The sequence below is a fragment of the Drosophila subpulchrella genome, unplaced genomic scaffold (genome assembly GCF_014743375.2).
Source record: "Drosophila subpulchrella strain 33 F10 #4 breed RU33 unplaced genomic scaffold, RU_Dsub_v1.1 Primary Assembly Seq101, whole genome shotgun sequence".
In the NCBI taxonomy this organism is placed as follows: domain Eukaryota; kingdom Metazoa; phylum Arthropoda; class Insecta; order Diptera; family Drosophilidae; genus Drosophila; species Drosophila subpulchrella.
The window spans coordinates 81,627-153,715 of record NW_023665443.1 but is presented as its reverse complement, the minus strand read 5'-3'; the positions used below and the strand labels follow the sequence as shown (position 1 = coordinate 153,715).

Here is a 72,089-nt window from a genome sequence, read left to right as displayed (position 1 = left end):
ACGACAATGCGCCGTCTCATCGATCGACGCTTGTGTCCGAGTATTTGACCAAAAATCACATTTTTACCATCAACCACTCCCCGTATTCACCTGATATGGCACCGTGCAACTTCTACCTTTTCGGAAAAATGCATTTGCCGATGAAAGGAAAGCGTTATGCAGACGAAGAGGCCATTCAAAAGGCTTGCACCGGCATACTGGCGGCCATACCGGGCAACGAGCTAAAACACTCTTTCGACATGCTTTTGGACCGTGCAAAACGCTGTATTAAAGCAGAAGGAGACTATTTTGAATAAAATAAATTGATTTTGCCGAAAAACCTATTTGTTCTGTCTTTTTTTTTAAAGTCCTGTTTACTTTGGAACTCACCTTGAATGTAAGATTTATTATAACAAAAAAGTTTATTGATTATGAATACGATTAAGTATAAAGCCGAACAGGTATATGATAAAGTTAAGGTTTGTAAGGAACGACATAATTTCACGACTTTATCCGACAACTTGTAACTTAATACTGCTTTTGTGACTTGTATCTGCGACTTCTTCTCTCTCCTTGATATTTTTTCTTCGACTCTGCTCACTTATTATCTGTCCAAATTCAGCACATTTGCAAAGGGTGGGTTTTTTTATTTTATTTTTTATTTCTTATTATTAAATATAGCTTAGATATATACAGGAATATAAATGGTGGAAGAAGAGATAAAAGTGTTCCGTTCCCGCGGGACTGCCGCAAAGCTATAATTCGCGGGAGTGATGGCGGCCAGGTTGCCGCTCGTCCTTATGACTCGTTGCGTCGACTCCGCTCTCGATGCCTCAGATCCTTCAGGATGCCAGCGGTCATGTTGGCTATAGCGTTCCACTTGCATTGGTTTTCCAGCATGCAGCTGATTACGTTGTCCGCTGTCAGGTTACGATCGGTTATTGTTTCAGCTTCGGCTCGGTTCCTAGCGTATAGGGTGTAGATGAATAGCTCCGCGTCTTCGATACTTCCTGTGCCGCAGTGGTCGCAATAGGGGTTTGGCTCGTGCTTAAACCTATTTAGGTATTCCTTGAAGCATCCGTGCCCGGAGATCATCTGCGTAAGGTAGAAGGATTGTAAGGAAGTAGGTATAAAATGTTTCAAATGCAATCAGTTTGATCACAAGGCAAATCAATGCGGTAGCAAGGACACTCGTAAGGAAGTGAAAAATAAAAACTCAAACATTCTGCAGCTATCACAGTTAACTTTCATCTCAATTCTTATCGTGACTATCAAAATTTTGCTGTAGATGCGTCTTCAACTGGCATTTCAGACTTCACAGAAACTTTTCATCAGTTAATGGCATCTAATTTCATTAAAGACAATTTAATTCCAGATTTAGATCTGCTTCGATAACGACATAAAATCAGTAGTGGTTGGGTTAGTTAAAATTACAAGGCAGAGTCAAGCCCAGTAGATATGAAAATACTCCTCACAGATGAAGTCCCAGTCTATCAGAAACCTGGGCGCTAACCGAACGAGGAAACTGAGAAAGTCGACAAGCAGATCAGGGATTGGCTTAAGGAAGGAATCATTCATTAAAGTGTTTACGTGTTTTCATTCCATTGTTTCAATCCTCAAAATAGCTATTTCTTTTTTATTTATTCGGTGTTGCCACATCAGTTTCGATTATCAATGTCCAACTAAATGCCAAAAATTGTTTAGTTCGGGTCAGTTATTAAACAGTTAAGCCTAGTACTCACATCGACGAAAACCGTGAGCTAACCATAGGAGTGAGCGAGAGGCAAACAGGCGGCTAATGCTTTTCGTCGGATCTGTTTTTCAGCGCGGTACTCAGATGAGCTAAGGAAATACCAGAAAAAATACCAGATTTCGGGAGTGAATTTTCGATGAACGCCGTTAGCCGCGGCCCAAAGAATAAGAAATTTAATCTTTGGCGGTGTTCTTGCAGATGCGGTGGGGAATTTAAAAACTTTACATGGAAGAAAAACCCCAAAAACGGTTAAAGGAGGTCAGTGCAGATGAAAAAGGACGCCTAATAAAAGCTGTTGCCCCTTATTGTGGGACTTCACCGACAGGAAGCAATACCACAATAGGGGCAAATCCGCAGAATAGTTGACGTGCTGGAGGAGATCCTCTAGAGAATCCCAGTGGGAAGAAACATGCCGAAACATGCTTCTATAGGGAGGAGTAAAATAGGGCGCCCGCTAAGGAACAGTTGGAGAAGCCATGGCCAGGATGCTGGGCGACTTCCTGCAGTATCAGCGGATCAACCCCGTTCCCAATCCGGCTCCCACTTCCTCAAGGTCCAATATGCCCATTGGGACTCGGACCTGGACTGCGGTGGCGCGGGAAAGATGGCGAAGCATTCGTGGGACGTTAAGGAAGCTTTAAACTACAAATTTACATAAATAAAAACATTCGTTGAACATTCCATTTATTTTTATTTTACTTTCTTTGTGAACCAGCAGACTCCTCCTTTTTAAATTTCTCCAATTGACTTGATTTCCGTTTGGCAACAAGCCCAGCGGCTTGACAGTAAGACCATGCTACATGCATTGCGGGTGAACTTTGAAAACTTCGGTCAGACTACAAAGAATAAGATTTTTCGACTAGTGAAACTCTTAGCCGATCTGAGTACTAGGCTTTATAGACAAATAAAATGTGCAATCTTGGGTACAGACGCTTTGCTAGTTGTATATCTCTATCGCCCTTGCACTCCCTGCGTGCTCCCAGCATACTTAGCTGGTATCTGATAGTGTATGGCATCGACTAAAGCATTCACTCTTGTTTTCTCTTGCAAATTAGGTGGGTCAAACGTGGTTTTAGGCATTTGTTTTTTGGCAATATGGCTTAGAATTTCCCATATATTGCTTACCGCCCAAACGATTTATTACGTTTTTCACGTCCATAACAAATTTAAATTTAAGGCTACTGAGATATTAATACCCGTTACTCGTAGAGTAAAAGTGTATACTAGATTCGTCGGAAAATATGTAACAGGCAGAAGGAAGCGTTTCCGACCTCATAAAGTATATATATTCTTGATCAGGGTCACTAGCCGACTCGATCTAACCATGTCCGTCTGTCCGCCTGTCTGATGCTAGAATACAAATTTTAACTGAAATATATTGTTCTTATCAATAGCTAAAAAGTTGGCCACGCCCACTGAACGCCCACAAAATTCAAAAAATCGTATTTATGAACGCGGATATCTTGGAAACTATTAAAGATACAGAATTGGGATTTCAGCTTTAGATTTCGTAGTCTTGTAACGCCCACAAGCCGCCCAAATCGGTGGCGCCCACAGATTTCATGCTAGATAAAAAGTTGTAACTGAAATGTATTAGTCTCGTTTTTACCTATCGATTGATCTAAAAAAGTTTGTCACGCCCACAAGCCGCCCAAATTTGTGGCGCCCACAATTTTCATGCTAGAAAAAAATTTTAACTGATATGTATTAGTCTCGTCTATACCGCTCGATTGACCCAAAAAAAAATTTGCCACGCCCACTCTAACGCCCATAACGCTTAAATCTGTCTACCGCCGGTAGGTGGCGCATTTCAATCTCGCTTTGCTGCTTGCATATCTCCATTTCTCTTTGGTCCCTTTAGCTGAGTAACGGATATCTGATAGTCGAGGCGATCTTCCTTGTTTTATTTTGCATATGCGAAGGGTCAAACGTTATTTTCAGAACACAGTTTCTTTGGCAATATTGCTTGGAATTTTTCTTTGAATACGTACTTTCCACGATTTATCACTTTTTTTGGGCCCATACAAATTGACTCGTCATATGATATATATACTTGTATATACAAGGTGAGTTCCAAAGTGAACAGGACTTTTTGGCGCCATCTATATGTCAACTGGTGCGTTAGAATCTGCTATCGTTTATCGACTTCCCGTAAAAATTTCATGACATTTCATCTATTGGATGTGAGGTTATTGCGTTTTAAGTGTCAGTATGTTTTTGTCATCGGTGCGAAAATGAGCTTCGAACAAAGAGCCAACATTAAATTTTGTTTTAAAATTGGTAAAACTTTTACCGAAACGTTTCAATTGATGAAACAAGTTTATGGCGATGATTGCCTATCCCGTAGCAGAGTGCACGAGTGGTTTCAACGTTTTCAAAGTGGTCGTGAGGACATAAATGACGATGAACATGTGGGCCAACCAAAATCCGTGATCACCGAAAATTCCATCGAAACTGTGCGTGAATTCATAAAAAATCAGCCCAAATCATCATTGAAATTCATGGAAATAGAATTGAAAATCTCCAAAACATCGATTTATCGCATTTTGACCGAACATTTGGGCTTACAAAAGGTGTGTGCACGGTTTGTTCCGCACAAATTGATTGACGTCCAAGAATTGCTTAGAATTCAACATACGAAGGACATCATTAAAGAGGCAAAAAATGATCCGAACTTCCTTTTCAAGATTGTGACTGGTGACAAAACGTGGTGTTTTCAATATGATCCCGAAACGAAACGCCACAGTGCTGAATGGAAGGCGCCGGACGAGCCGAAACTCAAAAATAGCGCCTGGAGAAGTCAAAAGTGAAGACAATGCTGATTTGTTTTTATAATTCCAAGGGTATTGTCCATAAAGAATTTGTTCCACCCAGCCAAAACGTTAATGCGGTATTCTACCTTGGAATTTTGAAGCGTTTGGTGCGCCGCATTCGACGTGTTCGGCCCGAATATCGCGAAGATGGAAGTTGGCGTTTGTTGCACGACAATGCGCCGTCTCATCGATCGACGCTTGTGTCCGAGTATTTGACCAAAAATCACATTTTTACCATCAACCACTCCCCGTATTCACCTGATATGGCACCGTGCAACTTCTACCTTTTCGGAAAAATGCATTTGCCGATGAAAGGAAAGCGTTATGCAGACGAAGAGGCCATTCAAAAGGCTTGCACCGGCATACTGGCGGCCATACCGGGCAACGAGCTAAAACACTCTTTCGACATGCTTTTGGACCGTGCAAAACGCTGTATTAAAGCAGAAGGAGACTATTTTGAATAAAATAAATTGATTTTGCCGAAAAACCTATTTGTTCTGTCTTTTTTTTTAAAGTCCTGTTTACTTTGGAACTCACCTTGAATGTAAGATTTATTATAACAAAAAAGTTTATTGATTATGAATACGATTAAGTATAAAGCCGAACAGGTATATGATAAAGTTAAGGTTTGTAAGGAACGACATAATTTCACGACTTTATCCGACAACTTGTAACTTAATACTGCTTTTGTGACTTGTATCTGCGACTTCTTCTCTCTCCTTGATATTTTTTCTTCGACTCTGCTCACTTATTATCTGTCCAAATTCAGCACATTTGCAAAGGGTGGGTTTTTTTATTTTATTTTTTATTTCTTATTATTAAATATAGCTTAGATATATACAGGAATATAAATGGTGGAAGAAGAGATAAAAGTGTTCCGTTCCCGCGGGACTGCCGCAAAGCTATAATTCGCGGGAGTGATGGCGGCCAGGTTGCCGCTCGTCCTTATGACTCGTTGCGTCGACTCCGCTCTCGATGCCTCAGATCCTTCAGGATGCCAGCGGTCATGTTGGCTATAGCGTTCCACTTGCATTGGTTTTCCAGCATGCAGCTGATTACGTTGTCCGCTGTCAGGTTACGATCGGTTATTGTTTCAGCTTCGGCTCGGTTCCTAGCGTATAGGGTGTAGATGAATAGCTCCGCGTCTTCGATACTTCCTGTGCCGCAGTGGTCGCAATAGGGGTTTGGCTCGTGCTTAAACCTATTTAGGTATTCCTTGAAGCATCCGTGCCCGGAGATCATCTGCGTAAGGTAGAAGTCTACCTGACCGTGTCTTCCCTGCAGCCAGGGGGGTAGACTGGGAATTAGCCTGTGCGTTCACCGCCCTGTGGTCGCATTGTTCCACCTCCTTTGCCATGCCATGATCGTGCTACTGCGCTGGTTCCTGCCTTCTGTGCTCTCAGTTCTTCGTTCTGCCGCCAGTAGGTCTATCGGTATAGTACCGGCTACCACTAGCGCGGCATTCTTGACATTCAGTGTGCAGACGAGGCAGTACTATTTTGAGCCACCTAGCCACCTTTCTCCTTCGATTGCGTTAGCAGCCAATTGGGTGACCGCTTGGTTCGCGTCAATGGTGCTTCTTTTTCTCCGGAAGCCAAACTGCTGGTCCGATAACGCTCTAAGTTGGTCGAGTTCTTTTTCGAGTTGGGTGCAGATTATGCGCTCGAATATCTTCCCCGTTGTATTTAGCATACATAGGGGTCTGTATGAGGATGCGTTGTCGTTCAACTTGCCCGGCTTTGGGATGAGCACCAACCTTTGACGCTTCCAACCTATGGGGAAGGTTCGTTGGGTGAGGCACGTGTTGTACATCTCCGTGAATATACCCGGGTAGTTTGCCACCAATGTGTGCAGTGCAGCATTGGGAATGCCATTGGGGCCAGGGGCTTTTTCGATCTTTGCTTTCCTTAGCGTAGCCAGGACTTCGGCTTCGATGGTAAGAACGGTGTCGCCTACCCTGGTAGCTTGGCAAGTAAGGGGCGGCTTTGTGGGGAACAGGGTGGACACTATTTGGCCAAGCTGTAAGTGGCCGGTGGGAGTCGGCTGTCTTATGAGCTTTCCCATGACCATCCTGTATGCTGAGCCGAATGGTTCTGCATCCGCCGCTTCGCACAGCTCCTGGAAGCATCTTTGCTAGCTTTGACCGCGTTCTTCAGCACCTTTCTCTTGGCTCTATAGGTTGCTTCCCTTGGCTCCTGGTTTCCGCGTCCTCTGCTTCTCTGACACCTGCGCCGGGCCACTAGGCAGTCTTTCTTCGCGCTGCCTATCTCGTCGTTCCAACATGGAACTGGTCCTTGCCCGTTACCACCTTTCGTGGCCTTTTCCATAGATGCATCTCACGCCGCCTTCACTCTATCGGCTATGTTCCTCGCGCATGTGTTAGCGTCTCCTGTAACGCAGACGCCATGTGTGCTAGGAGGGCCACTGTGTTAAGGGTGTGCGCTTTGTAGGTCGTTTGGCGGCTGCTTGGGGCTGCCAGTCTGGGGCTTGTCTGGGTGATGATCAGGGCGTGGTCGCTGTGAGTGCATATGTCTGACACCCTCCATACGCAGTTACGTAACTGTTCAGGGGTAGCGAAGGTCAAGTCGATAATTGACTCTTGACCTTAATTGCTGAAGGTTGGTTTGTTACCTTCGTTGAGTAGGCATACGTTTAATGAAGCCACTGCCTCAAGGAGGTTGGTTTCCCGCTGTGTCGTACTAGCGCTGCCCCATGTTGTGGACCATGCGTTAAAATCACCTGCGATGAGGATAGGAAACCTACCGCGCGCGTCGTCAGCGATCTCCTGCATTATTGTTCTGAACTCGCTAATGTGTACGCTCGGGGCTATGTAGCAGCCATAGAATGTTATACCTTTGATCTTCGCTCTGGTGTATCCCGTCCTGAAAGCCCTTTACGATAGGGGTTCAGGGGTCTTCCCACAGCTCCATATTGGTGCTCTGCCATCCGAGCTATGTTGCCATACGCCTTCATGCTTGTCCTTGTAGGGCTCGCTGAGTATTGCCAACTCAGCCTGCTGCTTGATGACCGTCTGTGCTAGCAGGTCCTGCGCTGCTCTGCAGTGATTTAGGTTGAGCTGTAGGACCTTAACCATTCTGTTTAGCATTCATGGCTTTTCCTTGTTTTCGAATTATAAAAACATTATTATTGAGCTGAAACTTTGATTCGATACGTTCAATCTCAAATTCATTTTCTTCGAATTGAACAGACAATTTTACAACATTTTTACAAGTGCGCGCGTTAACAATATTTACAGTTTCATGCAGCTTATTTATTATCCCTATAACTCCGTTAACGAATACTGAAGCAACATCTAGATTTCGAAGTAACATTATTTTTGTACCCTTTTTAATTTCTATTGTATCTGCTAAATCTGCTGTTTCTAAAGATCCAGATTTTTCCCCTATAAATTGAATATCCATATTTATACACCAAGCTAGTGAAACGGGAGCGTTTTAATCGTTAATATGTTTTTCCGATTCAACCCTTGTCAGGTCATATAATCTAGTCTTCATTAATTTTCGACGGCCAAGAATGGAATTTGCAACGCTATTTATGACTTAACAATTGCCAGCTCTTCATGGAAAACTAAATCTGCAAAATTTTAAAGATTGCCCTTTTTTGCTCTTCTTGTGTTGCATGCAATAGTTATTATGTGTGTGTGCTTGATATTTAGAAACGCGATCGTAAAGAGTTGGTGCTTACGTCAAAAGGGCGTTTAATTTCAGGAGGCAGTGTCGAGCGGCAGTTTTATCCAGATGTCTACATCTCGCGCGCTCGCACTGCCGTCCGCTCCCTCTCCATCTCTCCCATAAGTCTCCGCTCCGCACTGGAGCGCATAAGTTAAGTTAGGCTTAACTTGTTCTTATTTCAAAGTGTACGAATAAAGACCTATACCCGTCGCGCAAAAAACCCCAAAACTACCCTCGTGTTTTTTGCGTACCCCTCATCATGCCACCCCGCCCCAACCTTTGGGTCCTTCGAGCCGGATTTCAAAATCTTTGGATTTTCCTCTCCTAGAGTTTCCTTTAAATTTTTCCCAGCAGGCTTGAACCCCTCCAGATAAGTTCCACTTACTATAATTTGCCGGTCATACAGCCAGATTTTCGAACCCTATTTCGACTTACTTTCTGTATGATATATTGTCTAAATCCAAAAGTGATTAATCCGACGCAACGGCAATAAATATATGTATTTCAATTCCGTTATTTGTTCCCGACAATATTCCAGTTTCCTTTGCCCACAATTGTACACTTGAAACAAGTCCAGTAGATATTTCAGAGCTACTATTCAACTGAAATATGGCTCAAATATATTTTCAATTCCAATTGTGTGTAACATATAACTCAGCCACAGTAAAAAATTCCCGATCATAAAATTTTTCTTTAAGATTTGCACTCCTTATTTTTTACTGTGTTCCAGCTGCGTGTGTATATTTACATAAATATTCTAATACAGTACACTCTAACTACTCTTTCTAATACACTCCACACCAACTACTTTTCTCGACCTACAAAAACGACTAAATTATTTCTAAAATTATAAACAAAGTTACAATATCCACAAATTTACTCCAGCAAATCGTCTGCAATTTAGTTGTGCAGTTGACAAACAAACGCACCAACAAACAAACATAAGCGAAGTCTTTACAATTCCCGCAACGTTATTCCGCTATTCGCACCCTACATATGTACATATGTACAGTGTACATACATACGTATATCGATATTTTCGCCAGTGCACAGTGGGTCAAGGGCTTACAATAAATGTTCCTTCCAAACAAACAAAATTAAAGTCCGTAATTCTTTACATAAGACCGACCATCCGATATAATAAATATTTATTGACTCTGCCAGCCGACTGTGTGACCGTATATATTTACAATCTTGATTGGTTCCTAAACTCCAATTGGATTCTAGCCCGTTTCCTTACTTCTGAATTAAAAATTTTAAATTATTTTACGTCATGGCGACATCAGTCTAATCCGCTTTAACCCGATTTATGGCCACAGCTGACTGTCTGATCCACATTGAGACCACTGTGAATGCTCCAGATGCTTCTACCCCAACGTTATCCGCCTGTAAAATCCGACGCGATCACTTCAATTTCCTGTGGCAAACGGTAAAGGCAGCATACGAAATATGCTCCGACTGCATTATAGCTGCAGGCGATTGCGCCGCAGACACGAAATCCATACTAAAATCCAAGTATTACCTAACGTACTCCACCTATGAAATGTTTGCCGCACAGCTCATGGAACAAATCCAAAAAGGCTCCTCCCAAATACCTCAAGATCCAGTAACTCCGTTCCAAAATTCCACGTCTTATGGCTGTCGGCTCCCTCCTATGGACACAGAGGTTTTCTCTGGCGATTATCTTCGCTGGCCCACTTCCCGGGACCTTTTCACGGCAATATACATAGACAATCCGAGTCTTACGCCCGTTGAAAAATTATTCCACTTAAATTCAAAGTTTAGTTCGGACAAAGAGCTAGTGGGATGGTTCTGAGGGCGCCGAGCTGAAGGCTACCGAACGGGTCGCAGGTTGCGGATAGCGAGCGCCCTGGTTCTCCAGGGTAGCGTGGAAGTTCGACACGGCCCGGCTACCGCCAAGCCCCCAACACGAAGCGCAAATAAGTAGCCCCGGACAGTCAGCGGGTATCTGCGCCGTAGCAGTACCGACGTCGCGCTTGTGCTGCCGCCTCCGACAAATAGCTCACACATATCCCTTCCTACACTCTCTGAACCTACCTCTTCCCTACCCACACAACATATCTCACCCCGGGCTGGACTAAGGTGTCACTCGTACCGTGCCGAGAGTCAATCTGGCTGGGAGCCCGAGTCATCAAATAACTCAGTCTCAAACGGTGAGCTCAGGCAAGTGGCGACCGCCTGTTCTAAGTCAGCCTTACCCGGGTACGGCGGATCTCTGCCCGGGTGGACCTGTCCTTTCTCCGCTGCTCGTGGGATTTAACATGGAGAACTTAACAAATAACAAACTAAAGGACTGCACCAGACAAGAGCCCGACACTCTTAAAAAGTCGGAAGTCGTAACCAACGACGAAATAAAGAGCATGATCACGGCTCCGACCACCCCAGTCCATGTGACGTCTACCCCTGCCAAGGCCAGCGAACAACGCAGCCGGCTAAGCCCAACTCGCCATAGCGACAAGCCCAAGCCTCCCACCAGCGTAGGTGTGGCTAACCAGCCACTCCAACCTGAAGGGTACGCTAAAGCCGGTCTTGTGGTGAGTACCAGGGCAAAGGAGTTTAAGAGGAAACCACCTAACCAGGCAGGACCTCTTGAACGAAAGAAGGCTTTCAGGATCCTCAAACGGCTGGCCACCAATCCGATACGTGAGTATCAGACGTCAAAATTGGATTACCTGAAAATCCAAGAGGACATAGCCTGGGCAAAGGCAATTATCCCAGACTTCGACATCGCTATGACTACCAGCAACAGCAACAAGCGAGAGAGGTCGATGGAGTCAGCTCAACCAGCGAGCAAGAAGGCTAGGTAACCAACCGCGGCACATGGTCGAGATCCTTTGCGGAAGTGGTAAAGGAACGGAAGATCATTGGTGTCATCGACCAGAGCGATGAAGGCGGTAGGATCCCAAGAAACCAATGGGGTCTGGTTAGACGGGCCCTTGCGTCAGTGGCCTTGAAAGTGCTGGACGAAAACCCAGGCCCACCACCCGATTGCACAGATGCAGGGTGGTACCAGGGCAACGTAAAGTTGATCGCCTGTGAAGACGAGAGATCGGCAGCACTCTACAAGGCTGCAATTAACAAAGTCGGCGAGGTCTACCCCGGGGCCAAGCTGGCAGTTTGTGAGGCTGCAGACATCCCGTCTCGACCGAGAGCGAGGGTGTGGCTGCCGTCGGAACCATCGGAACCAGAGGCTATACTCAGCCTGCTGACCAGGTTCAACCCAAAACTTCCAACAGACGGTTGGAAGGTGGTCAAGGTGGAGAAAACCGAGCGCGTCACCATGAGCGTGGTTATCCTCCTGAACCAGGCCTTCTTGGAACCCCTCGCAGCCCAACAACACCGGGTGAACTACGGGTTCGATAAGGTGCAGCTACGAATATACGACACCGATAAGTTAGCGGCAGGCAACCTGGCTGCCTGCGCGTCGTACGAACCCCCGAACGACGACGAACTAGAGCATGGAGAGGCCACCCTCACCGGCTACGTGTCAACCGACTCGGAGCTGACAGAGAGCCTGAAGCAGCTGTGCACCCAGGACACAACCCGACCAGAGCGCTCTGTTCTCCAGGACATAGCGGAGGAAGCGGAGGGTACCCAGCCCAACCCCAGTCCCAAAGATGGTGCAGTTTCTGCCACAGCAAGGCAGCATCCGCTGCCCTCCTCACCCGCCTGGCAACAGGCAACATAGACGTAGTCCTCATTCAAGAGCCATGGATTGTTGGTAACAACATCTGTGGCTTATCAACCCCCCTATACAAGCTATTTTACATCAAGGACAAGGGTAAAACCAGAACCTGAATTCTTACAAAGACACACTTTAATACATTTCTTATTCCACAGTTTAGCGAAGGCGACCTCACCACGGTCAGACTGGAGCTAAACGAACACACCCATCACACCATAGCATCATTCTATCTGGCTCACGACTACGAAGGGCCACTACCAAACACTACTACACAACAACTCATACGCACTCCCTCATCTAAGGAACTCATCCTGGGTGGGGACGCTAACACACACCACACACAATGGGGAAGTACAAACACTAACGAAAGGGGTGAGATACTCTATGACGATCTCCTTCAATCAAATCTATTCATCTGCAACAAAGGTAATGACCCAACTTTCATCACTAGAAATAGGAGGGAAGTACTAGACATTACACAAATATCTGATCCCCTACTTAACCAGCTAGAAGCGTGGAAAGTGGGGATCGAACACTCATTCTCAGACCACCGATACATAGAATTTACAATAAGTCTAGACTGTCCTCCCGCCGAGAACATCACTAATCTAAGATTAACCAATTGGGGATACTACAAGGATCTCCTCAACAGGAACATACACGCTCCTCCGACATACATACGCAACCGTCAAGAACTAGATAACCTAGTTAACACTTTTACTGATATGTGCGGTGAGGCCTTAAAATGGGCTTGCCCAAGCAGAACAGTCAAAACAAAGCACAAACCCCCTTGGTGGAACGCAACCCTGTCGAACCTTAAAAGAGAGTGTAGAACTTACTTCAATAAAGCTAAATACAACAATAGCGAATCCTCCTGGAATTTATATCATACAAAACTAAGCCTATACAAAAAGGAAATTAGAATATCAAAACGAAGAGCTTGGGCTAACTTCTGCAGTAGCATAGAATCTACTGCGGAGGCATCCAGACTCAGAAGAATTCTAGCTAAGGCTCCAGCAACCATTGGCTATCTTAAAACCAATGCTGACAGCTGGACGGAAAACAGTCAGGACACCCTTGAACTACTGCTAGACACCCACTTCCCTAAGAAAACCCATGTAGTGGAGGACCTCCGCATAGAGGAGAATTTAGACGATCAGAGCATTGACAACATTTCAAACCCTGGCCGCATTCAGTGGGCTGTTAACTCTTTTAAGCCCTTCAAATCACCTGGCCCAGATGGGCTCTTCCCGGCCCAGCTACAGCGGACACTAGATATGTCCCTTCCCTGGCTGACAGCCATCTTCCACGGCTGCCTTGCTCTAAACCATATTCCAACAAAGTGGCTGGACGTTAAGGTAATTTTTATACCGAAAGCCGGCAAGCCCTCCCACACCAAGCCCTCCCACACCAAGACCCTGGAAAGCCTAATTGACACCCATATCAGACTAACCATCGACCATAGCCTACTCTCTGACGCACAGCATGCGTACCGTAAGGGTAGATCAACCGATACCGCCCTCCACTCTCTAGTGTACAGTATAGAAAGAGGCTTCCGCAATAAGAAACACTCTCTTGCAGCGTTTCTAGACATAGAAGGCGCCTTTAACAACGTCACCCCAACGGCGATTACTGGTGCTCTGACTGAACTGGGCATTGAGCGGACCATAGTGGGACTCATACACACCATGCTAACCAGCAGGGTAGTGTACTCCACTATGGGATCGGCCCACTCAACCAGGAACGTCAGTAGAGGAACCCCACAAGGGGGCGTACTCTCACCTCTTCTATGGGTTTAAGTGGTCAACAAACTGCTATCACTAGCCTACGCGGATGACGTGGTTATCCTACTGCAGGGCAAATTCCCGCAAACCCTTTGCAGTCTAATGGAGACAGCCCTATCCACCCTCTCCCGGTGGACGGCTGGCTGTGGACTGGGAGTTAACCCGGAAAAGACCGAACTAGTTCTCTTTACAAGGAAGTATAAGGTACCAGTTCTAGTTCCCCCAAAACTACATACACCAAACGCTCCTAACCTTTAGCAACCAAGCAAAGTACCTAGGTGTCATCCTTGACAAAAAGCTCCTCTGGACAGATAACATCCTAGATCGCACACGCAAAGCGGCCATAGCCCTCTTCGCTTGTAAAAAAGCCATAGGGAGGAAGTGGGGTTTCTCCCCCTTGATAGTTCACTGGCTATATACTGCAATAGTCAGGCCCATTCTCCTCTACGGAAACATCGTCTGGTGGCCTTCTCTAGATAAGAACTGCAACCTCCGGATCCTTCACAAGATCCAAAGAAGCGCAGAGCTCTGCATCAGTGGGGCGCTTCGCACTACCGCCACTGAGGCACTAAACACAATTCTCGATCTCCAACCCCTGGACCTACTTGCCAAAAGCTGGGCATCTGCAACAGCGCTGAGGCTCCGTGAAGCAGCGGCATGGACAACAGGCTCCACGGGTCACTCCAATATCCTATCAAAACATTCACCCCTACCACGTAATACAGACTACGTCACTCCCTTAGTCAACTTCGAGAGAAGATACAAGATCTATATACCCACCCGTACAGACTGGGACAACCTCCCACATCAATTCGTAAACGCCGTCAACATATACACGGACGGCTCCAAGCTTAACTCCCAAACAGGTGGGGGAGTCTTTTCCCCCGAACTAGACATAAAAGTCTCATTCCGCCTACCAGACCACTGTAGTGTTTTCCAAGCGGAAGTGATGGCGATTCAGGAAGCCACTACCCACCTGAACACGTCTGTACATCAAGACATAGATATCTTCATCTTCTCGGATAGTCAAGCAGCCCTCAGGACCCTCGACTCCTACACAACGAGCTCAAAAACAATCTCTGAATGCCGCAAATCTCTTAACGAGATGGCCACTCATCTGAGAATCAACCTCATCTGGGTGCCTGGGCACCGCAACATTGAGGGCAACTGCATAGCAGACGAGCTGGCAAGACAGGGGACAACCGCCGATATCCTTCGTGATAAAGACACGGTAGGGATGCCCATGGCTACCTGCAAGCTCTATCTCAGGCAGAGATTGTATACTCTTTCCAACAACCGTTGGAACTCAATCTCAACATGCCACAATTTTAGACTCACATGGCCAAACTATAACACGAAAAGAACAAAAACTCTCCTACAATGTAGCAGGGAGGACATCTCCACACTCCTAAATGCCCTCACGGGCCACTGTCTTATAGGGACTCATGCGATAAGGCTGGGTCTAAGTAACCACGACTTCTGCCGCAGCTGCAAAGAGATAGACGAAGAGGAGAGCATCGAACACCTCCTATGCTTCTGCCCAGCGCATAACCTAAAGCGCTTTCAAACCCTAGGTAGCTACACATTTCCGAACCTTGCGGCCATTCAGGACGTAAGCATTCAAAAACTACTATGTTTCTTGAGAAGAACAGAATATTTCGCGAAAGCAGAAAACCCATGAGCTAGGGAAACGGATCTGTCAGAGATCATGTGGTATCACAAGGGGCCCATTGTGGCCTAAGTGAGGGGACTAATATCTAGTCTCCAACCACTCCTACCTAACCTAACCTAACCTAACCTAAATTCAAAAACAAGTGGCGAAGCTCATTCCATAGTTTCGAGATCCCCACTCACCAATGATGGCTTTCGCTCAGCCTGGAAAAACCTAACTGAGCGTTTCGAAAATAAGCGATTGCAGGTGAACGGTCACCTGAAAACACTTTTTAATGTGCAATCCATAGCACAGGAATCGGGAGAAGCCTTAAAGGAACTTAGGTTGCTTAACTTTCTTAAAATTTTCCGGTGTTGGTATTGAGAATTGGAACCCTATCCTGCTTTACATGTGCTCGACAAAACTACCAAAGCTCACCCTCTCACTATGGGAGCAATCCATCCAAAATAAAGCCGAAATTCCTACGTGGCTTGAGCTTGATTCCTATTTGACGAAGCGCCATCGAACTCTTGAGGCCGTCGATAGTTTCCGATCTGCCAATTTCCTCCACGTCCAGTCCAAAGACACAAATCGAGTGGCAGAATTTCCAAAAATAAATTCCTTCAACACAAGGTTAGTTCCGATACCCAAAGGCTGCGATCTGTGTTCGAAGAAGAACCATCCCGTGCGTATATGTGCACGCTTCCTACAAATGACGGTAAACGATCGCCTAGCCTATATCCAAAGGAAACAGTTGTGCTCCAATTGCTTTGCAGGCAGCCATCAATTCCGGGATTGCACAAGCGCTCACAACTGTCTCAGTTTTATCCAGATGTCTATCTCTCGCGCGCTCGCACTGCCGTCCGCTCTCCCTCTCCATCCCTCTCCTAAGTCTCCGCTCCGCACTGGAGCACTTAAGTTAAGTAAGGCTTAACTAGTTCTCATTTCAAAGTGTACGAATAAACACCAATGCCCGTCGCGCAAAAAATCCCAAACTACCCCGTGTTTTTTGCGTACCCTTCGTTCTTGGGACTTTATCTATTTCAGCGATCAAGCCCCCAACAGTTGGGAAGGATTCTTTTGGAGGAAGTCGACACGTAATATACTTATTAATAAAGCAGGCAACCTCTTCCTCACATGATTTGTCGATAATTGGCGCATCCTTAACCCATAAAAGAATGTGGAAATGTTGTACACCTCTTGATTGATATTAAAGCCGCCAAGCATAATGTTCAATCTCACCAAGCGGGTTATCCTTGGACATAAGAAATTTCTACATGGCTTTAAACTTCATATTCATAAAAAGTGAAACACTAATAGGGTCTGAAGATATAAGGTTATTTAACGATCGTAAGTTTTAATTAGATATTTCGTTTCTTATACATAGAAATTCGTGTAGATCCTTCCAATGATACTCGCTTGGACTTAGCGTCAGAAAAAACGTTGCTAGTCCGTAATTATCAATCATACAATTTATCAATACAATTTAAATCAGTGGCAGGCTCATCACTGTTTTTTTTCTTAATAATGGGATATATCGTTAAATTCTCGTAAAATTCGTCGAATGTATCTTTTTGCGTTAGCATGACTGCGTTTTCATCCCTGTGATCATTTTTGACTACATGATTTTCGTAAGTATTTTTTGAATTTTCATTGAGGTTTTCTACTGTGTGGTTGGTATCTGGCGATTAGGAAGCATTTTAATCGTGAAGGCAACTTACTTCAACTTCATCTAAAAGAGCTTCTGCATTATACGGAACTAATGTTTCTTATATTGAAGTGTTTAACATCGTCTTAAATTTCCAGGACCTTCAAATGGATTTTGGATTCGCACAAAAAAAAGGTCAATGCTCAGGCAGTATAGGATGCTCTGAACTGGTAAATGTGGCCATTTTTGTAGATTAATAACTTTGAAACGGGTTTTTTACAAGAATGTGTCGTATGCCAAAAGTTGAGGAATCTCAAGGGCTATACACCTTAAAATCGTTAGAGCCGTTTCTGAAAAATCAGGAAAAAGGCTATAAAAAAAATATAAATAAAAAAAAACTTTGGACCATTATTTTTAAACGGTAGTATTTAGACAAATCGTGTTTAAAAGGCGTACATAGTATTTCGAAATACCTTTCTAACGACGTACAGCACAAGCCTGTAGCTTCAGTACTTACCAAGTTACGTGTATACAAAATATAGCTATTTATAGCTGTTTTCTTGCCAAACTAGCTAGTTTTCCCAAAAGTGGTAGAACTAATGTTTCTTATATTAAGCTGTTTAACATCGTCTAGAATTTTCAGGACTTTGAAATAACGTTTTGGGACAAACTTACAAACAAAATAAAATTTTCATTTTGAGGGGACCCCGAAAATCTTGTTTTGTGTATTACTTTTGAACGGAGCATCCGATTTTAACAATTGGGGTGTCATTCGACGCGTATTTTAATTGAGAATACAACTAGGTTAATAGCGGGGGGTAATTATCCCCACCGACCCCAACAGATCAAATTTTCCAAATTTTAACTTTTACACCCTACCACTTTTTCTCCCACAGCAATTGAGTTTTTTATGCAATTTAGTTGTTGCAATACCTTTCGATTGATGTATCACTCGAAACAATCGTACGATTATAGTAGTCGCCTTCGCACACCCTCCTGGTGCGCTCCGTCACTACGTGGACTGCCGTCCACAGTTATACTTCTTACCGGTACAGGAAGCTCCACCCATTGATTTCACTGCTATCAGGCGGTTTTTAAGGGTGCCTTAAGATTCTTTAAAGAAATCGTCCGTCCAGATATCTGAAGTTATGCTATATCCATATTGTTTCTGCTCTTGAATTTCGATTCTTACTTCATTGAAGTGAAAACCATAGAGCGCACCGATTCGCGATACAGTTGTGGGATGCGGCAGTACAGTCTATATTGACGTTTTCCCCCCGTTTCGCACCAACAGAAACAAAAAACTGTGCTAAGTTTTTTAATCAAGAGTCCGCAATTAGATTAAAAGGTCGACCATTCTTTATTGTCCACTCCGTTGCCAGTTTGGTGCTTTTTTTTGTTTCTGAGGGTTTATCAACGACAGGAAGACTGCGCTTTCGGCTATTGGCCATAATGTAGCATTTGTGTTTGACTATACCCTTCAGTTCTGCAGTAGGGACGCGCTGACATGACAGCAAAAAGCTTTTTTTGTGCCTAAAACGCTGTGCCGCTGTTGACGTCAGCAGAGAAGTCGGCGCACCGTAGAAGACAAAGAGATGCAGATATTCGGAGGTTCCCTCTCTTTCTTTGTCTTATAATCTGCCTGCACTCGGCGCTCTCAGAGACAAGTTTCGGCCGGTCCGTTATTTTTTTTGCGTCTCTCTGTTATGTTCGGCTAGCGACTAACATTTCGGGGGAAAAATTTTCGTGGAGCAGCGGCATGTGAGTGCCCTAATATTTAAGGACCATTATTGTGTATAAAAAAAAAAAATATTGTTTTATATAATTACATTATTTGATTATAGTAAAATTAAGTAAATTGAATTTACTTATAATGTTATGTTTACTTATTATACATTTTTATTACAATATAATTTTTTAGTTTAGTTATAGAAACTCAGTCCGTTAAAATTCATTTCAATATTTAAAACAAGTAAAGGGGTGAGAAGAAGACTTGGTGCATTCTGTTTGAGAGATTGAAAGGGAAGCATCCATTTTAATTCTGCGCAGCAGAGTTACTTTAATCGTTTAAAAAGCTTAAGATGTTGTGCATTGATCTTAGTTTAAAGTACGTAAATTTTGAAGGTATTCAATGGGTACAGTTAGCCGAAAGTGGATGTTGAAATGTTTTGTGCCAATAAAAATCCTGCAAAAGGTTAAACACAGCACCAAAAGGTAAATATACAAATAAACAAATAAAACGCATTTTTTAAACATAGACAGGAGCGTTGGCCAAGGATTCGGAGGACCCGGACAAAGGTTTAAGGAGGGCGATGACCAATGTAAAAAGCCAATAACGTAACATAAAACGAGGATTACAAACAATAATTGTCCCTTAACAGAAAACCTAAATAACACTATTTAATTAAAATGAATTTAAAAGTAAAAAAATGTATGTATTTTAAATTCTATATTTTCATAAGTGAAAACTCATTGGAAATATTCTGATTTTCACAAGTGATTTCACGTGGGACGTGTCACCGGCACGTGACAAGCCATACGAAAAATGAGTATAAGGAACAAGTGAAATCCCGTGGGACTTCGAAAAATTTTCATTTGAATTTTCACTTGTGAAAATGCGGACATCACATACAATTTTCTATATGGAGCGTCACTTGTCCTTCACTTGTGCAAGATATCATGTCCCACGGGATTCACAAGGTGATTCACAAGTGAAACTTTTTTTTGGAACTGATTTATTTCGATTTTATTGTGGAAGCGTACACTTTAAAAGGCGATTCAGTTGTTGTGTCCAGCGTTAAAGTCTGATTGCAAACAATTTTGTTTTAATATATGTACATTGTACATACTACATATTTTTGACAATCACTGATTTTGCCTCGGGCTCTGCTGGCGCAGCAGCCAGCAGCTTCCTATACAGGTTTTAAGATTCTTAGCAGTGCGTTGTCACGCGAAAAATGTCCTAGGGCTGCCAAGTCTGTTATAAAGTCATTTTATATGGATGATATGAAGCACTCTCCCAAAGAATTACTACAGCTTCTAAAAAAATAAAAACAAACTTTTAAGATGAGGAAGATTTAAGTTTTACTAGTGCGGGAGAAATTATCAAAAAAAACAAGGCCGAATGGATGCAAGCATGGAAACGTATAAAACCTTTGTTGTGACAAAGCCATCAAAGCGTTTTGAATAAAATGGACGACACCTTTTAGTTTAGACTTAATCCAGAAGTAAGTGCAACAGTTACGAAAGCTCAAAGCTGCAGTGGGAGGAAAAATTGCCACCAAGTTTTAAATCACAATGGTTTAAGTATTGGGTTAAGGAGTGCGTGTTGCCCCTATCAGTTGTTGCTGGCGCAAATGAGGTGGAGTCTTTTGAGATATACGGACTTTCGGACGCCTCATATCGAGCTTATGGAGCAGCCGTCTATGCTCGAGTCATTAGTACGAGGGGTAGAGATCGCTGTGCACTTGGTAAGGGTCACTTCGTTGCGCCGACTACAACTGCAGGGAGCGCACTATAGGCTGGCTGAACACTTTTTGTGGCCAAAATTAATAACTTCAAGCAAAACCAAATATATGAGTTCGGTTCTTATATTTGGGCTTATAATTAGCAAATTAACAGAAAAAAGGCGTGGCAACGCCCCTTTTTGGAGAAATTTCTTGTTATATCATAAAAAATAATATAAAAATAGATAAGAAAATACTTACCCTAAAAACAAAACTTAATATAAAGGTGTATATTTTTGATTTGGATTTATATTGATATAATGAACATATATTTAGAAAAAAGGTGTGGCACCGCCCATTTTTTACATGTTACCGCCCTTACGCGCAGCCCCACTAGGTGAATTTATTAATAATTTAATATTCCCTGCCGTGGGTTTGATAAAATTTGAAGCTGCTCTTCTCTGAGCCCTTGCTCCCGGCAACAAATAAGGCAATTTTGGCCTGCCATTTATGAAAGCCTCAATGTGGGATGTAAGCCAAGTTAAGTACTTTCTTTTGAAATGACTCAAATTTATTTTGCAAGATGTCCATTTACGGGACAATCTATGACAAAAAGCTTCGCTTTGTTTTTTTAAAACATCCTCATAAGCATCTGAACCAGATATCGAAGGTCTAAATCTGTCAAATATTGCCTGCTTTGTCTCTCCAGAACTCCAAATCCCAAACAATTTTGTATTGGCCAATCTGAGGTTGTGACCTAAAAAGGTAAATTGCGACGAAAGACGAACAAGAACTGAACTACCGACAACACAGTGTAAATATTAAGGTGAAACTAGGTGAAACTCACTTTATATCTCTATTTAAAGTTAGTTTTTATTGTAAATTTATACACGTAAAGCGACTATAAAAAACACTCAATTACAGGGACAACACAAACAAATCCAACTTGTGACGACCATAAACATAAAGTACAAACCGCTATCTTTCGATGCCATTATAACTTGTTTGGTAAAAACTTTGTTTGGTGCCTTATTTTTATAATTTTAAACCGACTCTTTTTTTCACAAAGTAGATTTCGTGCGCCCGTGACACCGAACAGCTGTTTTAACAGCCGATACTTTAACAGATCGTGACTCTGTTAAAATTTCTGTTACGTAACATTGAAGTTTGAAGTTTTCCCAACACTTTGACGTCATTAGATTTTAATATTAACGACTTTCGAAAAATGGATTTTTGGCCACAAAAAGTGGTCAGCCAGCCTATAGTGGAGCGTTACTGTTAGCTAAGCTAATAAGGAGGGCCCTATCTTGCATTCACATAGAGGTCTCAAGTGTTCGATATTTCACTGACTCGGCAATAGTGTTGAATTGCTTGGCTTCTCATGCAAGTAGATGAAATACATTCGTGGCGAACAGAAAATCGCGGCACTAAAGGCAATGACTGAAAAAAACCCAGCCGATATAATATTGAGAAGAATGAAAGATCTTAAGAACTAATCTCTGTGGGGAAACGGGCCTTAATTTAATGGTTTCTCTGACCAATCACTCGAAAAGGATCCTATGCATGCAAAACATTTTAAATCATACTTTTTAATGCCCGTTAGGGATGAAGGAGTTGGGCACATCTATGTATATTAAATTAATGTATTTTTTTGTATTTAAAAACATTTTATATTAATATTTAAGCTTTAATTAATTTGTATTTTATTTTTTGTTTTTAATAAAACTTTAAGCTTTTTTATTTAAAAAAAACCTTTATTTTTTTTGTCAATATTTTTTTTTGATCCGTTGGTACATTTTTAAGCTCTATTACTTATTGTTTAAAGCAAACAAATTTTGTTTCTCTGCTGCCGATCGGCTGCTGTTGTTGTTGTCCGCTCCTGCTGCTCTGCCTCGTTTGCTCCTCGCCTTTTTGGTTTGACATCTAGGGGTATGGTGGACCTTTCTCGACCTTCTTTTTTAGCTGCTGTCTTGCAGAAAGGGTCTCTGGCTGCCTAGCCTTGTACTCCTCGATGATGAGTGGCGGACCTAAGCCAAAGGACATTTTCTTAATGCCTCCTGGACTGCCAGTGGGTGGGGAGTGGGTATTCCCCCATTTTTTCTATGTTGCCAGATTAGAATTAATAGGGGAACTTATCAAAGGCGCTTATAACTACATATGTATGCCTCGTCTGCTCCTCGCCTTTTTGGTTTGACATCTAGGGGTATGGTGGACCTTTCTCGACCTTCTTTTTTAGCTGCTGTCTTGGAGAAAGGATCTCTGGCTGCCTAGCCTTGTACTCCTCGATGATGAATGGCGGAATTAAGCCCAAGGACATTTTCTTAATGCCTCCTGGACTGCCAGTGGGTGGACAGTGGTGATTCCCCCATTTTTTCTATGTTGCCAGATTAGAATTAATAGGGGAACTTATCAATGTGGTTATCTAATTCTAATACATTCATTACCCATGAAGATAACTGGGAGGTTGTTATCCTACCTTATTATAACCGTTACTCGAAGAGTAAAAGGGTATACTAGATTCGTCGGAAAGTATTTAACAGGCAGGAGGAAGCGTTTCCGACCCCATAAAGTATATATATTCTCGATCAGGATCACTAGCCGAGTCGATCTAGCCATGTTCGTCTGTCCGTCGGTCTGTCCGTCCGGATGAACGCTGAGATCTTGGAAACTATGAGAGCTAGGCTATTGAGATTTGCCACGCCCACTCTAACACCCAAAACTGTGGTTCCTACAGTTTTCATGCTAGAATAAAAATTTTAACTGAAATGTGTTGTTTGCCACGACCACTTTAACGCCCACAATCTTTAAAAAATCGTAAATATGGACGTGGATATCTCGGAAACTATCAAAGATAGAGAATTGGGATCTCAGAGTTAAATTCCGTAGCCTTGTACGCAGCGCAAGTTTGTTACGCGAATATGCCACTCCCACTCTTACGCCCACAAACCGCCCAAACCTATGACGCCCACAATTTTTATGCTAGATAAAAAATTTTAACTGAAATGTATTGGTCTCGTCAATACCTATCGATTGATCCAAAAAAAAGTGTCACGCCCACTCTAACGCCCATAACGCTTAAATCTGTCTACCGCCGGTAGGTGGCGCATTTTAATCTCGCTTTGCTGCTAGCATATCTCCATTTCCCTTTGGTCTCTTTAGCTGAGAAACAGGTATCTGATAGTCGAGGTACTCGACTATAGCGATCTTCCTTGTTTTAACATATGATCTACGCTTTTAGTGCGGTCGTCGTCTTGGCTACCCGTATGATCGAGGTTTACCATTTGATGCTGACCGATAGTTGTAATTATTTTCTTGTTGTAAGTTGCTGACAACAACAAGAACAAATTACGAAAAAATGTTTACTCTCGAAATGGTACACATTATCAATAAGCCCACAATAATCTTTAAAGCAGACACCGAAAAAATCGCTGAAACTTCGCCAAAATTTTGTTTATAACTCCGACAGGGCTTGAAATATATTGAAAAGGAGAAGTGTCTTTTATTTACATTTAGCCGGCCAATACACACCAGAAATAAAAACACAAAAGGTCATACAAAACTCATAAAATAAAAACAAGGAAGAACGCTATAGTCGAGTACCTCGACTATCAGATACCCGTTACTCAGCTAAAGGGACCAAAGGAAAATGGAGATATGCAAGCAGCAAAGCGAGATTGAAATGCGCCACCTACCGGCGGTAGACAGATTTAAGCGTTGTGGGCGTTAGAGTGGGCGTGGCAAAGTTTTTTTTAGATTAATCGATAGGTATTGACAAGACCAATACATTTCAGTTAAAATTTTTGATCTAGCGTAAAAATTGTGGGCGCCACAGGTTTGGGCGGTTTGTAGGCGTTCAAGTGGGCGTGGCATATTCGCGTGACAAAATTGCGCTGCGCCTAAGCCTAAGGAATCTAAATCTGAAATCCCATTTCTCAATCTTTGATATTTTCCAAGATATCCGCGTTCATATTTACGATTTTTTGAAGTTTGTGGGCGGTTTGTGGGCGTTCAAGTGGGCGTGGCAAATTTTTTTTTGGGTCAATCGATAGGTATTGATGAGAACAAGACATTTCAGTTAAAATTTTTATTCTAGCATGAAAACTGTAGGAGCCACAGTTTTGGGCGTTTTGTGGGCGTTAGAGTGGGCGTGGCACTCTGCTGAAACAAACTTGCGCTGCGTAAGAAGCTCAGGAATCTGCACGCCTAATCTCAATAGCCTAGCTCTTCTAGTTTCCGAGATCTCAGCGTTCATCCGGACGGACAGACAGACGGACAGACGGACAGACGGACATGGCTAGATCGACTCGGCTAGTGATCCTGATCAAGAATATATATACTTTATGGGGTCGGAAACGCTTCCTTCTGCCTGTTACATACTTTCCGACGAATCTAGTATACCCTTTTACTCTACGAGTAACGGGTATAATTATTTCATAAGTTTTAAAGACAAGTTGCAAAAGTATAAATCAAAATGCCATATCTAATGACGCCAGTGGTGTAGTGGAATTTTTAATAAGATTCTTCCTTGTCAATGCTTTTTTTGGTTAGTATAAAAAAAATTTTCATTTTTTTTCGAAATCTGCAAATAATTATGTATTTTGAGTCAAAGTCTAGATATACCTTTAAATATTATAAATAAAGGATATTTATTTTTTGTATTGATTTAATATTTACCGGTCGAATATATGAAATAGGAATTTCATTTTCATTTAATCATTAAGTTCCTTACTTAAATCATTTTTCCAAAAGAATTAAAAAAAACAAGGTAGAACGCTAAAGTCAAGTACGACTATCAAATACCCGTTACTCAGCTAATGGGACCAAAGGGAAATGGAGATATGCAAGCAGCAAAGCGATATTGAAATGCGCCATTTACCCGTGATCTCAATATATGGTTAGATTTAAGCGTTATGCGCGTTAGAGTGGGCGTGGCAAACTTTTTTTTTATCTTTTATTGGATTGACGAGACCAATACATTTCAGTTAAAATTTTGTATATAGCATGAAAATTGTGGGCGCCACAGGTTTGGTTGGTTTGTGGGCGTTAGAGTGGGCGTTAGAGTGGGCGTGGCAATATTTTTTTTTGATCATTCGATAGGTATGGACAAAACTAATACATTTCAGTTAAAATTTTTTATTTAGCATGAAAGTTGTGGCCGTCACAGGTTTGGGCGGTTTGTGGGCGTGGCATATTCGCGTAACAAGCTTGCGCTGCGTACAAGGCTACGGTATCTAAATTTGAGATCCCAATTCTCTATGATAGTTTCCGAGATATCCGCGTTAAAATTTACGATTTTTTGAAGTTTGTGGGCGTTAAAGTGGGCGTGTCAAAATGTTTTTGAATCAATCGATAGGTATTGATAAGAACAATCCATTTCAGTTAAAATTTTTATTCTAGCATCAAAACTGTATGAGCCACAGCCTTGGGCGGCTTGTGGGCGTTAGAGTGGGCGTGGCACTCTGCTGAATCAAACTTGCGTTGCGCAGGAATCTCAGAAATCTGCACCCCTAATCCAAGCATTGTAACTCTTATAATTTCCGAGATCTCAGCGTTCATACGGACAGACGGACAGACGGACGGACAGACAGACAGACAGACAGACAGACAGACAGACAGACAGACAGACAGACAGACAGACAGACAGACAGACAGACAGACAGACAGACAGACAGACAGACAGACAGACAGACAGACAGACAGACAGACAGACAGACAGACAGACAGACAGACAGACAGACAGACAGACAGACAGACAGACAGACGGACAGACGGACGGACGGACAGACGGACAGACGGACATGGCTAGATCGACTCGGCTAGTGATCCTGATCAAGAATATATTTTATGGGGTCGGAAACGCTTCCTTCTGCCTGTTACATACTTTCCGACGAATCTAGTATACCCTTTTACTCTACGAGTAACGGGTATAATGAAATGTAAAAATTTTCCGAGCGTTGCATTGTCACGCGACTAACTACACAGGACGACAATATCCGGACTTTTTTTGGCCCAAGACTAAACGCTACGAAATAGGAAAGGATTTTTTTTATATTTACCCCATTGATCCCAATCTTCAAAACTTGCCATCACGACACAGTTTTAAGAAAAAAGTGGTCAATGTACCAAATTTGTTTAGGTAGTTTTTACGGCTTAATAACAGCTAAACGTAGGACAGGACCAAAATATAGCTAAAATAGTACTTGAACCTTTGACTTAAACAGTGAAGAATCAGAATTTTGGTCTTTTTCTTTTTTTTCGTCGAACGCTGTTATTAAACGACGTTTCCCTGTGAACGGCAGTACAGGTACTGACGGTACAAATATGCCTTTTTGAATATAACACGAAGTGAGTATAATTTTCAAAATAATTTTAGGTGAAGAAACATGATTCTCCAATTTATTGCAAAATGAGATGTCACACTGTATACATACTATTACTTGCATGCTTCTTAATATACAATAAACCGTTATACCTAAAATAAAGTATAAAGAATTGTATATTTATGATTTTCCTGTTAAAGGACAGATAAACTAACATTGATCTAATACTATTATAAGCTAACACATTTAGTTTTTACTGCTTTCATCACATGCAGAAAAAATTTAAATTGGATATTCTCTTACTAATTAAAAATATTATCTACGGTTTTTATACAATAAATATGTTTTCATTGATTGAGGAAGTTGAAGTTCTTGTATACGCTCCTCCATGTTTGCGCGACCAATTTTTTGTCTAATTGATCTCCGACAAAGATCCATTAGGGGCAGGGGCTCGGCTGAAAAGAAAAATTAAGTATTAATTCATTTTTATAAATGTTAAAAATTGAAAATACTCTAAAACAGGGGCATGTGCCCAAAAATCGCGAAGTTACCCTCGATTGACCGTGATATCTTACAATTTTACGTGCAAATGTTTCCCTTGTAATTGCATTTCAAAGTTTTGTGCCTGGCTATAAAAACAAAATATATTTTTTTACAATTTTAGGTGTTATGCTAAATTAAGTAGGCTTTTTTACGATTTCGTATTACCTTTTTGAATTTTGTTTCCTAACATTTAAAGACTTTCTTGAAAAAAGCGATGAAGACCTCTTTGTTCTTGCAATGAGCGATGAATACCTCTTTGCGATTGTCCAGCGGCCTGGAGTTTTTCTTAAGAAGAATCACTGTCAGAATTACAATCCCGTTACACTATCTTTTGAGACCAATCCCTAAAACGGATCTTCTTCAGAAAATCTTACAAGGACAAGCGTGTAATTTTGTGACGTGGGAGATGAAGGGATCCACTAGAAGTTTTCTTCAAAATGAGCTAGGCTGGTCCCAACAGACGGTGGTTGGCTGGAATAATTTTCTTCGGTAAATTTTCATCAGCTGGTCGGAGATCGCCAAAAAAGTAATTGGTGGAGTCGAATCAACCTTCTAGATCGACTAAAACAAAATTGGACATCGCCAGTATAATGGCGTGGTGGATGGTCAATGGGTTTTTTGAGGAATCTCCAGAGAGACGGGGGACGTTTTTTTGGAGGCTGTGGAGAAGCGTAGTCAATAAACCCTACTTCCGCTTATCAAAGCCAACGCCGCCAATGGGACCACCATTATTTCCGATTGCTGGAAGGCTTATAATGGTCTGAAGGATTCAAACTACTCTCACTCGCTAATACTCAGCGGATCAAACGATTATGGATCGATCTTAAAGAAAATATTTCTCATTATGTCGGACAAAGGAGCACTACTACCAAGGATGCCTAGCACGCTTCACTTTTTTGAGAAGACACCCCAACCACACATCAACAATGATTCGCTGGCAAAAAGTTAAATCAAAAATATTTCTCGCGATTGTGGGGAATGATTTGCTTAAATACAAAAGGTTTTTTCGAATTATTTAAAATGCTTATTATATTGACAATAAATGGTAAGCCCAAAGACATAATTTTTATATAGCACACCACTTAAATTCCTAGAAAAAGCAACTTTGTTTTACAGCAAAACACGCAACATTCAAATTCAATTAAACATCTGAACACGAATTATTAAGAAATCGTGGTTCATCGAGAGTAATATTTTTAAGATAGTCCCCTGACCTAGACTGTTACCACTAAAAGTAAATTTGGTGATAAAGCCAGAATTGTAAAAGAAAAACAGCCTTTTAATTCAAGACAATGTAAGCACTGAAACAATTCAAAACCCCAAAATTGGTAATACTCTAGTGTACGGCCCCTTACCCCCGGATTTGGATTTTTTACGAGTTTAAAAAAAGTAAAAACGGCGCGGTCTGCCATGGTTCTCTTGTGTCTGTCAGTCTGTCAGTCTGTCAGTCTGTCAGTCTGTCAGTCTGTCAGTCTGTCAGTCTGTCAGTCTGTCAGTCTGTCAGTCTGTCAGTCTGTCAGTCTGTCAGTCTGTCAGTCTGTCAGTCTGTCAGTCTGTCAGTCTGTCAGTCTGTCAGTCTGTCAGTCTGTCAGTCTGTCAGTCTGTCAGTCTGTCAGTCTGTCAGTCTGTCAGTCTGTCAGTCTGTCAGTCTGTCAGTCTGTCAGTCTGTCAGTCTGTCAGTCTGTCAGTCTGTCAGTCTGTCAGTCTGTCGAATTGCGTGTTTGCCATAAAAATACAGTGGGCTTTCTTTAAAGTCTTGCTATAAAAATACAAATAGGCTTAAAAAAAATAACAATTAAGTTTTATTCAAATCAAGGTCATGCCGGCTTGGACGTCAAGAAGTCTAAGTCTCGACATTGTGTCAACACACAAAAAGGAGCCAAAAGGCTTCACTTTACATGCATGTTTCATGTACTAGCCGATCACAATCATAAAGGCCAAAAAAGGCTTACTTTCCTAATTTTTTTTAGTTGACAATTTTTTGTATTTGGGTTTTTATTAATTAATTATTGTAAAAAAAATAATTTAAAAATATTTATCCATAAGTGCGTGGAAGCCAGTCTTTAACGCCCCTTCGAAAAAAATGTGCTTTGCGGTGAACATCATAGCGCATCAATGGGTTAACTGAAAAAATACAAACGATTCTGCGTTTAAAAGATAATAGGATTCCGCTAGTATCGTAGAAGCCCTTTTTCAATTTTCAATTATTTTCTTAGTTAAATTTTTTGTAACACGACTTTTTATATATTGTTGAATTAAGAAAACAAGAGAGAGTCGAGTGTCTCGACTATCAGATATCAGATACACGTGAGCTTTTAAATTGAAAATTAATAAAAGTTAAGTTAAAATGTCAATTCGCAAAAAATCGTATTAGCCACACGTGTTTCGCTAGCAGAAAGAATCGGATTTTCGGTTCGATATTCCGTCTCTTGTGAATGGACTACAGGTCAGAATGGAGAATCCAAATCGGAACAAGGAAGAATGCTATAGTCGAGTGCCTCGACTATCAGATACCCGTTACTCAGCTAAAGGGACCAAAGGGAAATGGAGATAAGCAAGAAGCAAAGCAAGACTGAAATGCGCCACCTACCGGCGGTAGACAGATTTAAGCGTTATGGGCGTTAGGGTGGGCGTGGAAAATTTTTTTTTGGGTCAATCGATAGGTATTGACGACACTATTGACAGTTCAGTTAAAATTTTGTATCTAGCATGAAAATTGTGGGCGCCACAGGTTTGGGCGGTTTATGGGCGTTAGAGTGGGCGTGGCATATTCGCGTAACAAAATTGCGCTGCGTACAAAGCTACGGAATCTAAATCTGAGATCCCGATTCTCTATCTTTGATAGTTTCCGAGATATCCACGTTCATACTTACGATTTTTTGAAGTTTGGGGGCGGTTTGTGGGCGATAAAGTGGGCGTGGCAAACCTTTTTTTGGGTCAATCGATAGGTACTGATGAGAACAATACATTTAAGTTAACATTTTTATTCTAGCATCAAAACTGTAGGAGCCACAGTTTTGGGCGGTTTGTGGGCGTAAAAGTGGGCGTGGCAGTCTACTGAAACAAACTTGCGCTGCGTAAGAAGCTCAGGAATCTGCACGCCAAATCTCAATAGCCTAGCTCTCATAGTTTCCAAGATCTCAGCGTTCATCCGGACAGACGGACAGACGGGCATGGCTAGATCGACTCGGCTAGTGATCCTGATCAAGAATATATATACTTTATGGGGTCGGAAACGCTTCCTTCTGCCTGTTACATACTTTCCGACGAATCTAGTATGCCCTTTTACTCTACGAGTAACGGGTATAATTAGATAATTTAAATTAGTACTAAGTTTATTGGAGACAGAGAGAGGGGAAGACAAAAAGGACAATTGTTTAAATTGTTAAATACTCAATAGAACTTGCAACTATTTATACAAACACATGGATAAATACATTTGCCATTGTTTGGCTCTGACGTCGTTGCTTTTCTTTTTGGGAAGTTTGTGGGCGTTAGAGTGGGCGTGGCAATCTTTTTTTTATGTCAATCGATAGGTATTGACGAGACCAATACATTTCAGCTAACATTTATTTCTATCATCAAAACTGTGGTCGCCAGTTTTGGGCGGTTTGTTGACAAAGCTAAGGAAGCTAAGGAATCTAAATCTGAAGTTCATATGGACGATTTTTTGAAGTTTGTGGGCGTTAGAGTGGGCGTGGCAACATTTTTGTTGGGCATTGTTAGGTATTGACAAGAGCTATACATTTTCGTTCATTTCTAGCAGTCTGTTCTGTTCTAGAATTAAAACATTAAAGTGGGCGTGGCACTTTGACGAAACAAACTTGTATGGCAGCTTTTATAGTTTTCGAGATCACAGCGTTCATACGGACAGACAGACATGGCTGGATCGACTCGGCTAGTGATCCTGATTAAGAATATATATACTTTATACTTATACTTTATGGGGTCGGCAACGCTTCCTTCTACCTGTTACAAACTTTCCCTTTTACTCTACGAGTAACGGGTATAACTACGTGGCCTATGAACTAAAACCATTGGATTTTAGTTCATACACATTTACTTAACATATTATATAAATATAAAAGCGACCTGTCAATCATTTTAAAATATCGTGAATACCAGTAAAAAAAATGTATTCGAGAAGAGGGCGCTTAAAAGTTTGTCATTGAGGGCTCTGCCGGGCATTTATCCTCAGCATCATAACTATCGGACAACATTAAATATTAAAATGTCCTTTTAACCAAATAATTTATAAGTAAGGAAGAACGCTATAGTCGAGTACCTCGACTATCAGATACCCGTTACTCAGCAAAGGGACCAAAGGGAAATGGAGATATGCAAGCAGCAAAGCGATATTTAAATGCGCCACCTACCGGTGGAAGACAGATTTAAGCATTGTGGGCGTTAGGGTAGGCGTGGCAAATTTTTTTTTGGATCAATCGATAGGCATTGACGAGACCAATACATTTCAGTTAAAATTTTGTATCTAGCATGAAAATTGTGGGCGCCACAGGCTTGGGCGGCTTGTGGGCGTTAGAGTGGGCGTGGCATATTCGCATAACAAACTTGCGCTACGTACAAGGCTACGGAATCTAAATCTGAAATCCCAATACTCTATCTTTGATAGTTTCCGAGATATCCGCGTTCATATTTACGATTTTTTGAAGTTTGTGGGCGGTTTGTGGGCGTGGCAAACTTTTTTTTTGGGTCAATCGATAGGTATTGATGAGAACAATTCATTTCAGTTTAAATTTTTACTCTACCATCAAAACTGTAGAAGCCACAGTTTTGGGCGGTTTGTGGGCGTTAGAGTGGGCGTGACACTCTACTGAAACAAACTTGCGCTGCGTAAGAAGCTCAGGAATCTGCTCGCCAAATCTCAATAGCCTAGCTCTCATAGTTTCCAAGATCTCAGCGTTCATCCGGACAGACGGACATGGCTAGATCGACTCGGCTAGTGATCCTGATCAAGAATATACAAGGGTGGTCAAAAGTATTTTCACAAAAAAAAAGTTAAATATATTCATAATTTGAACTTACATCTTGTTAACTTTGGCATCAATGGAAAGGTAATTTAAATGCCGTTTGAATGATACAATACATTTCCTAACACATTCAGTACTTATTGAAAAGGACGAATTTGTGTGAAAATGTCCTTTTTGAACTTTTTTCCTCGACTTGAAAATGTAAATTTTTTGATGCAAAAAGTTTCTTCAAACAAAAATAATAGTAACTGCAAAAAGAATTTTTCAAAAATCATTTTGCTTATATTTTTTATGATTTTTTAAAGGTGACACTGTCGGAAAAAATTTGTATGAAAAAGAGAAAAATATGCCTAAAATGCATGTTTCTAAGCATTTTCAAAAAATCATAAAAAATATAAGCAAAACGATTTTTGAAAAATTCTTTTTGCAGTTACTATTATTTTTGTTTGAAGAAACTTTTTGCATCAAAAAATTTAAGTTTTCAAGTCGAGGAAAAAAGTTCAAAAAGGACATTTTCACACAAATTCGTCCTTTTCAATAAGTACTGAATGTGTTAAGAAATGTATTGTATCATTCAAACGGCATTTAAATTACCTTTCCATTGATGCCAAAGTTAACAAGATGTAAGTTCAAATTATGAATATATTTAACTTTTTTTTTGTGAAAATACTTTTGACCACCCTTGTATATACTTTATGGGGTCGGAAACGCTTCCTTCTGCCTGTTACATACTTTCCGACGAATCTAGTATACCCTTTTACTCTACGAGTAACGGGTATAAAAATACATAAATACAAAAAATGCAACGAAGTTCTTCGGACGTCTACCACCGAGACGTCCACCTCCTTTGCCACATCAAAACGGAATTACATAGTGAAAAGACGCATAGACGATGGACAATTAGAAAGAGCAAATTCGTCACCACAGCAATGTTCAATGCAAACGAACTGACTGGCTCCCACGCACCTGTTTGTCAATATTTATGAACGAAATTATTTTTAAAGATACTTAAAATAAAAAAGAAAATGGTGTAAAACCAGAATGGAATCAATCTTCGGCACGCCATACCCTTGCAGGTCGTTCCCGTGGTAGCATTGTATGTACAGAGGTTTCCGGTTTATAGAAAACTAAGAACTAATTACAGAAATTTTAAGATTTTGTTCCATTTAAATTTACTACCGTATATGATTACCAACAAGAAAGGAAGTTAACTTCGGCAAGCTGAAGTTTGTATACCCTTGCAGTTATAATTATTAAATTTAAAAATACAAAAAATGATATCTCCAACAGTATAAGATAATATGTCAAAAAGCACCGAAGCTATAATTTGTTTCATATTATTTTCCCACCAATTTTCCGATCTTTCCTATGGCAGCTATGATATAGTCGTCCGATTTTGATAAAATTTAATTCGAAATTCAAAACTAATTAAAAAATGTTATTCTCAAGCTTGGGTGGTTAATTTTAAAAAATACCAATAATATAATTTTTTAAATTTTTTTTCCGATTATTCCTATGGGAGCTATAAGATATAATTGTCCGATCCGGCTGGTTCCGACTTATATACTACCTGCAATAGAAAAAAGACTTTTGGGAAAGTTTAATCCGTTAGCGTTAAAACTGAGAAACTAGTTTGCGTAGAAAGGGATCGACTCATCTAGTGATGCTAATCAAGAACATATATATATACTTAATGGGATCGGAAACGTCTGCTTCACTGCTTTGCAAACTTCTGACTGAAATCGTTATACCCTCTGCAAATCTATAAAAAGCCCAACAAAAAATTCAGACAAGTAAAACCTTTTTTGTGGTGTCATTCTGGTCTTTTCTATTGGTAAAAGACAGAAAAACAAGAAAGAACAGTCTAATGGACTCGGTACTCAGCTTTAGGTAGTGTGATGGAGATGGAGATACAGATGCAGAAAATCGGCTACTTCCGAGACAGCACACTTTTTGGCTTATACCTTTTTAATGAAAGGTCCTATTTTACTTATTTTTGGCATGAAGATGGGTACCAAAAATCAGAAAATCTTTTAAAATATGTATATATGTGCGATTTGGGAGTTTGTGGGCGAAGAAGTGGTCGTAGCACCCCGCCAAGGTATAATATATATTCTTTATAGGGTCGGATAGGGTCCTACCTGTTACATACTTTCCGACAAATAAACCCTTTAACTTTTCGAGTAACGGAAAACAAATAAAATTATTACGAGTAATAATGAATTATTTTCTTTAATAGGGTAGGGGCTTTATAGTCAAAGCATTGTCTATTTCTCGCGATTTTTTAAGAAAACTGGTCAAATATATTTGATTCAAACCTTTTGTATATTTTAATCCAAGCTTTTGCTAGAAGGTAAGCTTTTGCTAGCACCAGGGCCAAAAAAAATATATGTATTTAAAAATTGGAGCACAGGTTTATGAAGCAAAATTCTTTGAAATGTGCCATTTTCACACAGCATTTTCCTAGCACTCCATTTATGTCTCTTGAGACAAGAGAAAGCGCTTGATGGCCTCCACTATCAGATATGTACCTGTTACGCAGCTAAAGAGAACGGGAGGGAGATGGAGATATGCAAGCAGCAAAGCAACCGTTCCCGGTTATTATTGGTCCAATTTGAAACTGTTAGACGGTATTGATAACACTAGTTATCAAAACAGTTTTTTAGATGCTCCAAAAAGAATTATGATAGTTCCTAACAGAATTAAGCCCCTTCTTAAAGAAGAACACTAATTGTCATAAATTTAAGATTTCACGAGCTCTGTTCGTGTCAATATGTAAATCTATTTAGAGCCGTAAATAATGATCTGTAACTTAAAACTTACATGGGTGCACTGCCGAATAATTGTAATCTTAAGTACAAGCCACTTGAGCCTGACCATAAATATAGTTCTCACACTGTACAAAGGGTCGTCTTGCGGGAGACCGTTGATAAGGCTCCCGCTCAGGCAAACAAGTGTCTCTGCCTAGACCATAGATAAGTATATCATAAGAATTCCATGTTAGTCACGTAAGCGAAGACTTAGAAAAATAAAATCAGTGAAGGTTGTTTTCCTTATTACAGGAATCCCTTTCATGTTGGTCATTCGAGCTCTTTTGATTCCTTGCGGAACAATTGGCCAGACCACTCTCAGTTTTTCCTCACCAGTGGTACTAAACTCAGAGAAATTGTGCACCCTAAATATTTTGTCAAGTGCTAGACACTTGCAGCTAAAGGTTGCAAACAGATTCACACGAATGTTTTCCCCCACCAGTGGTAAGAGACAAAAGTGTTGAAAGTCTTAAAGATATATAAAGAGTCTTTTTTGTTTTTTAAAGCACCTAAAAAGTTCTGTTTTTTAAAAGCAGCTAAAGGTCGCTACCTATTAAGCGTAAAATAAAACATAAAAAGTGTGTTTTTATATAAACTAAAAAAAAACAACTTTAGTTTATAAGGCGTGTTTGAGGCCAACATCAAACAAATAAAAAACAAAAAATAATTTGTGAAAAGTGCCTACAAATTAACACTTGTGAAAATCATGAAAGAATAGACACAAGTGAAACAAAAAATTTCTAAAAAATCCAATAAGTTGGACTAATATAGAAAAAGTGCCTACGAATGCTAAAAGCCAAAGAGCTAAGAAAAAAATTAAATAAAGTGCCTACAATGCTGAAAATGCATTAGAAATTACAAAAATCTGAAGCCAACAAAACATTAAAAAAAAAACATTACAACTCAAAAACAAAATTGAAAATAAAAAATTACAACAAAATCAAATCTAAAAAAGAAGACCATCAAAACCAGCAAGACGACTTCAGCAGCAAGCAAACCCAGCAAGACGACTTCAAGCAAGACGACTTCGACATCAAGCATCGCCCACACCATCGACTTCAACAGCGGCATAACAGCGTCCAGTAAAAATTCAGATAAGTTAGAAATAAAAAATTATTCCTAAGTTTACTTACCTTAATTTTAAATTAAAAGCATAAGTAAAATACGAAAATGTGGTCCGACAAGACTATTGAGCTTTTGCAGAAGCAGTCCGAGCTAACTCAGCAAATCAGAGTTTTAGAGGCAAAAGTGCACTTAACGCTACCGGAGTTTCAAAAATCTTTGGACCTACAAAAGGTTTTTATTTATAATCATAGTAATTTACTAAAGATAGGTCCAGTTGAGCACGAGTACTTTACATCAAAACATTATGATGCGATGGTGATGGTACTAGCAAAACTGAAGATACAGTTTGAAAAGGACTCGAGTAGAGCAGCAGGAAGCAGTGATCAAAGAGTTGCAGAAATAGGCGAAATTAAACACGTTTCGAGGGCTGTTAGGTTGAAGGAAGACTTTAATGCAAATGCTGGGCATTTAAGGAATTATTTAAATGAATCATTAATAATTTAACTTGCGATCTCTATTCCCTAGAGCTGAGAAAAAATAAAATTCAATTTTGGAAAGTTAAAACTTTTGGTTTAATTGAGGAAGTAAGAAGTTATTTTGAAAGCTCGGAATTTGGAAGAATGGTAAGCGAGTTAGAAATCGATATCCAAAACATTATAGAGATTATAGATAAAATACTTAGCAATGAACAATATCTTGCTAAGGAAGGCAGAGGAATTACCTAAGCTGCCAAACTTTAAGACACCCACTTTCTTTGGTGATTCCAAGGAATGGGATCTGTTTAATGAGCTGTTTATGGATCTCATTCATACAAGAGTGGACCTAACCACTGCTCTTAAATTTAATTATTGCAAATCAGCGTTAAAAGGAGAAGCCAAGAACGTGGTTTCCATTTTACTGCTAGGCACTGAGAATAACTATGAAACTGCTTGGGAGTTGCTAACCAAGCTGTATGAGAACAGAAGAAAAATTTTCTCTGATCATATAAATAGGCTTATGGATTTACCCAATTTAAATTTGGAATCCAATAAGCAAATTAAAACATTTATTGACACAATTAATAAGTCAATTTATATCATTAAATTAAATTTTGCCCACATAATACTTTAGAAATTTTACAAGGATTCTCTAAATTTATATGAGAGCCATGTAAAAAAGACAAAAGAAATTCAGGCACTTTCTGATGTCATGGAGTTCTTAGAGCAAAGACTCAGCTCCATTTTCTCTTTTCCACAGTAGAATAAACCTTTGAGAAGAGTTTCAAAACAAAAGCAGCAAAGAAAATTGTTCTTGTGTTATAAATTTAAGGGTATGAATCCAGCAGAAAGAAATGACTGGGTAAAAAAAAGACATATTTGTTTAAAGTGTCTGAAGCATTCAAGCAATAAAAAGTGCAATAATAAAATTCTTTGCTTGAATGCATTAATAATAAGAAAGAAAAAGTGAATACGTGTAGGACGACGGAACAAGCCTTATTGGCCACAGCATTGATTCATGTGAAATCAGCTAGTGGAGGCTTTGAAAAACTCAGAGCGCTGATTGACAGTGGATCTCAGAGTACAATAATTTCAGAAGAAGCTTCACAAATACTTAAGTTACAAAAAATAAAGAATTATAGTGAGATTAGTAGAGTTTCCTCGATAAAAAAAAGTGTGGAGGCAATTGTACTTCCAAAATTAATGAAAGCGTTGCCAATGCGCTCATTAAATATTGATAAAACGAGGTGGCAAAACTACCCGTTAGCCGATCCCGAGTTTAGCAATCCAGGTCGAGTGGACTTAATTATAGGAGCCGATTTATATGCTAAAATTCTTCAGAAAGGAGTAATAAAGATAGACGGTCTTCTTGGTCAAAACACAGACTTTGGTTGGATAGTGTCTGGATGCACCAAATCAAATGGAAGTAACACGATAGTTGCGACCACGATAGAGTGCAAGGACTGGGAAAGATTTTGGGAATTGGAGGAAGAAAGTAAGGAGCATTTAGAGTCCGAAATATGTAAAGAAAATTTCACGAAAACAACACGCATCGACTCTTCAGGACTATATGTTGTGAAGATGCTCTTTAAGAAAGAGACAACCTTAGGGGAATCTAAAGGTCAAGCCATGGCAAGATTTTTAAACTTGGAGAAAAAACTAATAAAAAATCAAAACCTAAAAGAACAGTACTGTAAGTTAATGACATGTGTATATGATGTCTTTATATATGATGTCTTTAGGGCGTACGGTTGAGGCAAACTCAGAAGGTAAATATTATTTACCACATCAAGCCGCAATTAGAGATGCGAGCTTAACCGCAAAATTAAGGGTTGTTTTTGATGCGTCGGCAAAAACAACTAATAATAAATGTCAAAATGATATTATGTGGATTGGCCCTAGAGTTCAAAAAGATATTTTCGGCATCATTTTAAAATGGCGCAGATGGCAGTATGAAGTTTCTGCGGATATTGAAAAAATGTACCGTCAAATAAATATAGCAGAAAACGATCAAGAATTTTTGCATGTCTTGTGGAGAGATTCTTCAAAAAATAAAATCAAAGATTATAAATTAACTAGCGGATATAGGAGATAAATGTAAAGATCCACTAATCAGTGGAATTATACAAAATGATTTCTATATGGATGATTTATTGACAAAGAAATCGTTAAAATGGACTCATTGGAGCTAGAAAAAGTAGGGATGAATTTGAGGAAATGGATTTCGAATCATCAAGAAATTATTGTAAATGTCGAAAACGCTGGAGAAAATAAAACATTAAGCATTGAAGAGAATGAGTCCGTAAAGGCTTTAGGGCCTCAATGGGAACCTTTTAGGGATGGATTTAAGTGTTGCGTTAATTTTACTATCAGTAAAAAAAATTAATAAAAGGCTAGTATTGTCGAACCTAGCAAAAATATACGATCCATTAGGGTGGCTATCACCGGTTACTATTGTTGGGAAATTTTTTATGCAAAGACTTTGGTGAGAGGAAATAAATTGGGATCAAGAACTAGATGTGAATGATTTAAATGAGTGGAAGTTGTATAAGGAAAAAATAAAATTTTTGTAAAATATTAGAATTCCGAGATGGATAAAGACACATGTAAATTTTTCAGTTCAGCTTCACGATTTCGCAGATGCTTCTGAAAAAGCATACGCGGCAGTTGTATATGCAAAAGGTAGAAGAATCGGTCACGTTAATAGCTAGTAAAAGTAAAGTAAATCCTAAGAAAAACAGAAAGACTATTAAGTAAATTAATGCAGAGAACAAAGGTATCCATTTGTAACATAGCAGAAAGTTTTGCATGAAGTGATTCCACCATTACATTAGCTTGGATTCGTAATGGGAACTGCAAAGATAAATTTATTAGACGTAGAACTGATGATATTAAAAAACTAATGGATACAGAATGGAGTCACGTGAAGTCGGAATATAACCCTTCAGACATTGCCTCCAGAGGTATTTGTGCCACCAAATTAAAAGATTGCTTAATTTTGTGGAACGGGCCAAAATGGCTTTCGATGTCTAAAGACCATTGGATTAATTAGAGCGGATTATAGCTTTGGTATTAAGATTTATTGGTATTAAAGTTAAAAAGGCTTCATATCCAACATTTCTGACAGTTGATGAATTTAAAAGCGCTAGAATACTGATTATTAAACAAGGAAGGACGCTATAGTCGAGTACCTCGACTATCAGATACCCGTTACTCAACTAAAGGGACCAAAGGGAAATGGAGATATGCAAGCAGCAAAGCGAGATTTAAATGCGCCACCTACCGGCGGAAGACAGATTTAAGCATTGTGGGCGTTAGGGTAGGCGTGGCAAATTTTTTTTGGATCAATCGATAGGCATTGACGAGACCAATACATTTCAGTTAAAATTTTTAATCTAGCATAAAAATTGTGGGCGCCACAGGCTTGGGCGGTTTGTGGGCGTTAGAGTGGGCGTGGCATATTCGCATAGCAAACTTGCGCTGCGTACAAGGCTACGGAATCTAAATCTGAAATCCCAATACTCTATCTTTGATAGTTTCCGAGATATCCGCGTTCATATTTACGATTTTTTGACGTTTGTGGGCGGTTTGTGGGCGTTAAAGTGGGCGTGGCAAACTTTTTTTTGGGTCAATCGATAGGTATTGATGAGAACAATTCATTTCAGTTTAAATTTTTAGTCTAGCATCAAAACTGTAGAAGCCACAGTTTTGGGCGGTTTGTGGGCGTTAGAGTGGGCGTGGCACTCTACTGAAACAAACTTGCGCTGCGTAAGAAGCTCAGGAATCTGCTCGCCAAATCTCAATAGCCTAGCTCTCATAGTTTCCAAGATCTCAGCGTTCATCCGGACAGACAGACAGACGGACAGACGGACAGACGGACAGACGGACAGACGGACAGACGGACAGACGGACATGGCTAGATCGACTCGGCTAGTGATCCTGATCAAGAATATATATACTTTATGGGGTCGGAAACGCTTCCTTCTGCCTGTTACATACTTTCCGACGAATCTAGTATACCCTTTTACTCTACGAGTAACGGGTATAAAAACGGAGGAGCGTCAATTTATGTCAGAAATAGTTGGCTTGAAAGACGGTAAAGAAATCGAGTCCAAGAGTAAAATATAAGGGTTGCACCCATTCTTAGACACAGATGAAGTTCTTAGAGTGGGTGGAAGGCTGCAAAATAGCAATATGCGATTTGATGTCAAGCACCCAATAATATTAGATAAATACCACCTATCTGATTTAATAACTAACGCAGAGACCTTACATGGTGGAACTAACCTAATGCGAAACCAAAAACAAAGGGTATTTTGGATATTTAGGTTAAGAGACTCCCTCAAGAAAATATTACGAGAATGTGTTACTTGTGCGAGATATCGACAATGTACAGGTAAACAATTAATGGGTAATTTACCAAAGTACAGAGTAAATGCTTCATATCCCTTCCTTCATACAGGAATAGACGGGACCACATCATCTAAAATGCTCAAAATGCTCAAAATAGAGTGGGCGTGGCATATTCGCATAGCAAACTTGCGCTGCGTACAAGGCTACGGAATCTAAATCTGAAATCCCAATACTCTATCTTTGATAGTTTCCGAGATATCCGCGTTCATATTTACGATTTTTTGACGTTTGTGGGCGGTTTGTGGGCGTTAAAGTGGGCGTGGCAAACTTTTTTTTGGGTCAATCGATAGGTATTGATGAGAACAATTCATTTCAGTTTAAATTTTTAGTCTAGCATCAAAACTGTAGAAGCCACAGTTTTGGGCGGTTTGTGGGCGTTAGAGTGGGCGTGGCACTCTACTGAAACAAACTTGCGCTGCGTAAGAAGCTCAGGAATCTGCTCGCCAAATCTCAATAGCCTAGCTCTCATAGTTTCCAAGATCTCAGCGTTCATCCGGACAGACAGACAGACGGACAGACGGACAGACGGACAGACGGACAGACGGACAGACGGACAGACGGACATGGCTAGATCGACTCGGCTAGTGATCCTGATCAAGAATATATATACTTTATGGGGTCGGAAACGCTTCCTTCTGCCTGTTACATACTTTCCGACGAATCTAGTATACCCTTTTACTCTACGAGTAACGGGTATAAAAACGGAGGAGCGTCAATTTATGTCAGAAATAGTTGGCTTGAAAGACGGTAAAGAAATCGAGTCCAAGAGTAAAATATAAGGGTTGCACCCATTCTTAGACACAGATGAAGTTCTTAGAGTGGGTGGAAGGCTGCAAAATAGCAATATGCGATTTGATGTCAAGCACCCAATAATATTAGATAAATACCACCTATCTGATTTAATAACTAACGCAGAGACCTTACATGGTGGAACTAACCTAATGCGAAACCAAAAACAAAGGGTATTTTGGATATTTAGGTTAAGAGACTCCCTCAAGAAAATATTACGAGAATGTGTTACTTGTGCGAGATATCGACAATGTACAGGTAAACAATTAATGGGTAATTTACCAAAGTACAGAGTAAATGCTTCATATCCCTTCCTTCATACAGGAATAGACGGGACCACATCATCTAAAATGCTCAAAAAATCGCGGGCAAAAGACATTTAAAAGTTATATTTCAGTGTTGGTGTGTATGGCTACTAAGGCCATTCACTTAGAAGCTGTTAGTGACTTATCGTCCGATGCATTTTTAGCAGCATTAAAAATATTTATATCTAGAAGAGGGAAATGTACTAATATTTATACGGATAATGGTACTAATTTTGTAGGTGCTGCTCGGAAGTTGGATGAAGAATTTCGAGAAGCCATTAAACATAATAGTAGAGTAGCTACAGAAATTAAAAACGACAAAATTCATTGGCATTTTATCCCGCCGGCAAGACCTCACTTTGGAGGTATTTGGAAAGCAGGTGTTAAGTCCTCTAAATATCAATTAAAGCGGGTGATTGGGGAAAATATTTTGACTTACGAAGAAATGTCAACACTGTTATGTCAGATAGAAGCGGTGCTGAATTCAAGACTGACGATATTATATAATGAAGTTCTAACACCAGGCCACTTTTTAATAGGAAGACCACCATTGGATGTGGTTGAGTCAATCCAAGACAACGAGAAAATTGGTAGCCTCGATAGGTGGAAACTGGGTCAAAAAATGAAAAGAAATTTTTGGATGAAGTGGAAGGGTGAATATCTTTACACACTGCAGCAAAGATATAAATGGAGGAAAGGAGTTCCAAATATAGAAAAAGAGCAACTGGTGCTCTTAAAAGATGCAAATTGTCAACCAGCCAGATGGTCAATGGGAAAAGTAGAGGAGGCTCACAAGGGTAAAGATGATAAAGTTAGAGTTGTAAAATTTAAGACCCAAGAAGCTTCATTTACAAGGCCAATAACAAAAATTTGTCCTTTAATTGGTGTAAAACAAGCAGAGGATGTTATGGAAAAGGCAGTTGAAAACAAAAAAGAGTATCACCAAGATTTTCAAAATTAGGCACCGTAATGGTAGGTAATGCTATTGCTTACATTGTTCTGTCAAGTCTCACAAGCAGCAGCAATAAAAGGCGAAAATAAATCATTTAGCATTCAAAATATAAACAAGACGACTGCCATATATTTAGATCCATTAGGAGATGTAGAAATTATAAGCGCATCATGGAATCTTGTGATTTACTTGCTTGATGCCAATTTTAACATAATTAAAAAAAGTAATGTGTTGATACAGAAAATGAGAATTGTTTGCGGTAAACTTCATAGCTTCGAGGATCATTGCAAAATAGTTTTGGATAATATGCAAAATCAGTTAATAGAACTAAAAGAAAATAATAATCTATTTATGATGCAAAAGAGATCAAGAGGCAAACGTGCTCCTTTCGAATTCTTGGGTTCATTATATCACATTTTATATGGAATAATGGATAAAGATGATAGGAAGCAACTAGAAGAAAATATGAGAAATTTATTAGACAATCAGCACAATTTAAATTAATTAGATCAGAAGCACACTTCAGTGGTAGATTCCACTACAAATTTGTTAAAGAAAACGACTGCAGGTATTAACTATAACTTTAGGAATATGCATACAAGAATTGAAAATATGACAGAAGTTCTTAAAAAGAGTTATTATGTTTATAAAGAGTCGATTAATTTTTTTATGATAACTAAACAACTTAACTCCTTGATTGAAGAAGGTAAAAGGGTGCAGGCAGCAATCATAAGTCTGTTAATTGACTTTAATCATGGTAGATTAAACACAAACATCCTTAAGCCAAATCAATTACAAAATAAGATAACCAAAATTCAAGGTAGTCTTTCCGAAACATTAGTTCTTCCAGGGAAAAGGACTGGTACAGAGCTTAAGGAGGTCTATACGCTATTAACAGCTAGGGGATTATTTATCGAAAATAGATTTATTTTAAATGCTAAAATTCCTCTGTTTTGTAGACATCCACCTAAGCTATTTAGAATTATTTTTTTACCAATACAGAAAGAAGACAAGATGAATTGGTTCATATTACTTCAGAATATTTAATTTATAATTATACCCGTTACTCGTAGAGTAAAAGAGTATACTAGATTCGTCGGAAAGTATGTAACAGGCAGGAGGAAGCGTTTCCGACCCCATATTCTTGATCAGGATCACTAGCCGAGTCGATCTAGCCATGTCCGTCTGTCCGTCTGTCTGTCCGTCTGTCTGTCCGTCCGGATGAACGCTGAGATCTCGGAAACTATGAGAGCTAGGCTATTGAGATTTGGCGTGCAGATTCCTGAGCTTCTTAGGCAGCGCAAGTTTGTTTCAGTAAAGTGCCACGCCCACAAACCGCCCAAAACTGCGGGTCCTACAGTTTTGATGATAGAATAAAAATTTTAACTGAAATGTATTGCTCTCGCCAATACCTATCGATTGACCCAAAAGTTGCCACGCCTCCTTTAACGCCCACAAACCGCCCACAAAATTCAAAAAATCGTTAAAATGAACGTGTATATCTCGGAAACTATTAAAGATAGAGAATCGGGATCTCAGATTTAGATTCCGTAGCCTTGTACGCAGCGCAATTTTGTCACGCGAATATGTCACGCCAACAAACCGCCCAAACCTGTGGCGCCCACAATTTTAATGCTAGATAACTGAAATGTATTGGTCTCGTCAATACCTATCGATTGATCCAAAAAAAAATTTGCCACGCTCACTCTAACGCCCATAACGCTTAAGTCCGTCTACCGCCGGTAGGTGGCGCATTTCAATCTCGCTTTGCTGCTTGCATATCTCCATTTCCCTTTGGTCCCTTTAGCTGAGTAACGGGTATCTGATAGTCGAGGTACTCGACTATAGCGTTCTTCCTTGTTTTGAAATCGATTCTTATCATATAATGTCCGAATCAACTTTAAGTCAGTGTCAAAGATGGCAGCAAAATAAGAGAATTTGCCAGGGAAGTTGGCCTTGGAATTCTGCGAACGACAATTCTTGTGAAGTACAACCACTTAAGCCAAATAGAGTTTCAAACTGTATATACAAAACAGTAATAGATTCTTCATCTTATTGGACAGAGCTAGAAAAGAAAAGTAGTTGGCTGTTTAAGGTTCCTTTTAATTCCAAGATAAGAGTACAGTGTACGAATGCACAAATTCAGGTACTTGATTTGCCAACGCAAGGAATTCTAAGTATTGCGTCAAATTGTACTGCTAGAACGGATGATAGGATTTTGATTGCCCATCATAATATTCAAACTGAAAGTGAAGAAGTATTATCATCATCGTATGTAGGAGTTATTGATCAAATCCCAAAGATTGTTTGGGATCCATTGAAATTGAAAAGCAAATAAATAAATATATATAATAAAAAAAAAAATACAGTTCACTAATTTTATGTTTGCATTGTTAACGAAAATAATTTACAAATTTATATCCTGTACACCTCACCTTGCCGGCCATTTGCAGAATGTTCATAAAGAACACTAATTGTCATAAATTAAAGATTTCACGAGCTCTGTTCATGTCAATATGTAAATCTATTTAGAGCCGTAAATAATGATCTGTAACTTAAAACTTACAAGGGTGCAGTGCCGAACAATTGTAATCTTAAGTACAAGCCACTTGAGCCTGACCATAAATATAGTTCTCACACTGTACAAAGGGTCGTCTTACGGGAGACCGTTGATAAGGCTCTCGCTCAGGCAAACAAATGTGTCTCTGCGTAGACCATAGATAAGTATATCATAAGAATTTCATGTTAGTCACGTAAGCGAAGACTTAGAAAAATAAAATCAGTTTTAATTCAGAACTCAAACGTGAAGGTTCCTTTTCCTTACTACAGGAACTCCTTTCACCCCAAGATCACAAAAAAAGTCAAAAAATTGCGTACGTAAGCTTTTTTATGACTTTTTGGCATTTAACAATTTAGAATTTTAGCATTTATCAATTAAATTAAACAACATTGAGTAAACTGTAAGCTACATTCCAAACAAGCTACATTCGACGAGTATCATATCATTAGCTTCTTAATAAGTGCCGCATTTCTTATAGTATCGGCCTTTTCCGACAGAAAAATGTTTTACGTATTCTTGCATTTGTAAATGATACAAAACAAGAAAGGAAGTTAACTCGGCATGCCGAAGTTTGTATACCCTTGCAGTTATAATTATTAAATTTAAAAATACAAAAAATGATATTCCCAATGGTATAAGATAATATGTCAAAAAACACCGAAGCTAATTTAATTTGAATTTAATTTTATCATAATCGGACGACTTTATTATATAGCTGCCATAGGAACGATCGGAAAATTGGTGGGAAAATAATATGAAACAAATTATAGCTTAAAGATATAGCAGCTATATGATGTAGTCTTCCGATTTTGATAAAACTTATTTCGAAATTCAAAACTAATTTAAAAAAATGTAATTTCCAAGCTTTAGAGGTTTTATGTTAAAAAAAAACACCGAAGCTATAATTTGTTTCATATTATTTTCCCACCAATTTTCCGATCGTCCCTATGGCAGCTATATGATATAGTCGTCCGATTATGATAAAATTAAATTCAAAATTCAGAACTAATTAAAAATTTTATTTCCAATTTTACGATCGTTCCTTTGGCAGCTATATGATATAGTCGTTCGATTTTGATAAAATTCAATTCGAAATTCAGAACTAATTAAAAAATGTTATTTCCAAGCGTGGGAGGTTATATGTTAAGGAACACCGAAGCTATAATTTGTTTCATATTATTTTCCCACCAATTTTTCAATCGTTCCTATGGCAGCTATATGATATAGTCGTCCGAGTTTGATAAAATTGTATTCGAAATTTAAAACTAATTAAAAAATATTATTTCCAAGCGTAGGAGGTTATATGTTAAAAAACACCAATAATATAATTTTTTTAAATTTTTTTTTCCGAATATTCCTATGGGAGCTATAAGATATAGTTGTCCGATCCGGCGGAATCCGACTTATATACTACCTGCAAAAGATATAAGACTTTTGGGAAAGTTTCAGCCCGATAGCTTAAAAACTGAGAGACTAGTTTGCGTAGAAACGGACGGACAGACGGACATGGCTAGATCGACTCGTCTAGTGATGCTGATCAAGGATATATATACTTTATGGGGTCAGAAACGTCTCCTTCGCTGCGTTGCAAACTTCTGACTGAAATCAATATACCCTCTGCAACGGTATAAATATAAGTCTGAAGAACAAGAAATGTAAGAATTAGTCCAATTTTGTAAAATAGCTGGTAAATTGTGCTGTTCTTAATTTCGCCCTTTTTTGATTTTTTCTCTTAAATACAGACAAAAATTGTAATACAATAAGTAGTAAGTACCAAATAAGTATTTTTTTAAGGAAATGAAAATTGTCAATCTTTTTTTTTGCCGATGTATCTAATTTTAATTAAATATCGGGGCAAAATCGAATGAAAAGATGTGTTATTCAAGATTAAAGCCATTTGGCCTGGAAGACATTCCGGTAGAAATAACCATGTGAACATATAAAACATTTAACATATGTAAAACAAAAGAAACAACGAACGGACACACATGGCTAAAAGACAGTCTCGGATGTTGATGCTAACTAAATAAAAATAAATGGTATACAAATTGAAATATACTTGAATTTGACGCTCTCGAGTTTTTATTATTTTTACATTTTTAATTCCTCTTTAAAGTACAACAAAATGCTAAGCAGAGTTCAGGGTGATATTCGAGACAGACGACTTCAGCGTTACTTTTCCTGAGTTTTTCCGGAAAGAAACGTTATTTAATAGGGGTGTAAATAGTTAAAATTTTGGAAACTGGTTAAATGTGGTTTTATTATAATTTTTGTTATGTACTTACGATCTAATCCACCAATATAGCGCATTGTTATTTCGCAGTGACCCCAAACCGCCGAAACAACTGGATATAGTTTTTTTCCTCGCAGCCCTCTAAACGCAATACCAAGATACTGCTGATCAACAATGAAGCTTAGTGTCCCTTCGTCCATATCTAAAGCTACTAAGAACTTGTCTGGAACTAAAAAAGCTTCGTCGTTTTTTAATATTGCTGGATATGTGACACCAGCACAGTTTTTTGAGTCATGGTACAATTTATTTCTTCCCAAGTCCCAGCCCCAACTTTGTTCAGTTGATCCTACTAAGCTTTGGTATCCAACTGAATGTAATGGCGCATCTGCAGTGGATACACCAACAACAGCGTGTGTTCCTCTTTGCCTTGTTGGCCAATAGATTTCCCAAATATGCAATCCTTTTGTAAGTCCGACTTTTCCACGTATACAATCAGTACTTTGGGCGACTGGGTGCCTATGAAATGTCAACTTGTCGTCTTCCTTTACAAAAATATTTAGCGACCTGTCTTCATGGTTCCATGAATGCTTTACTTGTAGTTCTCGAGACGCTGGTGGCATATCAAGTAAAATATCGATGCGCGCTGGCTTGACAAAATCCGCTTGTAACTCCCTTGGTATTATTGGTTTAAAGGTAGACTGTGAATCATTTCGACTAACTGTTTTAACTCCACCACTATTTTTTTGACCCATGTTCATGCCACGGCAGCTTCTGGATCTTCTTTGGTCTATTGCAACTTTGTAGGATAATCGAAGACGATCAAACTCCCTGGGTTCCAATCTTGACAACACAACTCTCGGCGATAATGTGGATATAGATGAAACACTTTGGGGACGTCGCCTTTCACTGGACCTGATAGAAGGTGTCCGACCACCCTTATACCTGCAAAAGTACAAATTTTACGATTTTTAGGTAAACTCTAAACTCATAATTACAGGTATATTAAAGCATACATACTCATATGCATATACATATGTATGTATGTAGTTAACTTACATAGCATACATCAGAACATATGTATGTGCATAAATGTATACGGGGTGCCACAGCTTTTCGCTGATTTGGGGTGGGTTTCTTAAGTACAACAATATAATTGTAATGGGCTAAGCCATTCCAGTAACACCCCTGATAAACTAAATAAAACAAATATGACGACAATAGTTTTGATTATTTTAAAAACATTGGCTTGTAATTTGTAACTTACTTCCGACTTCTACCAAATAAAAATATAAAATTTTCCTAATGCTTATTGTTAAACGGGCGGTTATTTGAGAAACATTTACCTTTTCTTTCCTAATTCCATTTATAAAAACAGCAAATTATAAGATGAACAAAATGGCGTCACCGAAGAATGTTTAGTTTCCTTTTTTTAGTTGCGGATTGGCAAGGTTCATTATTGTTATATGATTAAAGTTAAGGCCCGAGAATATTTAAAAAAAGATTGAGTATTTGTTTATTAAATAATATTATTGTCAGAGCAAGTTTCCTATCACACAATACGTTTACAAGCACAATACCACAAGATTTAGTTAGGTCGGAAATAGGGTGTTTATGGTAATAATGTGAAAGATTTCTATGGGCCCGGCACACGAAACGATTTTAATTTAACGGAAATCGCAAAGCGCTTAATTTCTCACATATCAGTATAAATTTTAAAGCCTATTTACACTAGGTTGGAGTTATATGGTTATTGTTTTAGCCCGGTTTACAAAGGTTTTGCATAGGCAACTAGAGCTGGGTAAACGTATGACCTTGGTTGGGTCTTTGGCATTGCTTTTTTTTTTGTATATTTAGTATTTTATTGCTTGTCGGTGATTGATCACTAGAGAATCTGACATAGCAATCGAGTAGGGATGGGATTTTTTTTGGCACGACTCAGCCTGACACGGATATAAAATATATTATTTACTTAATTTATTTTTGTATTTATTTTTAATGCAGTTCAACCCCAAAACGTTCGGCCGAAAGTGAAAAACACATATGGGCATATCCGCAAAATGGTCAACCAGGACCGAAACAAAAATATCTTCGAAATCATCGTATTGATGGCATATTTTCATAAATAAATGGCCATATTTTCATAATAGTGTGGAACTATAGCATATTTAATTTGTTTTGTTGAAGAAATTCCCCTGAAAACTGAAAAATGTACTTTTTTTTCCTTTTTAGCTACGTTGAAAGGCATTTTTATGTTTATTTATTTCGAAACGAAAACATATGATTTGCTTGCACTTTTTCTACCTAATCTCTTTATTGCCATGCAAAAAGAAGCCAAAAATCCAAAGAGGGCGAAAAAATGTTCAATTAACTGTTAATAAAACAGCATGGAAAAATTGTACGTTCGCGACCGGTACTTTATTCAATAAAAAAAGTACAAATGGAGATATTTCCTTTGGAACATACTCGATAGAAAGCTTCATGAATCCATTTTAAAAGTAAAGTTGCTTTAAAATATTCAGTCCCAATTCGCAGATTTCTGCATTTTTCCAGATTAAGCCCAAGTCGACTTCCATTTTGAGTACGTTCGCGACCGCATGTTTTTTGCCAATATTATGAAAATGATAGCTCAATAAGCCCCATCATTTACACTAAGCAAAGAGCTAATAAAATGATATCGAATAGCAAACAAAAATTCAGAAAACGTTTATTTTCTTTTTTTTTATTTGCACTAAGTGCGCACGAAGGTGCGTTCGCGACCCCTGAAAATATGCATTAAAAAAAAAATTGTATACGTTTAATGGCCTTAAAAATATAGGAATCGTGATTTTTTGTGTTTTTGAGCTAATCGAACTCCCACGCCCAATAGGGCGGACATTTTAGTGTGAAATTTGTATAGACATATTAAGCTCTGAAGTCGTTCATAAAGTCGAATTCCCTAAAATCCAAATACTGCTTAAAAATAAAAGTCAATTCCGGAATAACTTAAATTAATAGACTATAACTTATATGTATGCGAAATGCTTAATATCGCTAAATCTTAAAAAAATGTAGAATCCAATCGCTATTTTAATGTGAGAGCCACAAAATTAATTTAAGTCTTCCATACACCTTATATCAAAAGATTGAAAAAAAACGATTTCTTGGGGAACGATGATGGTCCTTACGGATTCATAGATAGAAGGGATAAACTTCCGTTTAGCTCCAACGCCCGATTTTTTTCATACTTTCCATATCAACGTGTTTTTGGGTCCTGATTACGGGAAAAATAGTCAAAGTTTGTGCAAATAACGGGATCTTGGAAAATAACGGTACAAACCGTAAAAATATTTGTTTTTTGCTGTTTTTCTCGAAAATATAAGGAAAATCAAAAAATGTCTCAGACAAAAACAAAAGATATTTAAAAAACGGATCTTTTTTGTTTTAATAATTTTTCCGAAAACCTAATGGTTTTCGAAAAATCACCGAAAAGAAATATTTTAAATAGGAGGTGAACATTTTAAAATATTGCATTATCCCGCCATAAAAATGGCGTCAGATAGTTTCGATTAATCGATAATAGCATTTTAGGTGATGGACCTCTTTCGAGTTTTTTTACGATATATCGTGCTTATGTTTCGTTTTCCCATTTAGCGAAATATACAATCACTATGCATTCAGAGCTTGAACTGAGAAGACCTGAAAATGGAACAACTTAATTTGTTCAAATTGGTCCCCATTCTGAGCACCTGGGAGCCTTTGCAATGGCTGCGGGATGTCGAGTTATTACCCCAAGACCGCTATTGCCATAAACATAAGCAGAGCATGATTTTGTTAGATCATAAATCAATATGCGGGGAATTTAGATGCGCTAAAAGGGGAAAGCAGGACCATTCCAAGAGTGTTGCGGAGAACACGTGGCTGGAAAGGTGTCATATATCGCCAGCATCATGCATCATTATAACCTATTGCTTTGCAAATTCTTTTACGTTTGCCCAAACTATATGGGAATGTAGCGTGAAAGAAGATCAAACTGTTTCCTCAGAAACTGTGGCAGACTGATTTTCTTTTTTCCGCGAAGTTTGTATGGCAGCTTTGGATACAGATTTTGAGGAGCAGAGCCCTATTGGAGGTCTAGGCAAAGTTGTAGAAATAGACCAATGTAAAATTGTCAGACGGAAGTTCGAAAGAGGTCGCGTTGTTGAAGGTTCGTGGATTTTGGGACTTATAAAGCGAGGATGTTCCGAAAATTATAGATTAGAAATCTGTCCCGACAATAAAAGGGACAAGGACACCCTGTTATCCTTAATAAAAAAAACATGTTAAACCAGGGACCGAAATTCATACAGATTTCTGGAAGGGGTATATTGGTTTGGAAACCGAGGGATATATTCACAAGACCGTCAACCACTCGGAACAATTTGTGGATTCGGTAACCGGTGCTCATGCCCAAAATATTGAGTCATCCTGGCGGTCGATGCGGCGTAATTTGTCTCGTGGGGCGTTCACAAAGCCAAGTTAGGCGAGCATCTTTGCGAATTCTTGTGGCGACGACGGGCTACAAAGCTTAAGCATGACCCGTTTTCATTACTATTGAAAGACATTAGGAAAGTATATCCCGGAAACTAATTTAATTGTTTTGCTATTTAAAAATGAAAAAAGGCCAAAAGAAAAGGTCAGGTACACATAAACATAGTGAAGTGCAAGGAGCCGAGGAAGTAAAGCGCCGCAGGGAAAAAATTTTTATAACAAAAATGGACGCGATTTTTGTTTAAAAAAATTTTTGCTTGCGACATTAGAAATGCTTTTTATATTTTTTTGGGTTATACATTTTATTTCCGTTTTATAATTTAAATTTGATTTTGTTTTCTTATCTTATTTTTAACTACGACAACTTAAATGGTCCTTCCAACATTTCTATTTTGCTTTTTCTTTTCATTTAGACTTTACTATTTTAATTTCGTGTTCCTAAAAATTTTAATGCCGTTCTCGTGTCTTGGTAGTTCCATCACTAAAACATCGAGTGACATCGATATCAATATCGACACGCCGATATAACAACAAGCTTTCGTGCGATATATCGGTCAAAAGGACGCAAGTGTGCTCCAACGGTTTTTTTTTCTTTCAAACCTTGTGAAAATGTAATCTTATTCAGCGTTTTTAACGAAAACTATTAGATTTACAGAAAAAATTTATAAAACATAAATTACTCATTTCTTTAATAGCTTTCACTTCTCTTTATCAAACTTTTTGATTAGGTTAATGTATTCGAAGATATTTACGAAAAACTGTGTTTACCGTTATTTTCCATGATCCCGTTATTTGCGCCAACTTTGACTATTTTTCCTGTAATGAACTCCATATAACGTGGATACTGAAAGTTTGAACGAAATCGGGCGTTGGAGCTAAACGGAAGTTCACCCGATAGAAGCTCTATGTACGAGCTGATTTAACTGATGAAATAATGCTCGCTTTATTTCCCCTAGTCGATCAGAACCAATCAGATGACAATTTAAGGAAAGGAGGAAAAATTTATGTGTTGTGTGAGTCATTAACTTTAAAATAGACATTATTTGTTTTTGCATACATTTATTATGTACAGAAAACTAACATTTCAGATGGTGAGCTCATTTGACCTTAAAAAAGTCCACCCTAATGCCCATCTTTAAAATAGAATGATGGAGTTTATATAGTGTAAACTCTTTTTAGGAGTAATCGGGTTTTTGGGTCTCTCGATAGGTAACCCTGAATAGTGTGACATGACTTTTAGACGACTTAGCACTGACACGCACCCCGATAATAGCCTCTGCACACAGTGGATTTTTGTTCAGTGAAGCAAAAACAGCTGACATTAACAAACCGAAAACGTAGGGGACGGACGAGCAAACTTAGTTTTCCTGAAAATTAAAATGGACTACAACTATCATGTGGAATGTTTTCAGCGCCAAATGATTTCCTCGTTGCTAATAGCAAATTGATCAAGTAATAGAATTCCTTTAGGGGCAAGCGGAGTAAAAATCAAATTGGGACTATTGTTGGCCAACAGCACCCCACGAGAATTTCCACAAATTATAACCGTTTGGTCCCTTTAAAGTATTTATAAAAACTTCCTCGAATACGATTCTATGACTATATCCTTTTAAAGCAACAGCCCAAAGTCGGAAGTGAAACAGAACCCTCCTTTATCGAAATTCGGAGAACACATATTTCCGAAAGAGATTTCTGTTACGCCACCGGATAAGAAATGTTTAAAATTATTCAAAAAGTTAAAAAAAAATATCGACTGACCTAAAAAAGATTTAGTAAAAGTGTTAATGGGATTTTGTTTTGCTTATAAATACCTATATACAAATTGTGCAAATAGGACCATTAATTTGTTATGAGCAAATATTGTAGTCGACGATAGGTGGCGCCCTGCCATCTCGGAAAAAATGGCTTTGCTGCTTGCGTATCTCCATCTCCCTTGGGCTTCCTTTAGCTGAGGTTCTTCCTGGTTTTTACTTTGATATAACTTGTCTCCCGTCCTTTTTTCAATACTATGACTAAATTACAATTTGAACTAAAATTCTCTGTGAACGACTCAAATATCCCATTAATTTAAAGAAATACGGAGGCTATAGAATTATTGTGTGCAAAACTGATGTCCCAACTTACACAAAATGGGCATTTGAAGAAAACAAACATTATCTTTTATTCTGTTAAGCTTAAACAATATTTTTTGATATTATTACGAATTTGCGTAACGCTTATAAATTCATTAAATTTTTTATAAAATTTAAAAAAATATTAAACAAATGTTATTATGAAAAATGATACACGTCTGTCACAGCTTAAATCTGTCTTAAGACTAGCTCATAACTATTTTACTAAATTTTTTGTTACTAAAAAACGTTAAGAAAATTAAAAACATTTTTGTAGTGACCTAGGGGTTCAACTGTACCAGGAACTACCATCATCCATCTCTGAGCATTTTGGCTGTAAACTAGTGCAATAGGTGTTTTTTTAAAAGTTGGAGCCATCTTTTGCTTTTATGATATCGAATTTCTTTTGAAAAGCCCTATGATTTATTCTACGAACGCACGTTGCAGCAAGTAGTACTCACTCTTATTAGATGCTTACAGCTTTCGTGTTCCTGGGTTGCTTAGCAGTCTGTTGACTATTGTAATCCGTATCATATTGACATGATTAAATATAAAAATATATTTAAAATAATAAATTCAAAAGAATTTATAGGGTTTTCAATTTTTTGTTGTATACAAGACAAAAAGTAAAAACAAAACGGATTAATATTGATATCAACCTGGTATGAAAAAATACCATATTGATGTGCTTAAAATATCTATTTTATGTAGTATTTGACTTTCAGGGAATTATATTTTATGAACGACTTAAGAGGTTAGAAACAAGTTCGGGAAAGTGAGACAAAGGACCTAGACTCTGTTCCTGTTCAGAGTTGTCTAGTATATACATTGGGTTCGATTTGGAGGTCTTCAAATCGTAGGCAGGGGACCTAATCTATGGATAATTCGAAGCAATATTGCCATAGAAACTATGTCCTAAAAATCACGTTTGACCCTCCGCAATTGTATTTTTTTTGATTAAAACAAGGAAGAACGCTATATTCGAGTACCTCGACTATCAGATACCCGTTACTCAGCTAATTGGACCAAAGGGAAATGGAGATATGCAAGCAGCAAAACAAGATTGAAATGCGCCACCTACCCGTGATCTCAATATATGGTTATGTAGGCGGCAGACAGATTTAAGCGTTATGGCGCAATCTCGCTTTGCTTCTTGCATGTCTCCATCTCCCATTGGTCCCTTTAGCTGAGTAACGGGTACCAGTCGAGGTACTCGACTATAGCGTTCTTCCTTGTTTATTATTGTTTGTTAATAACTCTTTATTGTATAAATAATTTTTTTAAATGGGTATTTATAATAAGAACAAAATATTACAAAGTGTGGGCGCTAGACAGGGTTTAGCGTTATGGGCGATTGTGGGCGTGGCACCTTGCTGAAACAAATTTGCGCTGCGCAGGAATCTCAGGAATCTGCATGCCTAATTCCAGTAATGTAGCTTTTATAGTTTCCGAGATCTGAGCGTTCATACGGACAGACGGACATGGCTAGATCGACTCGGCTAGTGATCCTGAATATATATACTTTATGGGGTCGGAAACGCTTCCTTCTGCCTGTTACATACTTTCCGACGAATCTAGTATACCCTTTTACTCTACTAGTAACGGGTATAAATATTATGAAAATAGATACACGTCTGTCACAGCTTAAATCTGACATAAGACTGGCTCATAACTATTTTACTAAAGTTTTTGTTACTAAAAAACGTTAACAAAATTAAAAACATTTTTGTAGTGTACCAAGAACTACCATCATCTATCTTTAAGCATTTTGGCTGTAAACTAGTGCAATAGGAGTTTTTTAAAAGTTGGAGCCATTTTTTGCTTATATGATATCGAATTTTTTTTGAAAAGTCCTATGACTTTTTCTACGGATTCACGTTGCAGCAAGTGGTGCATCTCGCTCACTCCTATTAAATGCTTACGTCTTTCGTGTTCTTGGGTCGTTAAACAGTCTGTCGACTATTTAAATCCGCATCATATTGATATGAATACTTGACATATTGATATGTTATTCATATCAAACGTAATATCCAAAATTCTTTGAAAAAATGTATTACTGCTGATTCGTATTTTTTGGAATTTATTATTAAAAATATTTTTTGACTGAATTGCCGCGGTCGGTCTAACATTTATCGAAAAGTTGTTTGCAAATGGGCATGAGATACTCATATTCAATTGTATTAACATGATGTTTTTCGAAGTTCAATTTTTTTAGTTCTTTGACACTGTATCGTGCTTTTTCGTTGGCTAGACAGTGTGTGTACTGCACTACAACAAAATCAAATGGCTGGCCAGGATGCCGAGCTGGGCATCATGAAGCCCACCACTTTGTTGGGAAATTTCGCTAATTTATTGCTAAGTGCTCGCCATCATTTTTAGAAGGATGGATGATGGATGGATGAAAGAATACCAGTGTTATATTTTATATATAACAGAAAAACCATACAGGTATAAAATATAATTATGAAAAATACCCTATTGATGTGTTTGAAAATATCAATTTTAAGTCGTGTTTGACTTTCAGAGAATTGTATTTTGTGACCCATTTAAGGGATTAGCAACCAGTTCGGGAAAGTGAGACAAAGGACCTAGAGTCTGTTCCTGCTTAGAGTTGTCCAGTATATACAATAGGGTCGATTTGGAGGTCTCCAAATCGTAGGCAGGGAAAGTTATCTATGGACAATTCGAAGCAATGTTGCTATAGAAACTATGTCTTCAAAATCACGACAATCCGCATTTGCAAGAGAAAAAGAGAAAAATCACGACACTCCGCATTTGCAAGAGAAAAATACTAGTTGTTTGATAAAAAAAATATATTAGTGGCCTTTATAATAAAACATTGAAAATCGAAATCGTAGTGATAATGATAACAAATAGAGGTTTCAGAGGAATAAATACAAAAAAACGAAGTAATGTAGTTATCCACAGCTAGAGACATAAATTTTCAAAACAGGTGTACTTTTTAAAATTTGCAGTTTTTTTTTTTACAATTTAAAAAATTGCTTTTGTGCGTAAAGCACACCAAGAGAAAAATGTGTAGTTAACGATTTTCGTCGTCAGAAGCGTTCAAAGCCATGTTTTGGAAATGTCTGAATCGGAGTGGATTAAGTGCTTTAAAAATTGGTTTAAGCGCATGCAAAAGTGTATATATCTTGCTGGAGAATACTTTGAAAAACAATAAAACCATTTTTGAAGATAAATGTTATCATTTTCAGTATTAGGCCAGAAACATAAATAGCAACCCTCGTATAGGATCGGAAACGCTTCCTTCCACCCGTTACATACTTTCCGACAACCACTATATAACCTTTTACTCAACGAGTAACGGGTATAAAAACAGTTTATCTATGCCTCGATGAAAGAAACATTTTTAGCGTCAACAATAAAACAACAAATAGGCTACGATTGAGTACCCAAATCCAGCTTTCCGCTGAGCGGAAATCCCCTAAAGCTAACATCTTTCAAGTTGTTACTTTGTAATTGTATAATTGTTTATTGTTTAATTTTTAATTGGGTATCAGTTTATGATTCTTTGGTTCTTAATTGTTTTTCTTATCGAAATTCAGAAATGATCTGTTACTTATAGTTTTTAAATTGTTTTGCAGATACAACGAAATCACACTCTGAACATGGCTGTTGATTCTAGTACAGATAAGGTTGTTAGGACAAACTGAAGTGCAGCATATTTTTTTCCGGTTTCATGCAACTTGAGATGAGGACGGACGGACAGACGGACATGGCTAGATGGACTCGGCTAGAGATCGTGATCAAAAAAACGATTCCTTCTACCTGTTACATGCATACATGCATACAAGTTTGTTTCAGCAATTTGCCACGCCCCCAATCGCCAATAAATGAGGTTTTGTTCTTATTATCAATACCCATCTACAGTGGTCGGCATAAGTATTTTGACAAAACAAAAGTTAAATATACTCATAATTTGAACTAATTTAAATGCCGTTTGAATGATACAATACATTTCTTAACCCATTTAGTACTTATTGAAAAGGTCGAATTTGTGTAAACATCTACTTTTTAAACTTTTTTCCTCGACTTGAAAACTTAAATTTTTTGATGCAAAATGTTTCTGCAAACAAAAATAATAGTAACTGCAAAAAGAATTTTTTAAAAATCATTTTGCTTTTTTTATGATTTTTTGAAGGTGACAATGTCGGAAAAAATTTTTATGAAAAATATAAAAATATGGCCCAAATGCATGTTTCTAAGCATTTTCAAAAAATCCTAAAAAATATAAGCAAAATGATTTTTGAAAAATTCTTTTTGCAGTTACTATTTGTTTTGTTTAAAGAAACTTTTTGCATTAAAAAATTTAAATTTTTAAGTCGAGGAAAAAAGTTAAAAAAAAAAATTTATAAGTAGACTTACACAAATTCGTCCCTTTCAATAAATACTGAATGGGTTACGAAATGTATTATATCATTTAAACGGCATTTAAATTACCTTTCCATTGATGCCAAAAGTTTACAAGAAGTAAATTCAAACTATGAGTATGTTTAACTTTTGTTTTGTCAAAATACATATGCCGACCAGTGTACATGACAAAAAGTTTCATATCGGACAGTTCATTAAAAAGTTATAGCCAAACAATAAATAATAATTAGCAAACTCAATAGAGTGCGAGAGGAATGGATATATATTCATACATAAAATCGGCTGCTTACGAAATTTCACTAGCACCGTGTAAGTGGCGTGTTAGTGAAATCTCGTAAAAATTCTTCTAAAAAGTCGTACAGAATATGACTGGTAAACGGTGGCTCTTCACAATTGCTGTCATCATTAAGATCTATCATTGTGGTATAGCTGGTGCAATTTAAATAAATTCTATAGTTTTTGTACGGGCTGATTTGGTTTGGATCATAATGATCACGTTTACTTTTTTCATTATTAAATAGCAAAGCTAGTAATATATTTTCTGGAAAGCAGATGAAAGATTCCTCGTATGAAAAATAAAAACCGGATTTATGAATAATATTTATGAATAAGGAAGCTTGACAAAGTGAGCTATTGACAACAAAAATAGAGACTTTCGAATTCAGTAACACATATGTGCCGACTACTATGATATTTATTTTTCATTCGCCTTCGTATTTGGTGGGGGACAAACGTCATTTTAGATTATAAGTGTTTTCGTCAATATTTCAAATAGTCTTTTAAAGATTACGTTCGCCCAATACGATTTTTAGGCTCCCGAATCGACCCGCCCTTATATCCATACACCTACGTTTGCAGAAAATCTGGTTTAGAAGTCGGGGATTTATTGGCCAATTTGCTGGTGTGTTTCGGTACTTGGTAGTCGACGGACATTATATCTTGAACCTATTCCACCAAATAACTCCAGCTTAGACTCATATGTCCAAAGGATAAATCGACCTGGTTGTGGTGGTTTTCTGTATCGCTCCACGTTTTCTGGTCTTCGGTACATATGTACATAGTTCATGGCATTGGAAACAATATTGGCAGGACATTTTAAGGGACATTGATTATATTTATACGTTTTGCCCTCCTTTCTAAGCTCAATGATTTGTTCCTTTCTCTCTTTAAGCGATGAGGTCGTCTACCCACTAAAATAAATTTTTTTCCAAAGTTAAAGTGTATTATATGTATAACTTATAATAATGGTCTTAATTAAACCCAATGTACACCAAATTACAAAAACTTTCTGGAATTTCCTGGAAGAAGCCAAAATGTTGTTTCCGTGTGCAAATATATGAAAACAACCCAAGAGCAGACCAAATCTAATAAGGGTTTTGCTTATTTGTATCTCTATGATACTTTCTACAAAAAAAAAGTACTAGCGATCATAAGGACTATGCTAATAAACCTTTATATAGTTTCGCTTCTGTCGCACTGATTTTTTAATGAACACAGCTGTATATAGTTACAACTGTACACAATGCTATGATTTAATGTTCACGATTACAGCATGTTAATCTTAGAAATTGAACATGCATCAAATGTACATACATGAGTACATATGTGTATGTATGCATTTAATTGTTGTCTAAATTTATTAACACACAAAAAATTATATTTTAAGAAACTGATGAAGATTATAGCCAATAAACAATATTATAAAATCCCATAGACACACTAGGCGATTCCGTAAATATACATACGTACATACAAACATCAATATTTGTTAATGCTAACATGTTTATGTATAAACATAAAAAAGCACATATTTATATTTTCATATAAGCCAACAAAAATACTTATATTAACACCTAGTAAACTCACATTACTTCTTTCTTGTTGATATTCTCAGAATAAAAACAAAACACAAAGCAAAATATCACGGACAAAATGTTTAATTCATACAACAAACATACGTACATCGGCTATGTTCTCACATGTAACGATTTTAAGCCTAGTACTCAGATCGGCTAATACGCCCTTCCCATAGGGTCCATCCGCTCGAAACGGTTAGGATTTTTGATAAATGTGAAACTCCGATTTCCACAGGGAACATTCACCATCTACCATCCGATTACAGCTGATCTGAAGACCTGTGGCTAATCAAACCAAACATGTTGCTTCTGCGCCTCCCATTTTCAAACGTGAAACTCCGATTCCCACAGAGCACATCCACCATTTACCATCCGATAGCAGCTAATCTGGCTAATCTAACCAAACCTTCCATTTTCGATTGTTTTCGGTCATCATTGTTTACGATTTCGTAGTGAATGTTTCAATTTCCACTATCAAGAAGAAGAACTTAGAGTTGCGCATAAAGTATCGCATAAAAAAATTTGTCAAATTTGGATGGAAATTGGAAAATTTTCGAAACGGCAAAACCTTATCCGTTCAACAGACGGTAGATGGTGGATGGATCTCTGTGGGAAGATGCTATAAGGGTTTCACTATTCGAAACATTGTATTCCTTGTAGTGTGACCGAAGTCAACCGAAATAAATGTAACATGGTCTTACTGTCAAGCAGCTGGGTTTTTTAACAAACGGGAAACAAATCAATTGAAGCAATTTAAAAAAGACTAGTCTGCTGATGCAAAAAGAAATTTTTGGATGAGCAAACAAAAAGTGGTACTTGTGTGTGTGCTCCCACTATATATTCCTTAAATTGTATAGCCTTAAACTAAACATTTTAGGCCATTTTTACTATTTTTAAGTTCACAATGGCCTTAAAACTAAATTTTTAAGCAATGTAGTCCATGTGTCCTTAAATCTAGGAAGTTTTTTCTGAGTGTAGTACTCAGAATGGCTAAGAAGCTTACTTGTCGAAATATCTTATTCTTTGTAGTGTAAGTAAGGTTTTTAAAGTTCATAGCATGGTTTTATTGTCAATCAGCTGGGTTTGTTGACAAACAGGAAGCAAACCAATTGGAGCCATTCATAAAAGTCAAGTCTGCTGTCGTATAAATAGTTATATTAAAAATTAACGGCTTTTTTTATTTATGTATATAAGTAGATTAAAGCTTTCTCCTCTTCTCGCCATCCGCAGTCTAGCTCCGCTCCGACTCCCAGTATCCCAACATGGTCCTTGAAGGATTGGGTGCCGGATTGGGAACGGGGTTGTTCCGCTGATGCTGCAGAAAGTCGTCCAGCAACCTGGCAATGACTGATAATGGGTCATCCAGCTGTCCTTTAGCGTTCGTCCATCATTTTTCTCTATGTAGAAGCGGCGCGACCTCTGGCTCCGCATTAGCTGCCAAGTAGCTGGTGGTGGTGGAGTCCAGCGATTCCCCAATAAAAAGCTCGTCGGAGATCGCATTACTGGTGGTTATGCTTAAAAGATACTTATTTTAGTACAGAAGAACTTACTTTCTTTGCGAGGAAACGTCCGTCAGGATATTTATGCTCCTTCCCAATGGGCTTCTCGATTGTATTATCTCTTTGCCCAGATTTTCCCTGTTGTGGTATTGCTTCCAGTGAGTTAAGACCCATAATAATGGGGAACAGCCTGGATTAGCCGTAGAACAGACCCGACGAAAGGCGCTAGCCGCCTATGGTAAGGTCGTGGCTTTCGTCGATGTGAATTCTAGGCGCACTATGGCGGGTCGAGTTGTATGGGTTCAAATCTATGGACAATTCTAAGCAACATTGCCAAAAAAAACTATGAGCCGGTTTCTCGAGTGCCGGCTAACATTTCTCGAACAGAAAAAGTCCCTGCTAAGCGGTTTTGGATTTCTCGAGCCCCAATATGTGAGCTTAATTTGACAAGGACTCAGACTCCCTGTTAAGTTTTTTTCGACTCGATAAAATGATAGCTGTTTTCACAAAGCCTAATAAGATCAAATTATATAATCTGGAACATAAACAACATATAAAAAGTTGATGCAATAATCAAAGCAAGCCTTGTGTTTTTGCTTAACAGCTTAAATTCGTGATGAACAGCACTCTGTAATTGTTTCTCGTTCAGATAATTTAAAGGCGTCGAGAAAGCCGATTTGCTCTTACGACCACTTTTTCTGGTCATTAAGTCTTTCATACAAATAGCTATCAGGGACTTTGACAGGGCTCGAGAAACCGGCCCTATGTCTTGAAAATCACGTTTGACCATCCACATTTTCAAGGAAAAAACAAGGAAGAATGCTATAATCGAGTACATTGACTATCAGATACCTGTTATTCAGCGAGCGTGGCATACTCGCGTGACAAACTTGCGCTGCGTACAAGGCTACGAAATCTAAATCTAAAATCCTTTTTCTCCATATTCGATGGTTTCGGAGATATCTGCGTTCATACTTACGATTTTTTTAAGTTTGTGTGCGTGTTACGAGCTGCTTATTTTCGGTGGCTGTGCCGCTAGCTCAGTCTTATCTCAGGGGCAGGGTACTCCTAATGCCACAGCTCGCAACATAAATATCGACAACTCCGGTGTCTCACATCACTAATCTATCGGGCATCACTAAGGACAAAAACGTAAGCAAAGGTAAATATCTACAAACATTGACGGAAAAATTAATTAAATTTGGTGGCTATCGATGACCTAGCCAAGCGCTCCCAACCAACCATGGATGCCCTCAAGATGCTGCAGGGCACCACCCATTCTCGGTCGGCAGGAGCCCCTCCTCGCGACTACGACGGTTCCATCTCCCCCACTGGGAAAGCTTACTCACACATTGTGGGTTTTACAAATGTTTAATGAATATGGTAAATACAATCATTTTTATTCATGCTCCTATTAACTGATCTATCCTTCCTCAGCCTTTAAGACCGAAGCCTGGCCGCCGTCTTCAATATATACGCGGTCAAAGCAGAGGATTTGTTTTGCTGGAAAGAGGGTACAGGCGCTGCGGAAAGTTATGCTCTACCAGTCACTTATTGGTGTCGGGTCAGCTAATCCTGAGGAGCTCCAGGGGAAAAGAAGGGACAGGCCAAAAAGGTACGTAACTGCACTGTAAACTATACCATCTAACTAATGCTCGTGACCTTTTTGATTCTAGGCAAACAACGAGGACAAATAAGGCTCTCGGGTCTGACTCCGGATAAATTCACAAACATGGAAGTAAATATCACTATCAATAATCAAGGTACACATGTATTTAATTTTTCCCAAATTTCAGCCACTTTTGGGACGAGCCTGGAGGGCGATTATAGCCCGACTGAAGACTTCTCGCCGGAGGTCAGCGGCAGCACGGGTCTCATCAAAGGAAAACTGCCGCACTATGGTGAGTTGCGCAAGGGCAGTCTGAGGTTCGGCTGCCAGATAAAATGGCGGTACTTCTCAACGCCGCGATGCGACGGCTGGAAGTTCCCGAGATGAGGTAGACGTGGTAGACCGGAACGGACTCACCGGGAAATGCTTGATGTCGTTGGCGTCGACTGCGAAAGGCGTTTATGGCTGGTCGTCTGTGCGGGTCGAACGCGCAGATATCATTGGAACTCCCAAATAAATATCCCGGGGCCCTTTGTGTTGGGACCCCGGCTGCCTTTATAAATGATCATTAATAAATAACAAACTAGAATGTTATCTTTCCTATTACTCACTTTTATTTATTTTTAAGCACAACAAATTTATCTTAGTTCTTCCAGCTGCATCTGCCTGGTTGGGCAATATGGCTGCGACTATACTGATATCTGCTGATCATCATTCTTCCCCCGCCTTATTACATGGCCTCTCCCAAAATTGGGTCATTGGACACATGAGTGCCATTTAAGGAATCTCAGAGCGAACCGGGATTAATCCTCAAATGGCCAGATCGCCCGCCAGATTCATCCCGCTGCTGCAACAATACAATTCAGTTTAAATTATTCTAGCATTCAAACTGAAGTAGCCACAGTGGCACACTGACGAAACAAACTTGCGCTGCGCAGGAATCTAAAGTATTTGCATTACAGCATTGTAGCTTTTATAGTTTCCGAGATCACAGTATTCATACGGACAGCCGGACAGACGGACATGGCTAGATCGACTCGTCTAGTGATCCTGATTAATATACACCTTATGGGTGTTACATACTTTCCGACGAATCTTGTATACCCTTTTAGTCTTCGAGTAATGAGTATAAATACTGTGCACTGCACACGTATTCCAAGGATTGGTAATGTGCCTGCATGTATTCGTGTACGATTTTACGTGGGCATATTAGTGCCCGAGTCCTGACAGGGACTTGGGCCGAGGGAGAGGCATCCGATACTCTGGCACCATTTGCCGGCATAAGCTACGTCGTATTCGGGTCGTGGGATCTTGGTAAGCCGCTCTCCTCTCCAACATAACGAGAATAAATATTAAAAGTGCCTGGAAAATAATATTAGTCATAAAGTTCGTCAGTCGTCCTCATAAAGTTCGTCAGTGGCCATATTCCGTCCCCTTCACACATTCGTGTGCCAATGGATCGTCGCGGGCCGCGCAATACGATCCCATATTGTCAAGGTTGTCCGTCAAAAGTTATGTCATTGTTCTTGACCTACTCCACTTCTCGCGTCAGCACACCCCCTTAATAGAGCTCTAGCACTTCATGTTTTGATATTCTCTTACATTACAAATTTATTGGATAATATTTATATCAGCGAGTGCCGTGGATGAATAACATAATGTTGACTAATTCATATGGAAATTAAACTAATTGACAATATTTGGATAGCGGAGAGTATCGAATTTACCACCTGTAAAGGTGCACACATCAGCAAAATGCTGACTATTCACGACTACAAAACGTCGCTCAGAGAGCTCTTGCAATTGTACATACAACAGCAAGGCTGATACTTGCCGCTGAAAAAGTTTATAGTAGTCTATTAAACTGTAGGATACTGCACGGATATTTATATATGTATGTTTATAAGAAAGGAACCGTGTTCCGACAAACTTACCCCCCTCTTTAAATCCTTGGCGATGAGATCTCGACGCTCCGGATCCTGGGCTTTGGAAAATATTATATTGGATATATATATATATATATACAAATATACCTGCACCAAAATACGGCTGTTCTTAAGTATACCAATTCACTTAAACACAAAATATATAGTTATATTATGCCAGAGGCATGCGACTTCTTCAACGGCTGTTCACCATGATTCGCACTTTGTCTATCGATTCGGTTGGTTTAAATGTATTTCAGTGCATGTTTGAGTGCTTCCAATGTGTTTTGTTGATTTTCACTTGTTCTCCAATTGTATTACTTGAGGATATTAGTCTTTGGTTATGCATGAGTTCACTTTAGCTTTAGTTGGCTCGATTAACACATTTATATTGCACCACTACTTTCTCCGAAGTACGTTATTAGTCACCACGATTTCGAACGGATGGCTCCTACAGCTGAACAATTTTAAGGAGCATGGGGATCATGGGTACAGCGGCTACAAATATCACAGTATGTCAGATGTCGTCCTTATTGTTGATCCTCTCCACGTTCTTTGATGACAATGGCGGCGCTGGTCCAACACATAAGGATCTTTCGAGCAGCGATTTGTGTCCTCCTCAAGGACTGTTGGATATGGTGGCTGGTCCTGGTGGCAAAAGTCTTCGTGGACGACTATCCCAGGGAAAGTCGTCTTCCCTCGGAGCTGCCGGCTTCCGTCAGCAAGACACATAAATGAATTCTCTCCTTTTCTTTAATTGTCTAAGGTATTTTCTACCAGACTAGAGCTTTTACTTGGCTGCCGGTACGGATCGGATCACCTAGGTGTTCCCGGCTAGGATTACTATTCCTCGATATCTGCTATCTTGCCGGCTGTTGCCCTCTGCCAGCTTCCGGAGTATGGTTACCAGTATGTCGAGCGACACCCGAGAATTGCCGAATTGCATTTTCTTCTGCCTTAACCAGTATGAGTCTGGTTAGTCACATGAACACCTCCCCCTGTCTAAAGATTCGTCGATGTTTCTCTATGTGAATCTTTCTATGTGGAGGGCGTACGTAACAGGCTCGAAGTGATCGATGCGGACCGCAATGGAATGACTTCGCAAAAGGAATCTGCGTACGACCATCGTTGTCCGTTCCGTGTTTCTTCTCCTTTTAGGCGCCCATTCACGTGTGGCTTCGACCCACTCCTCTGATCAAGATTCTCATGTTTTATCGGCTGAGCTGTCCGGGTTGATATGTTCACTACTGTTGCTTTATGTTAAAGGTATATTATGTACTCTAGTATTTTTCATAAATTTGGCGCATGGAATTTGGGTTATGATGTTTCCTCTTTTGATCTAACTGACGATCGATTAAATCACATTTATTAGAAATTTTTGATTTATATGTTTATAAGGTGTATGAACGTTTGTACTATTAAGAAAACTTTGTAGTGCTGGGCATGTTTTTCGCAGTACTTTTTAATGTTGTCTTTCAAAAGCTCAACAAATTCATCTTCTGCGATTTTATGCTTCAGTTTGAAATGCAAGTTGTGCATATCGGAGACATAATCGCTGAAGGGTCGTGCTGTCCTTGCTTGCGTTCCATTAATTCCTTGACTTTCATAAGGTCACTCCCAAAAGGTCACGCAAAAGTCTTCGTGGACGACTACCCCAGGGAAAGTCGTCTTCCCTCGGAGCTGCCGGCTTCCGTCAGCAAGACACACAAATGAATTCTCTCCTTTTCTCTAATTGTCTAAGTTATTTTATACCAGACTAGAGCTTTTACTTGGCTGCCGGTATGGATCGGATCACCTAGGTGTTCCCAGCTAGGATTACTATTCCTCGATATCTGCTATCTTGCCGGCTGTTGCCCTTTGCCAGCTTCCGGAGTATGGTTACCAGTATGTCGAGCGACACCCGAGAATTGCCGAATTGCATTTTCTTCTGCCTTAACCAGTATGAGTCTGGTTAGTCACATGCACCCCTCCCCCTGTCTAAAGATTCGTCGATGTTTCTCTATGTGAATCTTTCTATGTGGAGGGCGTACGTAACAGGCTCGAAGTGATCGATGCGGACCGCATGGAATGACTTCGAAAAGGAATCTGCGTACGACCATCGTTGTCCGTTCCGTGTTTCTTCTCCTTTTAGGCGCTCATTCACGTGTGGCTTCGACCCACTCCTCTGATCAAGATTCTCATGTTTTATCGGCTGAGCTGTCCGGGTTGATATGTTCACTACTGTTGCTTTATGTTAAAGGTATAATATGTACTCTAGTATTTTTCATAAACTTGGCGCATGGAATTTGGGTTATGATGTTTCCTCTTTTGATCTAACTGACGATCGATTAAATCACATTTATTAGAAATTTTTGATTTATATGTTTATAAGGTGTATAAACGTTTGTACTATTAGGAAAACTTTGTAGTGCTGGGCATGTTTTTCGCAGTACTTTTTAATGTTGTCTTTCAAAAGCTCAACAAATTCATCTTCTGCGATTTTATGCTTCAGTTTGAAATGCAAGTTGTGCATATCGGAGACATAATCGCTGAAGGTTTCGTGCTGTCCTTGCTTGCGTTCCATTAATTCCTTAACTTTCATAAGGTCACTCCCAAAAGGTCACGCAAAAGTCTTTGTGGACGACTACCCCAGGGAAAGTCGTCTTCCCTCGGAGCTGCCGGCTTCCGTCAGCAAGACACACAAATGAATTCTCTCCTTTTCTCTAATTGTCTAAGTTATTTTATACCAGACTAGAGCTTTTACTTGGCTGCCGGTATGGATCGGATCACCTAGGTGTTCCCAGCTAGGATTACTATTCCTCGATATCTGCTATCTTGCCGGCTGTTGCCCTTTGCCAGCTTCCGGAGTATGGTTACCAGTAGGTCGAGCGACACCCGAGAATTGCCGTATTGCATTTTCTTCTGCCTTAACCAGTATGAGTCTGGTTAGTCAGTGGCTTCGACCCACTCCTCTGATCAAGATTCTCATGTTTTATCGGCTGAGCTGTCCGGGCTGATATCTTCACTGCTGTTGCTTTATGTTAAAGGTATATTATGTACTCTAGTATTTTTCATAAACTTGGCGCATGGAATTTGGGTTATGATGTTTCCTCTTTTGATCTAACTGACGATCGATTAAATCACATTTATTAGAGGTTTTTGATTTATATGTTTATAAGGTGTATGAACGTTTGTACTATTAGGAAAACTTTGTGGTGCTGGGCATGTTTTTCGCAGTACTTTTTAATGTTGTCTTTCAAAAGCTCAACAAATTCATCTTCAGCGATTTTATGCTTCAGTTTGAAATGCAAGTTGTGCATATCGGAGACATAATCGCTGAAGGTTTCGTGCTGTCCTTGCTTGCGTTCCATTAATTCCTTGACTTTCATAAGGTCACTCCCGGTAGTGGAAAATGCCTGTCTCATTTCTTGGTTCAATGAGTAGTAGTCAAAATCGTAGTCTTCCGCCTTGTCCTCCATTAACTGCCAATACAATTTAGTGGCCGCACCTGCTAGCAGAAGATGAAATTCACGAAAGACTTGTTGGCGGCTGAGGTCATACAGTTCTTGTAATCGGTCCAAGCGGAAAAGTAAACTTTCAACTGTCATGCTCAGACTGCATCCATCGAACTTTAGGTTCCACCTGTCTAATCTGACATCTTTTGATGTTGGTCCCTGAAACGATGAGTTGCAATCGATCTCTGGATGCAGTTGGTGACTCGTCTCCCCCTCGTTTGTTCTGGGCCTGCGGGGCGGGGTGTCCATCCGCCTGGGTGTTCTTAACCGGTGCATCTGGCTATTGAGCATGTCCTGATTCGGCGGATTCTCTTGGTATCTCAAGAAGCTGTCAGTTGGATTCGGAACAGGTCGGGGCGGCGAAGGCAGTCCCTTCTGTTCGGGTCTCCTGGGTGTCGGAGACTGCAATTCTGTTATTTGTGCTTTCAGCGCTTCTATCTGGGCGCTCATACCACGCTGCATTTCGTTGCTCTGCCTTAAGAGCTTCATTAATCTTTGTTCACGTCGCTCGGCAGCCTCTAAGTTGTCCTCCTCGTGCCTCTGAAATTGGGGAAGCATGCTTGATCTTAATTTCGGCGGTCCCAGGGGTAGATTCTCTCCACCAACGGCTCCTTCCATTTCAGTATATTGGTCCAGATTGTTTTTTTTTGGACAGGGTATCTACCTGTCCTGGCTGATTTTGTGGGAGCTCCCACGGCTCTCTTTCAGGTGAGTCTCCTAGCCTTGGCGCGCTTGCACTGCGGGGTTGGTGATTTTCACCGCGCGTTGTTGCTCGGGTCACTCTTCCGGTGCTGGGTTGGAATAGGATAGAATAGAATATGGTCAAGGGGAACCGCAAAGACTCGAACCAAGCAAACGACCGGACAAATGCCTAGTACGTCGTGGGGCGTCGGCTTTGCGTTTCCTGTCAGTTCCCCCACCCCCATTCTGTCCTGGATCGACAAACAAAAAGTAGACCCGCACCGCAACTGCTAAATGCGTTACCGTAATGCTTGCGCTCCTGCTCTTTCTGGACTCGAACCTATCAAACAACCTGGCAAATGCCTAGTACGTCCTGGGGCGTCGGCCAGAAAGCACCTATAAATTGTATTTACGTTAATTTCAACAACAATTTCAACAACTATTTCGGCCAGAAAGCACCTATAAATTGTATTTACGTTAATTTTAACAAATAGTCGTTCAGCACGTAGTTTTATAGTGTTATAATAAGGAAAACTCATAATTCTTGATTTAAGGAAATTCTGGTAAATTGATCCATGAACAAAACAGCGAATTTCTACGGTTATAAAAGACAAAAATTAAAACATCCTAAGTTCAAGCCACTATTCTGAGACGAAGTTCTGATTGAGCGGCCGCTCAACACTGACAGTCACAGAAGTTGGGGACTTTACAGTTACTAGCTCGACAAATAAGTAGGTACGCGTACACTTAAAATTATTTAATCTCCCTGCTCTATAAATGGTCAAATTACCTATGGCAAAAAAGATGAAAGCTTTGCCATACTTAGGTGCATCCACTCCGATACCGCAGGCATCGAGATGGTTGACCCTAATAATATTCCTTAAGGAATATGAAAAATCCTAGCGTTGGGCGCCAATTATGTTACGTGGGCATATTAGTGCCCGAGTCCTGACAGGGAATTGGGCCGAGGGAGAGGCGTCCGATATTCTGGCACCATTTGCCGGCATAAGCTACGTCGTATTCGGGTCGTGGGATCTTGGTAAGCCTCTCTCCTCTCCAACATAACGAGAATAAATATTAAAAGTGCCTGGAAAATAATATTAGTCATAAAGTTCGTCAGTCGCTTGATCGCAATACGATCGGGCTGTGTTTTGGCCATATTCCGTCCCCTTCACACATTCGTGTGCCAACGGATCGTCGTGGGCCGCGCAATACGATCCCATATTGTCAAGGTTGTCCGTCAAAAGTTATGTCATTGTTCTTGATCTACTCCACTTCTCGCGTCAGCACACCCCCTTAATAGAGCTCTAGCACTTCATGTTTTGATATTCTTTTACATTACAAATTTATTGGATAATATTTATATCTGCCGTTGATGAATAACATAATGTTGGCTAATTCATATGGAAATTAAACTAATTGACAATATTTGGATAGCGGAGAGTATCGAATTTACCACCTGTAAAGGTGCACACATCAGCAAAATGCTGACTATTTACGACTACAAAACGTCGCTCAGAGAGCTCTTGCAATTGTACATACAACAGCAAGGCTGATACTTGCCGCTGAAAAAGTTTATAGTAGTCTATAAAACTGTAGGATACTGCACGTGTTCCGACAAACTTACCCCCTCTTTAAATCCTTGGCGATGAGATCTCGACGCTCCGGATCCTGGGCTTTGGAAAATATTATATATATATATATATTGGTATAGTATACCAATTCACTTAAACACAAAATATATAGTTATATTATGCCAGAGGCATGCTACTTCTTCAACGGCTGTTCACCATGATTCGCACTTTGTCTATCGATTCGGTTGGTTTAAATGTATTTCAGTGCATGTTTGAGTGCTTCCAATGTTTTTTGTTGATTTTAACTTGTTCTCCAATTGTATTACTTGAGGATATTAGTCTTTGGTTATGCATGAGTTCACTTTAGCTTTAGTTGGCTCGATTAACACATTTATATTGCACCACTACTTTCTCCGAAGTACGTAATTAGTCACAACGCTTTTGAACGGATGGCTCCTACAGCTGAACAATTTTCAGAGCATGGTGATCACGGGTACAGCGGCTACAAATATCACA

The 72,089-nt window shown here is 39.3% G+C and overlaps 3 protein-coding genes across 6 annotated transcripts; 2 read left to right on the top strand and 1 right to left on the bottom strand.

Moving 5' to 3' along the window:
• Positions 1-26,950: 26,950 nt before the first annotated feature.
• LOC119558477 (protein gustavus) lies at positions 26,951-60,944 on the bottom strand. Of its 3 annotated transcripts, none has more exons than XM_037871990.1 (3): positions 60,802-60,944; positions 47,979-48,868; positions 26,951-27,247 (listed from the first exon to the last, which is right to left on the bottom strand). In XM_037871990.1, exons 1-3 carry the CDS (start codon positions 60,897-60,899, stop codon positions 27,108-27,110), a joined length of 1,128 nt encoding a protein of 375 aa, XP_037727918.1. In that variant the 5' UTR covers positions 60,900-60,944; the 3' UTR covers positions 26,951-27,107. The 3 variants fall into 3 exon arrangements, with proteins under 3 accessions (XP_037727918.1, XP_037727920.1, XP_037727919.1); XM_037871992.1 differs by lacking the exon at positions 60,802-60,944 and adding an exon at positions 49,270-49,536; XM_037871991.1 differs by lacking the exon at positions 26,951-27,247 and adding an exon at positions 29,303-29,459 and having other exon boundaries at positions 60,802-60,938.
• Positions 27,530-28,328, top strand: LOC119558478. The gene is made up of 2 exons (XM_037871993.1): positions 27,530-27,824; positions 27,892-28,328. The coding sequence occupies exons 1-2, from the start codon at positions 27,580-27,582 to the stop codon at positions 28,097-28,099; spliced, it is 453 nt and encodes a 150-aa protein (XP_037727921.1). The 5' UTR covers positions 27,530-27,579; the 3' UTR covers positions 28,100-28,328.
• Positions 60,945-61,045: 101 nt separating the features above from the next.
• On the top strand, positions 61,046-64,419 carry LOC119558479. Of its 2 annotated transcripts, none has more exons than XM_037871996.1 (5): positions 61,046-63,442; positions 63,514-63,673; positions 63,728-63,905; positions 63,967-64,028; positions 64,087-64,419. In XM_037871996.1, the coding sequence occupies exons 2-5, from the start codon at positions 63,665-63,667 to the stop codon at positions 64,213-64,215; spliced, it is 378 nt and encodes a 125-aa protein (XP_037727924.1). In that variant the 5' UTR covers positions 61,046-63,442; positions 63,514-63,664; the 3' UTR covers positions 64,216-64,419. The 2 variants fall into 2 exon arrangements, with proteins under 2 accessions (XP_037727924.1, XP_037727922.1); XM_037871994.1 differs by having other exon boundaries at positions 61,046-63,452.
• Positions 64,420-72,089: the final 7,670 nt, after the last annotated feature.

Coding starts and splice junctions, on each gene's coding strand:
- LOC119558478 (XM_037871993.1), top strand. CDS start 27,580: ATGAATACCTCTTTGCGATTGTCCAGCGGCCTGGAGTTTTTCTTAAGA. Junction 27,825..27,891: donor GGCTGGAATAATTTTCTTCG/GTAAATTTTCAT, acceptor TCAACCTTCTAG/ATCGACTAAAACAAAATTGG.
- LOC119558477 (XM_037871990.1), bottom strand. CDS start 60,899: ATGTACGTATGTTTGTTGTATGAATTAAACATTTTGTCCGTGATATTT. Junction 48,869..60,801: donor ATCAACAAGAAAGAAGTAAT/GTGAGTTTACTA, acceptor GTACTTTTGCAG/GTATAAGGGTGGTCGGACAC. Junction 27,248..47,978: donor CTATATTGGTGGATTAGATC/GTAAGTACATAA, acceptor TTTTCTTTTCAG/CCGAGCCCCTGCCCCTAATG.
- LOC119558479 (XM_037871996.1), top strand. Junction 63,906..63,966: donor AGAAGGGACAGGCCAAAAAG/GTACGTAACTGC, acceptor TTTTGATTCTAG/GCAAACAACGAGGACAAATA. Junction 64,029..64,086: donor ATAAATTCACAAACATGGAA/GTAAATATCACT, acceptor CCCAAATTTCAG/CCACTTTTGGGACGAGCCTG.